Raw genomic sequence first — 72,089 nt, forward strand, 5'->3', positions numbered from 1 at the left:
GTGGTAGGAGGTTTGTGTACCCTGCATATTCCTGTAGTTTACGTCACAGAAATGCAAAGAACAATAGTGTTTTTATTCAATGTTTCACATTTGCAGGGTATTCTGGGTAAGAAATCTTTGAGGATCCACACAAGTGATATCTCCCTGGACTCCCCTTGATGTCTACTTTACCAAAGTGTGTGGGTTTGATTGGTTTTCCATGCATGGTTGCCAATTCCAGGACTAATTAATACACCCCCCATTGTAATCATTATTGTTACAATATGTTTGGAGTCCTTCCCTTTCGTGGGCGCTTGGCCCAACCACACAGGTGAGGAACCATTTTCTGGGGAGATGTGGGGTAACGCTGGGTTGTAGGAAACTTGTGATTGCCTGCAGATTCCAGAACTTTCCATCACAGAAGTTTAAGAATTTTTTTTTTTTTTTTAGTTAAAGTTTGAGGTTTGCAGGGGATTTTGGGTAAGAAAATGTGGTGTGAACCACGCAAGGCAGCTCACCCTGGATACCCCAAGGTATCAAGTTTTCAATAATGTACAGGTTGGCTGGCTTTACCTAAAGGGCAGCTGAGCTGGGGTCCAGAATCTTGAGCTACCCACATTGGAAAAAAAAATAGTTTTCGATAGAAAAATGTGCTGCGTCCATGTTGCATTTTGGGCCGTTTCCTGTTGCGGGCACTAGGTCTACCCACACAAGTGAAGTGTCATTTTTCCCAGGAGACATGGGGGGAATATTGAATTGAAGGACGTTTAAGGTTCCCCATAGATTCCAAAACTTTCCATCACAGAAACATGAGGAAAATGCGTTTTATAGGCAAAGTTTGAGGTTTGCAAGGAATTCTGGGTTAAAAAAAAAACGTGGTGAGAGCTGTGCAAGTCAGACCACCCTGGATATTTCTAGGTGTCATGTTTCAAAAATGTATAGGTTGGCTAGGTTTCCCTTGGTGCTAGCTGAGCTAGGGCCTGAAATTTCGAGCTATTCGCATTAGAAAAAAATTGTCAGTTTTCGGCAGAAAAATGTGCTGCGTCCATGTTGCGTTTTGTGCCATTTCCTGTTGTGGGCACTAGGTCTACCCAAACAAGGTATTGTTTTTATCAGGAGACCAGGGGGAATGCTAGGTGGAAGGAAGGCTGAGAATCCCCACAGATTCCAGAGCTTTACTTCACAGAAATCTGAGGAAAATTAGTTTTTTGTCAAAGTTTGATGTTTGCAAGGGATTCTGGGCAGAAAAACACAGTGAGAGCCAAACAAGTCAGCCCATCCTGATTACCCCAGGTGGCTAGTTTAAAAAAATGTACAAGTTGGCTAGGTTTCCCTTGATGACAGCTGAGCTACGGTCCCAAATCTTGAGCTACCCACTAGGGGTGGGTGGTGAGCTTCGCTTCGCTGGTGGAGTTAAGAGAGTTTTTGGCACTCCGCTTGGAGCTCGGAGTTCAGTCAAAAACTACATCTGCACCAGCTCTGGATCCTTTCACTGGCCTCAGCAGCCCGGGACTAGGGAGCAGAGGGAGGCAGAGAGCCAGGCCGCTGGCAACGGGGACCCTGGGTCCCAGATAAACCCCTGTTTCGCTTTCTCTTCTGTGGGCACATGGAGGCTGGAACTGGGCATGCACAGTATTTGCATATGAAGGGGGTGGGGGTTCTATGCTTGGAAAAAAGGATTCTTGCCATCAGAGGTCCTCTTGAAAAGAAGCTGTCTCCCCAGAGTCCCTGGGAAAGGAAGTGGTGTTATGGGGTATGATGCTGAGGCCAAAGGAGATAGCTGGAGACCGGGGGAGCATCAGCTGTGCGCTGAGTGGTAGTCCAGCAGCCCCGCCAAATAGAGATATGTGTGGCCTGAGCGAGTACCTTAGAGCCCAGTGGCAAGCAATGCTAGGCACTTTGTGAAAATACCAGTCTGCTGGTGGTGAGCTTGTTTGCTGATATTAGTGGTGGGCCCTAAAGAAAGGGAAGTGTGAGGCTGTGTGTAAGTGCACAGTAAGCAATTGCAAGGCTGGTGCAAGGCACGGGGTGTCCTGGGCCTTCCGAAGCAAGTTTTGAAGGCAGGCAGGTGGTGAAGGGAAGTATGTAGGTTTGGAGAACAGCAGGCTTTAGACCGGTGTGCTGGGTCACTTGCTTCCTAGGGCCTTTACCTGAATGCACCTGATCTCGGAAGTGCTAAGGAGGGTCGGGCCTGGCTAACCAGGCCCGACCCTGCTAAGCCCTTCCGAGACTGGATGCATTCTGGCCAGGGTGTAAGTAGAGGAGACGGAACTCTGCTGCATGTGGAACTCCATGGAATTTCACAGAGTGTTAAGCCAACTCTGCGGATTTCCGCAGAATAAAATTCTGTGAGCTTCGCCCACCGCTACTACCCATATTGGAATAAAAGGGGTCAGTTTTCTGTCGAAAATAGCTATGCGTGCATGCTGCATTTTGGGCCATTTCCTGTCTCGAGCATTAGGTCTACCCACGCAAGTGAGGCACCATTTTTATTGGAAAACCTGGGGGAATGTCGAGTAGAAAGAGGTTTGAGGCTCTCATCAGTCACAGAAATGTGAGAAAAATGTCTTCTTTTAGTCAAAGTTTGAGGTTTGCAAGGGATTCTGGGCAAAAATCAAGGTGAGAGCCACACCAGTCAGCCCACCCTGGATACCCCTAGGTGTCTAGTTTTTAAAAATATACAGGTTGGCTAGGTTTCCCTTGGAGCCAGCTGAGCTATGGTTCAACATATTGAGCCACCCACAATGGAAAAAAGGGTCAGGTTTTAGTGAATAAAATTTGCTGCTTCCATGTTGCTTTTTGGGTCATTTCCTGTCTTAGGCACTAGGCCTACCCACACAAGGGAGGCACCATTTTTTTCAGGAGACTTGTGGGAGCATTGAAGAGTGGATTTCGCTGCATTTGTGCCTTTCAATGTAAGCCAGTGTATAAGAAAGATGACATTTTGAAAAATACCCTCCACATCATAAGCTAATACGGGTACCAGCAAATCAAATTCAGAGATATTAAAAGGACCCCTGCTCTCAAACTCTATGCTTTGTGCCCATTTCAGAAAATACATTAGTTTCCTTCATACCCATTTTTCGCTCTGGCTGTTTCCTGATGTGAATTGGTCTATAGTATGTCCTCAATGAAAAACCATTGTACAGTGCACCTCAGTTGTTTGCTCTGGGTACATTGGGTTCTCGGAGAACCTACATACCCTATATATCCTCACAGCCACAAGGGTCTAAGAGACCTAATGGTATATTGCTTTTGTCAATCAGCCATTGTGACAAAAAGTTACTGATGAAAATATTGTCACAAATGCCCTTTTTAACAACTCTTTTTCAATATTTCTTTATTTTAACAGTTCTTTTCCTTGGCAAACCCTTGAAGGATTTATACTTGTGGCCACTTGCTGAATTCAGAATTGTGTCTACTTTTTCAGAAATCTATAGCTTTTGTGGATTACCCATGGGTTTCACACTGGTTTCCACCACAAACTGCAAGTAGGTTGAGAGCACAAAAAATAGGGAAAATAGTCTACCTCTTAGAAAAATTCCCAAACTGTGGCACAAATCTAGGTATTTGGATTCAGCTCTGCATATTCCTGAAAGGTGGGAAGATGGTGACTTTAGTACAGAAAACCGTTTGTGGATGCCATTCTCAGGGAAAAAACACTTTTATTTGGAAAACTTTTCCCTAAAAATTCAAAATGTTGCTATATTTTGCCTATTTTCTCTGTCACCTCTAGGGAAAACCATAAACCCTGCGTACATTTACAACCCCCGAGATGTGAAAAAAACAAATTTTGCATGGATATGTTATGTGGAAAAGAAGTTATGGAGTCCTAAGTGTGAACTACCCCAAATAGCCCAAAAAGAGCTCATCACACTGCAGCAGCTATTGAGTTAAACCATTATTGTGGAAATTACATTTTAAGCAATGCATACCTGCTCTAGCCTTTTGGCAACAATTACAGACACTTGAGGTTTACACTGCAGTTTAGAGTACACTTTGCATTTGGCAATCTTTTTTCAGACTGCTGATGAACTGTTGGCTACTTGGAGAGGAGGGTTTTTAAAGGTTTTGCTCCTTTTATTTTAGATGGGAGAGAGCTATGCTATCTCCGACTCTGTTACTGTTTAAGTGTCTTAATTTGATGTTTTAGAATTCTGATTGTCAACTTTAAGACATAATGGCCCTCATTACAACATTGGCGGTAAAAGCCGCTTACCGCCGTGCAGAAGACCGCCAACACACCGCCGCAGCCGCGGAATTCCGCCACAGCTATTATGACCCACATGTCGGAATCCGCCAAAATTCAGACACCCACACAAGTCCGCCACACCAAAGGTCAGTGATAAACTGGCGAAAACAAAACCTCCACTGTCACGCCAACAGAAATACGCCCACACTATCACGACACACAAATCCACGTGGCGGTCTTTCAATCGTGGTATTCCATTGGCGGTACACACCGCCGCGCTCAAAATACACACACATCTCCAAAACACCACTACATTGGACAATTCGAAATAAACACACCTGATACACAAACACACACCACTCCCACACACCCATTACAATATAAAACACACACCCACATCACCCACAAACCCCCACAACAAAATATTCCGAAAGAAGGCCAGAGAGACAGCACCAGCAAGAACAACAGCATCCACAGGCACACAACACCATCACCCACAGAACTTCCATGCACCTCACACAACACACCACTACATATCACCCCACATATCACCACACACTCCACCCCACACATCACCTACACCACCCCATGGCACGGCAAAGACACCCCAGGTTCTCGGAGGAGGAGCTCAGGGTCATGGTGGAGGAAATCGTCTGGGTAGAGCCACAGCTATTCGGAGCACTGGTCCAGCACACCTCAATTGCAAGGAAGATGGAGCTATGGCGAAGAATAGTGGACAGGGTCAACGCAGTGGGACAGCACCCAAGAAATCGGGAGGACATCAGGAAGCGGTGGAACGACCTACGGGGGAAGGTGCGTTCCATGGTCTCAAGACACCACCTGGTGGTTCAGAGGACTGGCGGCGGACCCCCACCTCCTCACCCACAACTAACAACATGGGAGGAGCAGGTCTTGGCTATACTTCATCCTGAGGGCCTCGCAGGAGTAGCTGGAGGAATGGACTCTGGTAAGACAAATCTTAACTATTACATCCCCCACCCTACCTGCATGCTATCACATACCCCCACCCTCACCCCCAGCACCCCAACTCCTCACATATGTCCCAACATCACAAACCACCCATCCCAACACCAAGCCCTGCATGCAACAACAAAGCATGGACACACATCACTAAAGCATGCCCACTGAACATACCCATATAACCCCCTAAACCATCCTCACACAAGGTCTCACACAGGAATGCAAACACTGGGGTACATGGTCACCCACCCATTGCACACCATGACACACACAGATGTAAAAACCATCCTTTTATACACCTGCAGGACCCCTACCCAACGTCATCGGACAGGAGGGTCCACACATGTCCACACCACCAACAGAAGAGGCCCACAGTGATGACAGCAGCTCTGTCCAACTTGATCTAGATGACCAGCCCGGCCCATCGGGGACCTCGGGACAGTCGGTTCCCATCACCCAGTCACAGGCCACTACAGAGCTTCCACCCTCTGTAAACACCAGCACAGCACCCACCCAGCGGGACCTCCGTCCCCAGGACACGTCAATCAGCAGTGTGTCCACCACTACAGGGAACCCAGGATAACCCACCACCCCAACAACAACAGGGACCCGGGGGCAGTGGTAGTGGGCACAGGTCCAGGGGACGGAGCCCCAGGAACACAGGGGAACTGAGAGGGCTTCTGTGTGACAGGGGACGGACAGGCCAAGGGAACACACTCTCCACGAGACCCTCTCCTCCATCATGGGAGCATACCACCACTCCCGGGAGACGATGGCAACGGTACTGGCCAAGTTTCAGGAGACCCAGCGCCTGCAGAAGGAACAGTATATGGGCTTCAGGGAGGAACTCAGAACCATCAGCTCCACCCTGGGCACAATTGTAGGGGTGCTGAAGGAAGTACTCAACACCAGGAGGGACACTGTGGCACTACAAGGGGCCCCTGACACTAGCATGGACGATGAACTGCCCACCACCTCTGCCAGCGCTAGTGGACAGGACGCCTTGCCACAGGACCACCACACCAGCACCCCACCCTCTGCAGAGGGAGAACCACCCCGCAAACAGTCCCTGAGATCCCTGACAAAGACAGAGCACGATGCCAAGACCCCAGCCAAGAAATGAGAGCACCCTGATTGTCATCCTACTGTCCCACTTTGTCACCCTATCCATACTTATACTGCCCCAGCTCCACTTCCTATGCCCATTTGGGCATTGCACCTGTGAGACTAATAGACTGGACTCTGCCATGGACATTCCTCCGCCATCACCCCTCACCATTTCACTACCCCCTCCAATATTGAGCACTTCAATAAACACCCTTAAAGCACAAAACAATCTGGAGTCTGTCTGTGATTTCGAAATAGTGTATTAGCAATTACAGTGACAAAATGCTCTTTCAAGTTTAATGTCAACATACCTATGTCACACAGCTCTAGTCCATGAGGAATCTAGGCAGATGTCACACAGTGGGACCCACATCTGTGAAATCGTAAGGGAAAGTGAAAACTCAGTGCCCATACACTGGGTGAAAACGACAGACAGTAGAGAGGTAGTAGTGTTAAAGTACATGTAGTAGGCAGGTCTGTACTCTTACCTGTGTCTCACTGGAAATATTGCTGGATCACTGTATCCCTGTTGTGCATGTCTTCTTTCTCTGCTTCCTCGTCTTCACTGTCCACAGGCTCCACATCTGCAACAACACCGCCATCTGGACCATCCTCTTGCAGAAAAGGCACCTGTCGTCGCAAAGCCAAGGTATGAAGCATACAGCAGGCCATGATGATCTGGCACACCTTCTTTGGTGAGTAGAATAGGGATCCATCTGTCATATGGAGGCACCGGAACCTGGCCTTCAGGAGGCCGAAGGTCCGCTCGATCACCCTCCTAGTTCGCCCATGGGCCTCATTGTAGCGTTCCTCTGCCCTTGTCCTGGGATTCCTCACTGGGGTCAGTAGCCATGACAGGTTGGGGTAACCAGAGTCACCTGCAAATGGTGAGGGGCAACTGTTAGACACGCAGTAACCTGGAGGGATAGCCCAAGACCCAGACAACCATTCCCACTGACTTGCTTCCAGGTGCTCACCTGATAGCCACACACGGTGCCTCTGGAGTTGACCCATCACATAAGGGATGCTGCTATTCCGCAGGATCTAGGCATCATGCACTGAGCCAGGGAACTTGACATTCACATGGGAGATGTACTGGTCTGCCAAACATACCATCTGTACTTTCATAGAATGATAACTCTTCCAGTTTCTGTACACCTGTTCACTCCTGTGGGGGGGGACCAAAGCCATATGGGTCCCATCACTGGCACCTATGATGTTGGGGATGTGTCCCAGGGCATAGAAATCCCCTTTCACTGTAGGCAAATCCTCCACCTGAGGGAAAACGATGTAGCTCTGCATATGTTTCAGAAGGGCAGACAACACTCTGTACAATACATTGGAAAACATAGGCTGGGACATCACTGATGCTATGGCCACTGTTGTTTGAAATGACCCACTTGCAAGGAAATGGAGCACTGACAGCACCTGCACTTGAGGGGGGATTCCTGTGGGATGGCGGATTGCTGAAATCACGTCTGGCTCCAACTTGTACACAGTTCCTGGATTGTGGCACTGTCAAGCCTGTATGTGATAATCAAATGTCGCTGCTCCATTGTCGACAGGTCCACCAACGGTCGGTACACCGGAGGATGCCGCCATCTCCTCACATGTCCCAGCGGACGGTGCCTATGAAGGACAACAGCGAGCACAGAGTCAAACAACTCAGAGGTACGTACCCACAGTTTACACAGAACACCAATCACACACAAAAGGTGGCCTGTATGTGTGTTGATTCTAGGGATAGGTATGTGTGACGCAGTTGGAAATGAAGCCATGTGGGCCGCTGAAATGGCGTCTGCCTGACCTGTAAAGTGGGACAATGGGATGTGAGGTAACTGCGCTGGCGTTGTACACCGTCAGGGTAGGCGGTCGAAGACTGCGGCGCAATGCTGCATTGGTTAACATTGGACCCTATGGGTCCCAGGAGCCAATGGCGATGTACGCCGGCGGTGACGGTTGGCACCACCACGGATGTGACCGCCATTTTCTATCTGTTCAATCACTCGATACCTGATCTTCGACAGGAGATGACCTACACTGCAAGTGCTGCTGTGACCTCGGTCTGGAAGAAACAATGGCTCGAGTGTCTGGGGAAAGGGCCCCTTCCTTCACATCGGAGGAGTTGGAGAAGCTTGTGGATGGGGTCCTCCCCCCTACATGCTACTCTACGGTCCTCCAGACAAACAGGTAAGTACACAGGGAGCATGTTGTATGGGCTATGCCTGTGTGGAGAGGACTGGATGTAAGAAGGAAGGGGGAGTGTGCTGCGTGCATAAAAGACGGTTAATGCCTGTGCCGCATGGCAAGGGTAGGGATGGGGGCCAATCACTTTGACGGTGCAGTTGGTAATAACTTCTCTTTTTCCCCTGTACATTTCATGTAGGTCAGCGCCCACCAGAAGAAAGATATTTGGCGTGCCATCGCCAAGGACGTTCGGACCCTGGGGGTCTACCACAGACGGAGCACCCACTGCCGGAAAAGATGGGTGGACATTTGCCGCTGGAGCAAGAAGACGGCGGAGGCTCAGCTGGGGATGGCCTCCCAACATGGGAGGGGTGCCCGTCGAACCATGACCCCCCTGATGTTCAGGATCCTGGCGGTGGCCTACCCGGAGTTGGATGGGCTCTTGAGGGCATCACAGCAGCCACAAGGGGGTGAATACACTCTCATTCTGCTGACTTTGCGTGCAGTGGAGGTGTCTGGGTGGGGGAGGTGGGCTGTGGGTTTCCCTAGGCCAGGGCAAGTTCCGTAGGCAAGGCCCCTCCATAATGCAGGCCATGTGGCACCCCACCCCACCTCTGTAGAGTGCCAAGTACACCTAGTCATGCCTCTGTGTCATCTATGTGTGCAGATGTTGTCCATACCCTTGTAGGCCATTTCCCAGAAATTGAACAGTGGAGCCCAGGAGCGCGGCGTAGTGCAGGGGGCTTCTGTGTCTATCGTGTCTGCCAACAGTAGCGGTAATGCATGCACTCAACATGTCTTTCTTCCGTCTTCCCCCCCTTTTTGTGGTCTCCCTGTTCTTGTGTGCATTAGCATCATCAGGCAGAGGAGCAGTGGTACCGGAGCACGAGGGAGCTGCATCCCACCTGGCCCTGGAGGGCGACACTACGGAGTCTGAGTTCACCAGTGGGATGGAGGGTGAGGGGAGCTCCACGGCGGGGACAGGAGCTGACACCAGCGACACAGACTCGTCCTCTGATGGGAGCTCCCTTGTGGTGGTGGCAAAATGTGTGCCCCCGGCATCTACAGGTACAGCCGCCACCCCCCCTACCAGCACCACCCTTCCAGCAGCCCCTCAGACTTTGACCCGTGCCCGCTCACCAAGGAGGGTGGGCATCACCTTTGCCCCAAGCACCTCAGGCCCTGCCCCAGTCACCCCTGCTGCCCTCAGTGAGGAGGCCATTGACCTCCGCAGGTCCCTCACTGTTGGGCATTCTACCATTTTGAATGCCATCCAGGGTGTAGAGAGGCAGTTGCAACAAACCAATGCATTCCTGGAGGGCATTCATTCTGGTCAGGCGGCCCTTCAGCAAGCTTTTCAGACTCTGGCCTCAGCACTGATGGCAGCCATTGTCCCTATGTCTAGCCTCCCCCCTCCAACTTCCTCCACCCCGACCCAATGCCCTGTACCTCAGCCTATCCCAAGCACACCTACAGACCAACATGCACACACCTCAGCACCCAAGGGAAGCTCAGGAAAACATAAGCACCACACATCCCACAGGCACTCACACAAGCATCACACACATGCAGACACACCAACATCCACTGCCTCCACTATGTCTCCCTCCTCCTCGTCTCCCTCCTCCCTCCCAGTCTCATCTACACTCACACCTGCATGCACCACCTCTACAGCCACTACGTCCATCTCCAGCACACCCACCACCACACCCCGCTCACGTGCTTTCACCACCCCCACTACCATTCACACGTCCCCTGTGTCCTCTCCCAGTGTGTCTGTGACGCCCCCTCCCAAGATACACAAACGCAGGCACACACCCACCCAACAGTCATCCACCTAACGACAGCCTCCAGCGCATGCACCTTCACCCAGTCACCAAACGTACACCTCCTACAACCACCACCTCTTCCTCCACTCCCAAACCCCCTCCAGCTACCCATCCCAGTGTGTCCCAAAAACTTTTCCTGTCCAAACTTGACCTCTTTCCCACACCTCCCCCACCCCGTCCGTCTCATAGGTCCCGAACTAGCACCTCAGCCATAACATCTCCGGGACCAGTGGTGCCTGTAGTCACCGGAATCTGGAGTGCACCGGCCACCAGGGCAGCCAGTGTGGCACAGAGCCACAGCACAGACAGTCCCCCACCTGTGAAGCATCAGAAGTTGGCCAGTGCCCGGCGGGAGAGGGGTAAGACTCCAGCCATCAAAACTGCTCCAAGGGGTCCCGTTGGGAGTGTGGAGTCAGCTGTGACACCTTCCAAGGTGGGGAAGGGCCACAACAAACCCAGCAAGTCTGGGAAGAGCAGCACGGCAGAGAAGACTGCCATCATCCCCGCTGCCCAGGAGCCAACTGCCAGAATCAGCCCAGCTGCCCAGGAGCCAACCGCCAGCATCAGCCCAGCTGCCCAGGAGGCCACCGCCATCATCCCTGCTGCCCAGGAGCCAACCGGCAGCATCAGCCCAGCTGCCCAGGAGGCCACCCCCAGCACCAGCCCAGCTGCCCAGGAGCCAACCGCCAGCATCAGCCCAGCTTCCCAGGAGGCCACCGCCATCATCCCTGCTGCCCAGGACCCAACCGCCAGCATCAGCCCAGCTGCCCAGGAGGCCACTGTCAGCATCAGCCCAGCTGCCCAGGAGGCCACCGCCATTATCCTCGCTGCCCAGGAGCCAACCGCCAGCATCAGCCCAGCTGCCCAGGAGGCCACCGCCAGCACCAGCCCAGCTGCCCAGGAGCCAACCGCCAGCATCAGCCCTGCTGCCCAGGAGGCCACCGCCAGCACCAGCCCCGCTGGGCCATGAAGGACCGCCAGCACCAGCCTCTCTGGGCCATGAAGGACCGCCAGCACCAGCTCCGCTGGGCCATGAAGGACCGCCAGCAGCTGAGACCCTGCAATGGAGACCGCCATCTCAAACACGGCTGAACAGGGCACCGCCATCTCAAGCACGGCTGAACAGGGCACCACCATCTCAAGCAGCGCTGAATAGGGCACCGCCATCTCAAGCACCGCTGAACAGGGCACCGCCATCTCAAGCACCGCTGAACAGGGCACCGCCATCTCAAGCATGGCTGAACAGGGCACCGCCATCTCAAGCACCGCTGCACAGGGCACTGCCATCTCAAGCACCAATGAACAGGGCACCACCATATCAAGCACCGCTGAACAGGGCACCGCCATCTCAAGCACCGCTGCACAGGGCACCGCCATCCCAAGCACCGCTGAACAGGGCACCGCCATCTCAAGCACCGCTGAACAGGGCACCGCCATCTCAAGCACCGCTAGCCCATGAGCGGCAGGAGCACTGACGAAACTGAGTCCGTCACGGGGTGAATGATGCACTCTGGGCACCATGCCCCCTCCAGAACCAGTGGAGACTGTCATCCACTACCTCTGTCCTTAACAGGATGAAGCACTCTGGGCACCATGCCCCCTCCAGGACCAGTGGAGACTGTCATCCACTACCTCTGTCCTCAACAGGATGAAGCACTCTGGGCACCATGCCCCCTTCAGAACCAGTGGAGACTGTCATCCACTACCTCTGTCCTTCACAGGATGAAGCACTCTGTCCTTAACAGGATGAAGCACTCTGGGCACCATGCCCCCTCCAGAACCAGTGGAGACTGTCATCCACTACCTCTGTCCTTAACAGTATGAAGCACTCTGGGCACCATGCCCCCTCCAGAACCAGTGGAGACTGTCATCCACTACCTCTGTCCTTAGCAGGATGAAGCACTCTGGGCACCATGCCCCCTCCAGAACCAGTGGAGACTGTCATCCACTTGTGAGACTGTGGCTTTGCACTCCCCAGGATGGAACAGTGGGCAACCCACCCACTGTAGAGACTTGTGAGACTGTGGCTTTGCACTCCCCAGTATGTAACAGTGGGCATGTGGCCCCCTCATGGATTTGGCGTCGTGCACTCAAGCGGCTGAGGTGCCCCCCCTTTCCCTCCCCCTGAGGTGCCTGTTTTATTGGTATCTGATGCCCCTGCAGTGTTCTCTCCGTCATGGTAGGGGATCTTGTGTGGGCCTCGCCCATACCGTGTGGTTCCAGTGTTTCACTGACTTTCTTAGTGCACTACCTGGACTACTATGCTTGGTATATATTTTGTACATGGTGTATATATATATTTCTGCCTACTTGTTTTTAATATATTACAATGGTTACACTCATTTTCTATTGTCTTTTAATTCTTCCGGGGAGTTTGGGGGGTGTAACTGTGATGTATAGATATGCATTAGTATGTGTGTTGTAGTGGGTGAGGGTGGGGGTATTGCGTGTGTGTGTCCCTGTTTTTTCCCTCCCCCTCCCATGTGTCGTAGGTGCAGTACCCACCGTGGTCTTCGCCGCTGGCGTTCGTGCTCCTGGTAGAGGAGCAGGAAGACTATTGCAGGTAGAATTTGGAGTTCCGGGTCCATGGTGTCCTCGTTCCTCGTGGGGTGTGTAGAGGTGAGCGTTTTCCCTTCGAAATTCCTGTGTTCCGCCATGTTTTTATCCGCGGTGAATCCCCCCCGGAAAAGGTGGCGGATTGGCCTGTCATAATAGTGTGGGCGGTACATTGTCTCCCGCCTGTCTGTTGGCGGTGACTGCCAAGCTGTTTGTTTGTACCGCCGTGGCTGTCGGAGTGTTAAAGTGGCTGTCTTTGTTGGCGGTTTCCGCCACGGTCGTAATTGCAATTTTTTACCGCCGGCCTGTTGGCGGTCTTACCGCCACTTTAACACCAACCGTCAGGGTTGTAATGACCACCAATGGATTTATCAATTCATTTGACTGATTGTTTTTTTATTGTACTTTAACTGTTTGATATAAATCTGAATAAAGTTTAACGATAGAAAGGTTGACATCGGTAAAGTCTCACTGTATCACTATTGGAAGCTAGGAATACAGGTCTTTTTCTATGATTTTAACCTAAAAAATACGCCAACTACAAAACCAAATATACATCAAACAATCACACAAATTATGAAATATTTTCATTAATTCACAAACAAAAAATATACAAAAATCAAATGTTTAATTTTCACTGGTTATTTAAAGCTTATCAAAATTGGGTTTTATTTCTAAAAGACAAAGCAATATGTTAGACCCTAGCATATTTCTGTGTCCTTTTTTACCTCTCTTTTTGTTGCTAGTGTTGCAATTTTCTGTGCTTCTGTCTGCTGTTCTTGCGTTGCTCTCATGAATCAAACTAACTAACTTAGGGGCAGATTTAAGAGCCCCCATCACCTCCTTGCTCTGGATTAGTATAATTTTTGATGTTTATATGTTCCAAAGAAACCGAATCGCTGAGCCAAATTTACAAAGTGGCGCAATGCATGCATTGCGCCACTCTGTAACCTCTTGCAACACATTATGCCTGCTCCAGGCATAATGTGTGAAAGGGGGGCATTTCCCTGTTAGGAGGGGGGGGGCAAAAAGTCACAAAAAAATCTAAGAGATTTCTTTGTGTAATTTTTTCCGGCACTTTTAACGCCTGCTCAAAGCAGGCATTAAAAGGAGGCACACCATTGTTTACAATGGGTCTCAATGGGCTTTGCAAGATTAGCCTTAAACTGTTTGATGCCAATCTTGAAGATCTCAGAACTAGCTTAAAAAATGTTGATGCTAGTTCCCTAACTACTGCCATGGCGCACCATATCTTAGATACAGTGCTCACATGATGGCGTTAGGGGACACTGTGGGACTCAAGAAAAGTGGCGCTGCACTGGCTGCAGCGCTACTTTTCTTAAATTTAGCCCTTAATGTTTAGCCTTCATTTTCAAATTCCTTCATATTTACAAAGAGTTTAAAAATAAATACTTTCAAAGTTTATTTTGCTTTTTATGTGAATTTACGTTAATAATCTGGTATTATAATTTAATTTTTTAAACAATTGTGGATCCCCAGAGTAGGTACTGAAGAGCCCCAGGAGCCACGGATAAGAGGTTAGGAATCACTGCTCTAGGAGATGATTTGCGTTTGGTGATACATTTGCACAAATACCTCTCCCCAGTTCAAACAAAATGTGTTCAGGCATCGGAGGGTTATTTGTCTCTGAATTTCATGTTTGTGGTAAAAAGCAGGGATTAAAACATGCACATATTTCAAATTTACGTTTTTGCATTTTAAAAAATTGGGTTATTCCTTGAGGGGATTTGGAAAGCCAACTCAGGCATTACCTTCAATCCTTGTCAGGGTGAACCACAATATGTCACTAAATTAATCTGTGCTTAACCCTCTGGTAGTTTGGCAGAAAAGTAGTCAGGCTTAACTCAGAGACAATGTGTAAATTATTTATGCAGAACCCAAACAATAACAAAGTGAAAAGACAACACAAGAACATTCCCAAAATAATTTAGAGAAATAAAGTAAACTTTAATATATAAAATCCAATTTGTCAAACCGGAGATATTTAATTGTATATTTTTAAAGTGAAAATAGAGCTTAAATTCACAAGTTCTGAGAGACTGCAATGGAGTGCGGGTCAGATACAGGAACAACGTTAGTCATGCTGAAAAGTTATCCTCCAGTTCAATTAGTTCTGTTTGGGGTGGAGGAGGCCATGAGGAGGAGGCCTACCATTGCAGATGGTCATCGCTGCCGAGCAAAGAGCAGGTCCGGTGCTGCGTACAGCTATAGCTGTAGCGTGAAAAGCTGGTAAAGCATTGCAGAAGGTTGTTACTGTAGCTTTGCATTGGTGGTTGTCAAGGTCAACTGTTGCTCTAGCACAAAGTGCAAGCCAGGCATTGCCTGTTGCAATGGACAGTCATGTAAAGAGCAGGTTTCTCCAGAGCTTTGTGTTGGCAGTTATCGTCGGCAGTAGAGTCTTGGCAAGAACAGGCCTGTTTGCAGTTGCAAGGAGCCCAAACCTCAGGATTTTTAAATTTTCTTCTTTAAAGGAGCTTTCACTGATACCAGCCAAGAGCCTAGGGCGCACCTCTAGATGATCAGAATACACTCCAGCAGAGCCCAGCAGCAGTGCTCAGGCATGTCCAGATGCAGGTCCAGGCTGCAGGTCCAGGCAAGTCCAGTTGCAGCAGGTCAGCTGAAAAATCGGCAGTGGGCCTCTGAAGCTTGTTGTGTTCTTGTAACTCACACAGGAGGTTAGACAACTGACTCATGGGTAGCTTAGAATGAAGACAAGAAGTTTCAATTTTTCTTCTCAGACAGCAAGGCAGTCCTTTAGCATCAGGGTTGCCCTCTATTAGCAGGGCAGTCTTTCTTATGAATCTTCCACAGGTCAAAGAGTGCTCTGATGAGTGGTTCTAGAGGTCCAATATCTATAGCTGGTGTCAGATTTTGTGTGAGCAGGAGGCAAAACCATTTGAAGTGTAAGTACTGCCATATCCCCAGTCATAGCATCCTGTCCACACCTAATCCCCATTTGTGCTACTGTCTGGAAGCAATACACACACTCCACTGCAAAGCCGTTCACAGCCACATGACCCAGGACACTGGCAGAAGGCACAAATATGTGGGTCAAGAAAATGCCAATTTTCTAAAAGTGGCATTTTCACACTTATAACAAAATCCAGTCTTACCATTATAAAAGATTTTAAATTACAATTCATTCAAGTGTAAACAACATACCTTTATCTGCTCCCAATCTAAAGTTAGCACTTATTAAAGGTATCAAGGTATCCAAGTGTTGGTCAGAGTGAGGGACAGGCTTTAGAACTGTGAGAAACTACTTTAGGAATTTTTCACTGTCAGGACATGTAAAACATAAGTAGTGTGTCCTACTTTTTAAATACCATGCACTCTGCCATTTGGGCCTCTATGGCCTACCCTTGTGGTGATTCCATGTTACTTTCCCCTTGGGACATAGTAGTCAGCTTAGCCTTTTGCTTACAGGCCTGTCTTTCCATCACCTAGTGACCTATTACCTATTTAGCTTGCTCTGATTTATTTCATTTATTTTATTATTTCTTTTAGCATTCACCATGTGCTTATATTTTAAAAGAAAGGTCTTGATTTTCATTATCAGTGCCATTCAGAGAAGTCGTCATTATCGGCGTCACTATTAATGATACATGTAGGTATTGTCATCATGTCCCTTTCGCACTTACATGTGATCGGAACATCAGACGCACTTGTTTGGGATTGTTTATGCAATTGCCAACAACCAGTCTGCCACATTATCAGTTGTTTAGGAACATATGTGCATCAGGGATTCTACTTTAATGTTACTGAGGAGACTGTGTTGAAGTTGCGCATCAGTATCATCCCCAAATCCAGGGCTGGAGCATCACGGTTTTCATTTTGAATTTGTTTTAACACTTCCAGTAAGTTGGCAAGTGTTGGGATACCATGCGTGGTAGTATAAATCACAGTGAAGACTGTACCCCATGTGGTGCAGTTTTCCACTGAGGGAACCATCCCGAATTAAAGTACATTGTGAGAATTCTATGTTTATCTAGGATCCCGTATGGGGAAACACTGTTTCCAGCTGGTTAGTTTTTTGTGCTATCCAGAACGGCATCTTCTCACGTTCCATGGTGCCTTGCCCATAATAGAATGTACTGTTTGTAGAATAATCTCAGTAACAGGCCAATTTTTGACCAGCTGGTGCAGCCTGTGCTGTTGCGGTATTCAAAGTCCGCATCACACATTGTTCCAATCATTTATAAAGTTGTGCTAGCTCATTATAAAAGTATGCGTACATCAGCTATTTGCATTGCCTCTATGCCAGGATGTGGAGCATATGTGGCAAACCTGGTCTGCCATTATTGAAGGGACTTAGGGGGTCATTCCAACCCTGGCGGTCGGATGACCACGGAAGCACCGCCAACAGGCTGGCGGTGCTTCCCTGCCCATTCTGACCGTGGCGGTAAAGCCGCAGTAAGAAAAGGGGATCTGGCGGTTTCCCGCCGGATTTCCCCTGTCTGGGCTGAATCTCCATGGCGGTGCTGCAAGCAGCGCCACCATGGAGATTCCGACCCCCTTCCCGCCACCCTGTTTCTGGCGGTTTTTACCGCCAGGAACAGGATGGTGGGAACGGGTGTCGTGGGGCCCCTGGGGACGCCCGCCGGCCCAGCGGGAAAGCCAGAATGGCCTCCGCGGTCTTTTGACCGCGGAGCGGCCAAATGGCGGTGACCGCATGGTGCGGCTTGTATTACATGTGGTAGGGCACCACTGAACCAATTTTGATGTTCTTGATAGGAAAGCGATATCTCTAGATATTGGTAATCCTGGTACTGTTGCAATATGTTTGCTATTTTATATGTGTGAAATGAATGTGTTGTGTCATCTTCTTCAAGAAAGGTGATCCAAGAATAGAATGTTTTAGTTTGATAAGCGTCATGAGCTTCCACTATAAATGTGGCATTCCCCCATATCTCTTAAGCAATGGGCTACTATATGTTGTGTTAATGCATGTCTGACATTTTCTGGAATGTTTATGGCATTATGAGAATTGCCTACGCAATTTCATTTTCTCAAATTGTAACTTGTTGTGAACATGTTTTATTCCCGCCACACAAGAGGTAAGAGTAGCAGAAATGCGTCCTCACATTGATACTAATAATGTAAATTTTTACAAGCTGAGCAGACTAAAGGTGCTACTGTTCCAAAAACAAGTGCCATTCACATCGGCAAAGGGACGTGCACTCTTCAGATAGCGAGTTCATCAGCCAAGGTACAAACCTTATAAAATACCAACTTCCCCAAGCACTTTGGAGAACTGGTCTGTAGAATTTGTAACGCTTCGAGCACTGCAGAGATTGTACACTTCTTTAAGGCTGTTGGGTCTGGGTTCATTTCCACCTTCCAGACCATCTTCAGAGTCATTCCTTCAGCTAGACATTCACTCTTTTCAAGTGTGTTTCCTATAACTTTGGTGCTTATTGGAGGAATACTGCTGCTATTTCTACTACGCAGGGGTTGTGCTTTCTCAGCTAAGTGGAGTAATGGAGCTACCACCAGCCCAGCTGTGTCGTAATCGCATGGTACAGTTCTTTGGTGCTCTGTTGCTGAAAGAATTTGACCATGATTGGTCATTGTCATTCCGACCCGTCATATGATGGGTGCAACCAGTCTTTCATTGCATCTGGTGCCTCTTCGAGGGTCTACCTTTAGTGTGTCTTGCTATACAGCCAGTGCTTCCTGTGGACAAGAAACTACAGGGAGTGCAGAATTATTAGGCAAGTTGTATTTTTGAGGATTAATTTTATTATTGAACAACAACCATGTTCTCAATGAACCCAAAAAACTCATTAATATCAAAACTGAATATTTTTGGAAGTAGTTTTTAGTTTGTTTTTAGTTTTAGCTATGTTAGGGGGATATCTGTGTGGTCAGGTGACTATCACTGTGCATAATTATTAGGCAACTTAACAAAAAAAAATATATACCCATTTCAATTATTTATCATTACCAGTGAAACCAATATAACATCTCAACATTCACAAATATACATTTCTGACATTCAAAAACAAAACAAAAACAAATCAGTGACCAATATAGCCACCTTTCTTTGCAAGGACACTCAAAAGCCTTCCGAGGTTCGTAAATCGAGCACTACTACAAAGGGTAATATTAACAGTGCAAATTCTAGAACTGATGTACATACCACTAAAACTTTGCTCTTCAGCAAAAAAATTAACATAGCAAATACATTTACATCGTTTTAGCTGCATGGGTAGAAAGGACTAGAGCAAGTAGTATTCAAAAGAGGACAAACAATGAAAATGATTATTTGTTCATTTTTCAGATAGGAAGGATGTAATTCTGTGGAAAAATTACTTTGTTTTCCTTTTACTAGATTAACACTGAAACAGAGAATTTTGAAGGGGTTCTTTGTGCAATACAGTTTCTATTGAAAGTCTCACTGACAGTTGCAATTACATGTTTTAAATGTGTTTAGCAATGGTTATATAATTTAGTCACCCCTGTCATTAAAATTAGATCATTTCAGTGAATCACATGAATTTAATGACATTTAGACATAAGCACATCATTAATTTAATTTGATACAGTTAAAGAAACACACACAAGCTAACTCAGACATTTGTGCTACTAATACCAGCACCTAAATAAAAGAAAATCATTAAACATCTGGGGCACTTCCACCAGCAAAAAAAACATATGATGGACGGAATGCTGAACAAACATTCACCTTCATTCACAGATCTGAGCCTAAATCCATTGCTTTTCTGCTTACCATGCCACTCCAGTTTGGACCCAGTCAAATGCAAATCAGTCTTGACCATGCTTTCCTTGGGAACAGTCCAGCCCAAACTGCTAGGCCAGGTCCTCCCTGAACCACAAGCAAGCACCCTGCGACCCGTTTCGGGGTATCAACCCTTATCAGCCAGGCTAGCTTGAATCCAGTGGCACAGCATGGAACCACAAAATATAGGCAAAATAATTACATTATAATTAATAAATGATTAAATAAACAAATACACAATTAGTAATAAACACAATTTCCATTAATTAAATGCTTGCACTAAACATGAAACATTGTATGCACATAATTAAATTAAATATAAATATATTACATCAGCAAAATATGTACAGTTCACCCACATAAAATATACAAGTAAAATCATAGACAGCAATATATATATATTCTAATATAAGTACCTTAAAATGATGTAAGGTCAGCAGCAAATCATGCTTTGGCTTCTGATCAAGGTAATAGTGTCTAAAAAGCCACAATCATCCCACATTTCTATCTAGACATCATCAGGCATACACAGTACGGAAGTTACAGGGGCTATTGTAAGTAGAAGTAATACTCATCATGTTGGTAATGAGCGTCCAAAATAACCAGTCCATAATTAGTGTCCCTTTAGCAACACGGAAGAACAGAGGCCATGATTTATACTTTTTGGTGCAAAACTGCACAAACACAGTTTTGCACCAAAACGTTTATCACCGGCTTGCACCATTTCTGCGCACCAGCCGGGCACCATATTTATGGAATGGGGTAAGCCGGTGCAAAGAGTAGGGCAGCGTAAACAAAATTGACGTTAGTCGGGTGGGGCTGGCGGTATGGAAGAAGGGGGCTTTTGCACCAAAAAATGACGTTAGGCAGGTTAGAGTAAAAAAAAAAAAATGACTCTAACCTGCCTAGAGTCATTTTCTGAAGCAAAACCATCCATACCACATGACTCCTGTTTTAGAAAAGACAGGAGTCATGCCCACCACCTCAATGGCCAGCACAGGGGACCAGCATCCCCTGGGCATGGCCATTGCAACCAGTGCCATGTAGGACAGCCCATTTTAGGGCCCCCAATGGCACTTTAAAAAAAAATACTTACCTGTTCTCACCTATAGTTCCCTGGGATAAGGTCCTCCATGCCCGCTGTCCCTCTGGTGTGGGTGTCCCTGGGGCCTGGGGAGGGCATCTGTGGGCTTATTCCATGTAAATAGGCCCACAGGTCCCCTAACGCCTGCCCTGACCCAGGCGTTAAAAAATGGTGCAAAGCAAGCTTTGCACCATTCTGTGACCCCTCCTCCCACCTATGGGTAATTTTAGCATGGGAGATAAATATGGTGCTAAGGCCATAGAGTCATGTTTTGCACGGGAACGCCTTCTTTGCATCTCATTGATGCAAAGTAGGTTTCCACGTCCAAAAAATGGCTTTAACTCCATAGATTTGGTGTTAGACTGTTCTAGCGCCAAAGTATAAATATGGAGTTAGTTTTGCACCGAATTTGCGCAAAAAAATGACATAAATTTGGTGCAAAACAAGTATAAATATGCCCCATAGTATGGTGTCTAGTCAATCCACCTAAGATATTCGTGCCAGCATATGTCGTGAGCTAAGATAAATACATATTTTTGCACAGGCCTGGACAAGTTCCAAGTAACTGACCCTGCTGGTTGTGAAAACAGACTGCATTTGTTCCATACAAATACAGAAATTGTTTTACTCTACAGCACATTTCATAAGTGCTCCTTGTTAATTCACAGAAGTCCACTGAGATAATGTTCACATAAATGCAGCAAAAACCCATATTACTTTATCCAGGCAAAGTGTGCACCTGTAGGAGACAAAACAAAAGAACAAACAAGAAAAACATATTTGCAAACAAATAATGAGTGCAATGTGCAAACAGTACATCACCTACAATCTCAAAGTGCTAACTTGCTAAAACCAATTAAAAAACACCCCAAAAGGAATATACAAAAATCACACAATATACAATATACAAAATCGTCCTGGCTTCTAACTTGGAGGAGAAGAGCAAAAGGGCTACATTTTATGGTGTCAGCGACTGATTCATGGTAGAGCCAGAGACCAGCATCTAGGCCTGAGGTTTCTGCAGATAGACTTAAGATAGGCTTAACAGGTATGTATATATATATATATATATATATATATATATATATATATATATATATATATACCTCCAATGAGTTCCCCAAATATTGCAAAGAAGATTCCCCACACAGTGTGTCAGCATTTTAAATATGATTTACTTGGCTATGCGTTTCAACCCACCATGGCGTCACAGCCTAGTTAGAAAATTGTGCCTAACCTCACCCTAAAAAAACACAGAAAAAAACCATAGAAGACATACTTTTCTCAGGGTACCTTCTGAGTGAGGAATTCACCAATAACAAAATCCATCTCAAATAGTACCATGAAGAATTGGATACTATTTGAAACATGATATTCAATTCAAGAATGTAAGTGTCATTATAGGGAAGTTATAGTTAGGGTCAGATTTAACACACAGAAAATCACAGAAATGTGTGCCCTCATCATGAATTCCATACATATCACATCACTTATGACATTGTCTGTCTTCCATCACATCATTGATAATATCACTGCAACAGTGCTGTGAAATAATTGATGAGAAAACTGTCGGGCATGGCATGTCAGGGGCTGCCATGGGGCCAGAGTTATAGTTACCTTAAGACTCAAGTTTCTGTTACTTGAGATACATAATTGTACCTGATGAGTTTCTGTGGTTTTGTGTGTGTAAAATCAGAACCTAACTATGACATCCTTTCAACCTTTGTTAAATAGGAATGTCACTTAAAAAAAAACAAGGTTAAGGGACCTTATAGTTAGGATTTGAATTTACTCACATAAAATGATAGAAGTTCAGCAGTTGTAGTTAAGGTTAGCTCAAGTAAATAGAATGGCCAACCTCCTCTAACCACACAACCCCACATGCATTACTATTTGAGTGGGCGTGTGAGGGTCTGAGTGGGTCTGTGACTGGCTGCATGAGTGTTTGAGTCTGTAAGTGAATGTGTGATTCTGTGAGTGGGTGCCTGAGTATCCTGTGGGTCTGTGAGTGGGTGTGTCAGTGTCTGAGTAGGTATGTGAATGGGTGCCTGAGTGTCTGAATGGGTCTGTGAGTGGGTGCATCACTGTCCGAATGGGTCTGTGAGTTAATGAATGAGGGTCTAAATGGGTCTCTGAGTGGGTGTGTGAGGGTCTGAGTGAGTCTGTGAGTAGGTGTGTGAGTGTCTGAGTGGGTCTGCAAGAGATTGCATGAATGTCTGAGTGAGTCTGAAAGTGGGTGTGTGAGTCTCTGTGAGTCTGTTAGTGGGTGCATGTGTGCCAGAGTGGGTGTATTAGTGTGCACATGAGTCTCTGAGTGCATCTATCAGTGAATGAACTAGTGTATGAGTGCGTCTGTCGAAGTTTATTTTTTATTTTTTTCTGTGTTATTTACAAATTCAACGCAATGTTACATGGGGGCACAATGAGCGTCACGACAGATCACAATTTTAGAAAGTGGATTTTTAGTATGGGCAGGTAGGTACCTACACTTAATAACAGGCCACAATCCCACACTAGGTCCAGTCAAGGTCTCAATAAATTAATCCTTGCCCAATCCTTGGTAGCTTGGCCCACGAACAGTTAGGCCTAATTTAGGAGACAGGTGTGTAAACCATTTCATATCAACAAGACAGTACATAAGTAAAACACAACACAAAATAAAAATCTAACACTAATTTATAAAAATAGGAAATATTTGTATCTTTAAAATGACAACAAATGATAAAACTCCAATGTAGGGAACCGAAAATATGAATTTTTACATTGTAAAAAATACTTTCTATCACCTAAAAACAAAAAGTGCCAACCAGGGGCACCTGGTCGCACTTGACTAGAGTTAAAAGTTGAGGCCAACAGCAATGGAGACCTGCTCCGATACACTGAGAAGGAGGGCTTGAATAAAGTTTTACCTACAAACTTAAAAATTGTTCTGGACCTTTTTCTCGAGTTGTCATGCAAGTCTCCTCTCGAGGCCGGCTTGCGATGCAACATCATTGGCTTGGCTCATCGCAAGGTCCCAGTTAACTCCTGGAAGTCTCATTGACAGCGAAAAGCTCAGGGGCTTCAACAGGACAAACCTGAAATTCAGATCGTGTCATGGTTCGAAGTCGCCAGTTTGACTCTCGTTGACGTGTCAGTCACCTAATGGAGCTTTTTACAAAGTTCCTCCAAACTTCTCCAAACTTCTAGATCTTCTTCCAGAAGTCTTTTTTGGGTCCTTGGAGTGTCCACAACTTGATCCAAGGTTCCCAAAGCTCTGAGGTGCTTCTTGGAAGTTGGGACTACAGTTCCCAGAATGCAGCTGGTCAGAATCTTCAAAAGGCACCGGATGTTGGTCAACTCTTCTTGCAGGACTTGAAGCAGGGGACTCTGGCCAGCACCTTTGTACCTGTAGCTTACAGTGAGTCCACTCCTGGAGTTGCAGAAGCAAGGCAAATACCTATTCTTGGTGAAGCCCAAAGTGTGCAGCTGGTACATTCCTTGTGGGTGCAGTCCTTCAGGTGAAGGCCAGGGGTTCAGCAGGACAGTCCTTCTTCTCCAGTATCTTCTTCCAGCAGGGATGTGAACTGTTAGGCAGCTCTGCCATATTTATTCTTGCTTCTGGGCTGGCCTGTGGGGGGACATCCCTGATTAATAGGGTGTAGGGTGCCACCCTCTGGGGTGACCACTTCCTTTGAAGTGTGGCAAAAATCAATCAGAGAAAGCAACAATCTTTAGAAGTCCAACGTGGAGAAAATCTCTCTTTGAAGTTACATCTAGCAGAGCCCAACCAATGGTGTGGCTACATTTCCCTAGCACACCCCTTCCAGCCCATCTCTTAACCTAATTATGGGGGCTTCCATCTGGTTGGGGAAGCAGGAAATGGAGAGGTCTATTTTCTGTCCCAGGTGTCTTTTCTTCCTTTGAAAACCAGTTTAGCCAATCTACCCCCTTGGTGCTCTGCCATCTATCAGCAGTTATCCTCCCACTAGATGCTTCCTTTGTTTCAGCCCAAGCCACATTACGCCTCATTATGGTAGCCTGGCTCAGGCTGCCAGAGGCTGACTGATCAGGAAAGGGCACTACAGGGCTGATTTTGTTAACTTTCAAAAAGAGTTCTAAAACTCTTTCTCTGTACCAGTTATAATAAATCCAACATTGACAAGTTTTGGATTTATTCCAACTTTTGATTTGATATCAAACATGATATATTGAGCTCTGTTCTAGCAGAAATTAGACTTATTTTTAAATAAAGCTTTCCACTGTTAGCTTATGGAGCCGATGTACTACAATGGGGGAATTAAACGTGGCTGTTTCTCCCTCACTGGGGCTTATAAAACCTTTATAACCAACCCCAGGGTCACCTAAGCCAGATCTTAGGGGTGACGTGAATAATTATGCCTAGTTGGCATAAATTACTTTAACCAGAGCACTGGCCCTAGGACTGGATAGCAGTGCCAAGGGCACAACCTGGGTCAGAAAACACTAGTGTCAGGTAAAAATGAGGGCAAAAGTGAAGGAGTTTCTGCAATCAGCCCAGTTTTCTCACAAGCGAATATTGGCACTGTTTGATGAATCATCACAAAATTTTCCAAAAGAAGTGTGCTAGTGATTCTTGCTGTATACAGAAAGGTTCAAGGTGATTGGTCAAGTGGACACTGAGAAAAAGGGAGGGGGCAAAAAACGTGTATTTCCCATGTTTGAACATGACTACAGCCCTAACCACTTGAAGGAATTACACCAAAATTGGCAGCTAGGCAGCTTTCAGTACGTAGATTGTGCTTTTTGTTAGTTGGAGTGAATCAATTCAATAAATATTGAGAAAAATAACAGGTACTCCAAAACTGTATATTTGTGGCCGTGACAACTTCATCAATAATAACGAGTTAGTGCAGAGCTCCGTTTGGGTACCAACACCAACCAAGAAGTGCTGGCAGCCATCTTAGAACTTTGTTTCAGCTGAGTACCATACATTTTTTTTTAAAATAAGACAAAGGGCCAGGTTAGAATCTCCCTGACCTCTTAGGTCTGGTTCTGAGGTCTCAGAGGGACCCTGCTAGTGCTAAAAAACACTTTATCAAAAAGAAATGTGTTGTGAAATTGGGAGAACGTTGCAAATTCACAGGAAAAACAAAATTAAATCAAGCAAGGGCTGCTGTGCTTGTTTTTAGGACCTGGCCCACCCAAGAGCTGTAAAACTTAAGTAGGGGGTTGCATGGGGCCTCCATCCTAGGGCAATATTAAGCCCTGGGAAGCACCACCACCTCCTTAGGGCTAAACCATTTATGTACACAGGTCAATATAAAACTATATGCAGGAGGGCCATGTGGGCCCCCGCAGCCCGGGGACCGCCCCCTCCCCAGGGAAAACGATCAGTTGTGGGAAGGTGGCAGTGCACCCCCAGCAGCCCTGTAAACCGCCAACTCCCAGGACAAAAAGTCAATTGTATGGGGGGCGCGTGACCCCTCCACAGCCCCGGGGACCACCACCTCCCCAGGGCCAATGTGAAATTATATGTGTGGGACTGTGTGGCCTTCACAGCCCCGGGGATTGCCACATTACTGGGGCTAAACTAATTACGTAGGTGGGGGACTGCGCACCCACCCGCAGCCCCAGGGACCATCACTTCTCAGGGGCCAATGTGAAAAATATATGCAGAGGGCTGTGCAAGCTCCCCACAGCCCCAGTGACCATTATCTCACCAGCGTGAAAAATAAAACAAGGAGAGGGGCCCATTGTGGACCCCCAGCCCCCAAGGACCGCCACCCCCCTGGGACAATGATGACTCCTTCAGCCTTAGCCGGCTCCCCAAATCCTTTTGGAGCAGGCACTGTTCTCCCAAGAATGGAGCGGCTTTTAATAGCAGCTCCCTGCTTGCTGGAGCAATGTTTTCATCTTATTTCCCTGCAAGCATATTTGCTTGCAGAGAAGACAGATGAAAACTCTGCTTTCTGATAGTGGGAGCTGTTTGACAACTCTTGTTGTCAGAAAGCAGACTTTGGGGGTTATTACAACTCTGGAGGAGGTGTTAATCCGTCCCAAAAGTGACGGTAAAGTGAAGTGACGGATATACCACCAGCCGTATTACGAGTTCCATAGGATATAATGGACTCGTAATACGGCTGGTGGTATATCCGTCACTTTACCGTCACTTTTGGGACGGATTAACACCTCCTCCAAAGTTGTAATAACCCCCTTTGTTTTCTTTTGGTGGGAAGCGAAAGCATATAGCTATGTCCCAGGAGTGGGCATCCCGGGACATAGCTGGAGCTGGACCTCAGAGGTGGTCATCCCCAGGGCCATCAGCTGCTCCTCGAGAGGGGCTGTGTGGCCCCCCTCCAACAAGTAAAGCCACAGGCTGAAACTGACCCCCTTCATTCTTTTAGTATAGCCCTGGGGAGATGGTGGTCCCTAGGGCTGAGGGGGCCATGCAGCAACACCTGCATTGAATTTAAAAATGGCCCCGGGGAGGTGGCAGTCCCTGAGGCTACAGGGGCCAGGAGGCCCCTCGCATTGAGTTTATCAATAGCCCCGGGCAGGGGGTGGTCCCTAAGACTTCAGGGGGTCCACCTGCCCCTCGCATTGAATTTGACAATAGCCCTATGGAGGTGGTAGTTCTCTGGGCTACTGGGAGTTGCGTGCAACCCCCTTGCATTGAATTTGACAATAGCAAGGTAGCAGTCCCCTTGGCTGTGAGGAGCCGGGTGCATAATGTTGTTAGCCCTGGGGACTTGGCAGTTCCCAGGGCTGCTGCCACTCCACATTCAAATGAACAATGCCCCCGGGACTTGGCCCACCGGGGGCTTGAGAGTAAGGAAGCGCGGTAAGTTTGTAAAACAATTTCTCCGGATCCATGGATCCACTGCGAAATGCCGTTAAAACACAAAAAAAGTTCGAAAATTGCTACTCCTGCTCAGAGTTCCTTCTTCCCAGTCCTCTCACAAGGAACAGATGTGGCCACAACACCTTTGCTCAGGTGAATCCTTTATTGGTTAATGGAAAGAAAAACTACTAACGTTTTTCGGGGGTGGCACCTCCATGATCACGGGTATACAAACTGTCATGCAACATGCATTTTTTAATCCTCCAGAGTGCTCAATATAATAAACATAAAAAACGGGCTTTAGACTCTAAAAGCTGCAAGCCTTGGCTTAACTGTATTGGCAATGTTTAACATGTAATTCATGCAGATAAATTAAAAAAACAATCAACAATGCAATTTTAAGCACCATTTTTGTACTATTACAAAATACAGGGTTTTAAAGTCTTAGTAAATATCTTGTTACTGGTGTTGAATATAAACATAGATTACAGACTCATCATTGGCTCTTGCTCAGTCATTATCATTACTTACTAACATCATCCGCATTGCAATATACATTTCTTTCTCAATATAAGCATGAGCGGAAAACCATGCCAACATCCTTTTATCACATTGTGCATGGTCTCTTTCATATCTGCTACACAAAGAGATACTTCTGGAAATGCTTAGTACAGTTGGTTCAGCTGCTGTCTTAAATGTTTTGGGGTGATCTGTCAAGAGAGGGCCGAGGAAAAGGGGGGTTCCAAAACATGGTTTCCCCATGCATTTTCCCAGAACATTTCATTTTGAAAAATGAATGCAGCCTGAACTGCTGGACAGAATTACTTCACATTTAGCAAAAAGCTAGCTCTTGGTCCAAAACAGGTGCTTTTTGTGATTTGGTGTAAATCCTGTCAGTAGTTTTAGAGATTTTAAAAGGCAAAAAATATAGATATCCAGGAGTGCTGATTCTCCTCTGATCCGTTGCGGGTCAATCCTGGTATCCCCCCCCCCAAAAAAAACATATATATATATATATATATATATATAGATAGATAGATAGATAGATAGATAGATAGATAGATAGATAGATAGATATAGATATAGATATAGATATGTGTGTATATATATATATATATATATATATATATATATATATATATATATATTCTCAAAACAACTCACATCCAATAGAGACACTCTTACAATCATCTACACACCCAGATAGACAATCTGGAACCTAATGTCAAACCCAGAGACACACTGTCCCATCCACTGTCACAACCAAACACTCTCACACTCACTCTCACACCCGGACAGACACTCTTACATCCACTCTCACACCCAGACTCACCCTTTCACAATCATTCTCACATCCAGACAGACACTCCTATACTTACTTTCACTCCCAGACACTCCCTTTTACTCCCACTCTCACACCCAGACTCACAATCTCACACATGCTGTTACACTCAGACATCCACTCTCACACTCAGAGAGACTCTCTCACACCCACTTTCACACTCAGATAGACACTCTCACACCCACGGTGACACTCAGGCTAACATTCTCAGAAGCAGTCACACACTCATACAGACACTCCTACTCTCACACCCAGACACACACTTACACCCACTGTGACACCCAGGCTGACACTCTCACACCTAGTCACACATCCAGATAAAAACTCTCACACCAAGATACTTAGGCCCTCATTATGACATTGGCAGTAAGGGGGTCATTCTGACTATGGCGGGCGGCGGATGCCGCCCGCCAAAGTAACCCCGTCGAAAGACTGCTCTGCGGTCAAAAGACCGCGGGGGTCATTTCGACTTTCCCGCTGGGCCGGCGGGCGACCGCCAAAAGGGCGCCCGCCGGCCCAGCGGGAAAGACCCTGCAACAATGAAGCCGGCTCCGAATGGAGCCGGCGGAGTTGCAGGGGTGCGACGGGTGCAGTTGCACCCGTCGCGATTTTCACCTTCTGCAAAGCAGACAGTGAAAATATTTATGGGGCCCTGTTAGGGGGCCCCTGCACTGCCCATGCCAGTGGCATGGGCAGTGCAGGGGCCCCCAGGGGCCCCACGACACCCGTTCCCGCCATCCTGTTTCTGGCGGTGTAAACCGCCAGAAACAGGCTGGCGGGAAGGGGGTCGGAATCCCCATGGCGGCGCTGCAAGCAGCGCCGCCATGGAGGATTCTACGGGCCAGGGGAAATCCGGTGGGAAGCCGCCGGATCCCCTTTTCTGACCGCGGCTTTACCGCCGCGGTCAGAATGGCCCTGGAAGCACCGCCAGCCTGTTGGCGGTGCTTCCGTGTCCCTCCACCCTGGCAGTCCATTACCGCCAGGGTTGGAATGAGGGCCTAAGTGCTGCTTACCGTCATGCTGACTGCAGCCAACGTACCACAGCGGTATACCGCTATGCGTATTATGACCCACACACAGAAATCCACCACTAAACAGACACACACACAAGTCCACCAGCCCAAAGGTCAATGATAAAATTGCGGTACCAAAACACACACCGTTACGCCAACAGAAATACGCCCACAGCATTATGACCCACGAATCTCTGCGGCGGACATTCAACCGCGGTAAACCATTGACGGTACATACCGCCACGTTCAAAATACACAGACACACATACAAAACAACACCACATTGGACAATTTGAATAACACACACCTGACACACATACACACACCACACCCACACCACTATAAAACACACATCCACATTACCCACAACCCTTTACAACGAAAAAAAAAATTACAGCTGAGAGAGACACACCAGGAGCACCCACTGAATCAGAGTCACAGAACACCATCACCCATACACCATCCACGCATCTCACAGCACACACCCCAACACATTACCCCACACACACTCACACACACCACTCACACTACACCCATGGCACCACAAAGACACCCCAGGTTCTCAGAGGAGGAGCTAAGGGTCATGGTGGAGGAAATAATCTGGGTAGAGCAACAGCTATTCAGATCACAGGTGTAGTAAATGTCCATTGCTAGGAAGATGGAGCGATGGCGGAGAGTCGTGGACAGGATCAACGCCGTGGGGCAGCACCCAAGAACAAGGGATGACATCAGGAAGAGGTGGAATGACCTACGGGGGAAGGTGCATTCTGTGGTTTCAAGACACCAGGTAGCTGTACAGAGGACTGGCGGTGGACCCCCACCTCCTCCCCCACAACAACATGGGAGGAGCAAGTCTTGGCAATCATGCATCCTGAGGGCCTGGCAGAAGTAGCAGTAGGACTGGACTCTGGTAAGTCAAATCTTCACTACTTTCACCCCCCCTACCTGCATACCATCACATACCCCCACCCTTACCCTCACTCCCATCACTCCACCACCTCACATATACCCCACCATCACAACCCACTCATCCCAATACCAAGCCCTGCATGCAACACCAATGCATGGACCCCCATCACAGACCTGCATGGACCCCCATCACCACAGCATGCACACTAGTGACAGTCACTTAGCCAACCAAATCACAACTCACACAAGCCAAAGCTACCTTGCTAATAACAACCATATAGGGGAACATACCCATGCAAAAGATGTCACACTCAGAAACAATAACACTGCTTTTACATACCCACAGGACCCCCACACAACATCACCGGAGAGGAGGTGCCAGCAACATCCAGTTCCCCCCCCGGAAGAGACCCACAGTGATGACAGCCCCTCTGCATGCCTGGAACAGGATGACCAATCTGGCCCATCAGGGACCTCAGGACAGTCAGTGACACAGCCACAGTCCCAAATCACCACAGAGCCTCCCCCCTCAGGAAACATCAGCACAGCACCCACCCAGAGGGCCCATACCTCTGCCCCCAGGACACGTCAATCAGCAGTGTGTCCACCACTACAAGGACCCCAGGACACCCCACAAACACAGGACGATCAGGGACCTGGGGTCAGTGGCAGTGGTCACACACTTCAAGGAACAGAGGCAAATGACAACAGGGAAGCTGGGAGGACTCCTGTGCGACAGGGGGAGGACAGGCGCAGGGAACAGACTCTCCACAAGGCACTCACCAACATCCTGGGGGAATACAACCATTCCCAGGAGACCATGGGCCAGATACTGGCCAAGTAGCAGGACACCCAGCGGCTGCAGGAGGGACAGTACCTGGGGATCAGGGAGGACCTGAGGGACATCCACACCACCCTGGTCAACATTGCCGGGGTGCTGACAGACATGGCCAACACCATGAGGGAGGCAGTGGCACACCAACGGGCCCCTGAAACTAGCCACACTGATGAACAACCCTCCACCTCGGCCGACGCTAGTGGGCAGGAGGCCCCGACACAGGAACAACAGGCCACCAGCACCCCTCCCCTGCAGAAGGAGAACCACCAAGCAAAAGGTCCCTGCGATTCAGGCAGAAGCCAGAGAACATTGCCAAGAACCCCACCAGGAAATAAGACTCTCCTGATTGTCACCCTTGTGTCCCACTCTGTCACCCTGTTCACCTTGAACTGCCTTGCCCCACTCCCTATGTCCCCTTGGACAATGCATCTGTGATACCAATAGACTGGACTCAATCCTATACATTCCTCCATCATCAACCCAGCCCATTGCAATACCGCCTACACTTATTATAACAGAAATAAACACCCTTGGAACTAATACAAGTATGGAGTCTGTTAATTGATTGAAAGACTTATTAGTTTAACAAGCTGTAAACAGTGTAATTCAAATGTACAGTTATATATACATAGGTATGACCTGTAGTGGGCAGCAGTAAACACACCAGGAGCCAGAGTGGGGCACAGATATCTGAAAATAGAGATGCCAAAGGGCACAGTAAGTGGCCATACAGTTTAGAAAATCAGGCTGCCATGTGCAATGTCCAACACAAAGGTGCAATTGAAGGTAAAGTTACAGTGTCTTACCTGTGTGTCACTGGAAGTACTGTTGAATTGTAGTAGTTCTGTTGTCTACATCCTCTTCCTCTGCCTCCTCTTTGTCACTGTCCACTGGCTCCACCGCCGCCACACAACCATCTCCAGCCTCCTCCTCCTGCAGAAAAGGCACCTGGCGTCTCAAGGCCAGGTTGTGCAACATGCAGCATGCAAAAATGATCTGGTACACCTTCTTGGGTGAGAAGCACAGGGATCCACCTGTTAGATGGAAGCACCGGAAACTGGCCTTCAGGAGGCCAAAGGTGCGCTCAATGATCCTCCTTGTTCGCCCATGTGCTTCATTGTTACGTTCCTCTGCCCTTGCATTCCTCACTGGGGTCAGTAGCCATGAGAGGTTGCGGTAACCAGAGTCACCTGTAAATATCAAGGGATACCTGTCAGCCAGACACTCACCCTTAGGGCCAAACCCACACCCATATACCAACAGACACTGAGTGGGGACCATGGGCTCACCTATTAGCCACACCCTGTGCCTCTGGAGGTGAGCCATCACATATGGGATGCTGCTATTCCTCAAGATAAAGGCACCATGCACAGAGCCAGGATACTTTGCATTGGCGTGGGAGATGTACTGGTCCACCAGGCACACTATCTGCACATTCAGAGAGTGGAAGCTGTTTCGATTTCTGAACACCTGTTCATTTCTCCGGGGTGGGACAAAGGCAATATGTGTACCATCAATTGCATCAATGATGTTGGGAATATGTCCCAGTGCATAGAAGTCAGCCTTCACTGTGGTCAAATCCTCCACCTGGAGGAACACGATGTAGCTGCACATGTGATTCATCAGGGAAGACAACACTCTGGTCAGCACGTTGGAGAACATAGGCTGTGACATCCCTGATGCCATGGCCACTGTTGCTTGGAAGGAACCACTTGCTAAGAAATGGAAAACTGACAGGACCTGCACTAGAGGGGGGATACCTTTGAGATGGCGGATAGCTGAAATCAGGTCTGGCTCCAATTGTGCACACAGCTCTTGGATTGTGGCCCCATTAAGTCTGTAGGTTAGGATAATGTGCCTGTCCTCCATTGTCGCCAGCTCCACCAGTGGTCTGTACATGGGGATATGTCTCCATCTCCTAATCATCCTCAGCGGTTGAACTCTGGGGTTAATACGCTGAGCAGATGGTCATATTCAAACATATACTCAGATTATTATTCCTTGCATTTTTTTTACAGAAACTTTATGTGAACATTTAGGTCCGTTGATGTGCCTATGTCTGCTGTAACGCAGTTAGGTTCCATGGCCTGTTGCCCCTATCAGTGGGGCCTAAGGGTTCCAGGAGCCAATGGTGATGTATGCCGGCAGTGACGGTACGCACCGCCGCGGACATGACTGCCATTTCTTATCTGTTCACTCACTTGCTGCCTGACCTTCAACAGGAGAGGACCTACACTGCAAGGGCTGCTGTGACCTGTGTCTGGAAGTGATCATGGCTCGAGTGTCAGGGGAAAGGGCCCCTGCCTTCACTTCCGAGAAGTTGGAGAGACTAGTGGATGGGGTTCTACCCCAGTACCCTTTACTTTATGGTCCTCCAGATGAACAGGTGAGTACACTTTGAGCACAATGCGTGGGGCATGAATGTATGGAGTGCTATGTGTGTAAGCCTCGTGTGGGGGGGGCTGAGGGGTCCTGGGCAGAGTGCTGCATGTTTGGTGGGCAATGTCTGTGCGTAAGGGGCTGGGAGGGATATGGTTGGCCATGAGTATAACAGTCCAGACGGTATGGCTAATACCTTTTCTTATATATCTTTTTCTGCAGGTCAGGGCCCATCAGAAATAGGGTATTTGGCGTGCCATCGCCAAGGAGGTGCGGACCCTGAGGGTCTTTGACAGGTGGAGCACCCACTGTCGCAAACGGTGGGAGGACCTGCGCCGCTGGGCAAGGAGGACGGTGGAGGGCCAGCTGGGGCTAGTCTCCCAACGAGGAAGGGGTGCCCGTCATACCCTGACCCCCCTGATGTTCAGCATCCTGGCGGTGGACTATCTGGAGTTGGATGGGCGCTTGAAGGCATCACAGCAGCCACAAGGGGGTGAGTAAAGATGCAGATTCATGAATTTGTGCGTGTTAGGGTGTTACCTGGGTGGGGGATATGGGTCTGTGGGTGTCCCTAGGCCAGGGCGAACATGGCAGGGTAGGATCCATGATGGCCAAGCTCAGATGCACTCCAACCCCAGTAATGCTAGTGGGCATCTACTACTGGACACTGTCCTGTGGGTTTCAGGTGTGCAGCTAATGGGGTTAGGCATTGTACCCCATGCCCTGGTGACTAGCATTGTAACTAGTAGTGCATGGCCTAGTGTATAGGGCTGTTCCCTGTGAGTTGTGTATGCCAACGGTATTGTTGTTGCTGGCATTGACCAAGTGTATCCTCTGTCTCTCCACCCCCTTTTTGTTTTGTTACCCTGTCCTTGTGTGCTTTAGCATCATCTGGCGGAGGAGCAGAGGCACCAGTGACGGAGGGGGCCTCATCCCACATGGGCCTGGAGGCTGAATCCACTGACGGTGAGGGCACCAGTGGGACGGAGGGTGAGGGGAGCACCACGACGGATGCAGGAGGGGACAGTTCTGACAGCGACACCTCCTCTGATGGAAGCTCCCTGGTGGTGGCAGACACCTCTGTGCCCACCTCCACAACAGGTACAGCCGCCACCCCCGTACCAGCACCGGCATCCCAGCAGCCCCTCAGCGAGTTGCCCATGCCAGCTCACCCAGGAGGGTGGGCATCTCCTTCCCCCCAGGCACCTCAGGCCCTGCCCCAGTCAGCCCTGCTGCCCTCAGTGAGGAAGCTATAGACCTCCTGAGATCCCTCTTTGTTGGGCAGTCACCATACTGAATGCCATCCGGGGTCTAGCAGGGCATTTGCAACAAACAAATGCACACCTGGAGGGCATTCACTCTGGTGTGGCGGCCCAACAGAGAGCATTCTAGGCTCTGGCCTCCTCCCTGATGGCAGCCATTATCCCTGTCTCTAGCCTCCCCCTCCAACTTCCTATACCCAGTCCCTTTCACCTCAACCTCAGCCTATCCCAAGCACACCCCAGACCTGCATGCACCCAAATCAACACACAGAAGTGACACCGGCAAACACAAGCACCACACTTCATCCCACAGGCACTCACACAAGCACCATCCAGATGCAGACACACCAACATCCACTGCCTCCACTGTGTCCCCCTCCTCCTCATCCTCCACCTCCTTCCCAGTAGTGTCTCCACACACCTGCATGCACTACATCCTCATCCACTACCTCCATCACACCTATCACAACACGCCCCTCACTGGCAGTCACCACCTCCATGTACACGTCCCCTGTGTCCTCTCCCACTGTGTCTGTGCCCCCTCCTCCCAAAGTACACAAACGCAAGCACTCAGATACCCAACAGCCATCCACCTCGCAACAGCATCCAGCCCATGCACCTGCACCCAAACACAGCAGACAGACACCTCCTACAACCATTCCCTCTTCCTCCACTCCCAAACCTTCACCCTCTTCCAGCCCCAGTGTCACTAAAAGGCTTTTCCTCTCCACCCTTGACCTATTTCCTCCCCATGCCCCCTCCTTCACTTTGGGCCAGGGTGGCCAGAACCCAGCCCAGCACCTCAGCCACCCAGTCCATGGCCACTGTAGTTTCTGAAGCTCCTGCAGGTGTGAGAGGCTCCAGGGAGGCATCCGTCAGCACAGCCAGTGTGCCTGCATCACCTGCCAAGGGCAAGAAAGGGCCGCCAGCTAGCAAGGGCAGGAAAGGGACACCAGCCAGCAATGGGAAGGAGGCACCACCAGCCAGCACAGGGAAGGAGGCACCACCAGCCAGCAAGGGGAAGGAGGCACCACCAGCCAGCAAGGGGAAGGAGGGAACACCAGCCAGCAAGGGCAGGAAGGGAACACCAGCTAGCAGTAGCAAGGAGGCACCACCATCTGCCAAGGGGAGGAAGGGGACAACAGCTGCCAAGGACAATGTAAAAAGAACTGACGCCGCAGGCAGTATGGATCTGGTGCTTGGGGCTGGAGCAGCATCTGGCCAAACAACATCAGCCATGGCACTTCAGCCGTCCAAGGCTGCAGGGGAAGGGCTGGAGCCTCCCCCCACCACTGACAGCACCGCCACCTGCAGCACTGCCAGCACTTCTGACAGCACCGCCACCTGCACCGCTGCCAGCACCGCCACCTGCACTGCCAGCAGCACCACTGCCAGAAGCAGCAGCCCCAGTGGACAGCCGTCCGAGGCAACAGTGGAAGAGCTGGAGCCTCCCCCCACCACTGACAGCACCGCCCCCAGCCCCGCAACTGCCATCCACCGAGCAGTTGTCACTGCCGGCGAGCAGTGTCTAGTCATGCCTACATGGGCTGTAGCACACTGGGCACAAGGCCCCCTCCAGAACCAGTGAGGCAGCCATCCACTAGAGAGACTGTGGCTTTGCCCTCCCCAGGACCAATCAGTGGGAAAACCACCCACTTGAGAGACTGTGGATTTGCACTCCCCAGGACCAAGCAGTGGGCAAACTACCCACTGAAGAGACTGTGGCTTTGCACTCCCCAGGACCAAGCAGTGGGCAAAACACCCACTAGAGAGACTGTGGCTTTGCACTCCCCAGGACCAAGCAGTGGGCAAACCACCCCCTTGAGAGACTGTGGCTTTGCACTCCCCAGGACCAAGCAGTAGGCAAACCACCCACTAGAGAGACTGTGGCTTTGCACTCCCCAGGACCAAGCAGTGGGCATGTGGCCCCCTCCAGGAGCAGTGGCAGTGTACCATCTTCTTGCTGAGATGTCCCCATTCCACGTCCCCCTGAGGTGCCTGTGTGTTTTCTACCTGATGCCCCTGCAATGTTCTCTCCGTATTGAGGCAGGAGTGAAGTGTGGCCTTTGCCTATGTGTTATGGCCCTGTGCGCTACGGACATTTTGGAGTGGGCGTTGTCCCTCCATTTGTATATATTGTATATACTGTTTAGTGCTTTCTGGACGTATTTATCTCAATTTGTAATATTACACTCACTTTAATCAATTCCTTTTGTCCTTGCGTTACTCCTGAGGCGTTTGGGGTGCATATGTGATGTTGTTGCATCTATTTGTGTGTATGGTGTTCGGGGTGGGGGTGGGGGTGAGGGTGTTGCGTGTTGCGCATGTTTGTGTCACTCTCTTTTTTCCCTTGTGTGCTAGGTGCGGTACTCACAGTGGTCGTCTTCGCCGCCATTCTTGTTTCTGGTGTAGGAGGAGGTAAACCAGCATGGGGAAGATCTGTATGTCGGGCTCCATGGCGTTGTGGTTCTTCCTTGAGTGTCGAGAGGTGAGTCATTTCCCTTCTGTGTACTGTTTCCGCCGTGCTTTTGATGGTGTTAGTACCACCCCGGAAAAGGTGGCGGATTGGTGTGTCATGATACAGTGGGCAGTACATTGTCTTTCGCCTGGCTGTTGGTGGTTACCGCTGCGGTGTTTGTTGCTACCACCGTGGCGGTCGGAGTGTTAAAATGGCTGTCTGTGTTGGCGGTTTCCGCCGTGGTCATAGTTACATTTTTCTTACCACCGGCCTGTTGGCGCTATTACCGCCACTTTAACACCGATGGCCAGGGTTGTAATGAGGGCCATAGTCTCATACCCACTCTCTCACCCAGAGACACACTTTTATACCCACCCAGAGAAATGCTGTCACACCCACTCTGACACTGAGAAACACACTCTCACATCCAGTCTCGCTCCCAGAGAGACACTCACACACTCACTCTCACACACTGTCAGACACTCACACACCAAGTATTACACCCAGACACACTTTCTTACACCCACTCTCTCACTGACATGCACACTCTCACACCCACTCTCACACCCAGACACATACTCTCATATCTACTCTCACAACCAAAGACACCCTTTCACAGCCACTCTCATACCCAGACAGACACTCTCACACCCACTCTCATACCCAGAAGCATACTCTTGTACTCACTCTCATACCCGGAGACACACTCTTACACCCAAACATATACTCTCACACCCAGTCTCACACTCAGTCAGACACTCTCACAATCTTGGCTGGCCTCAACCTGACAAGAAAAGTTGTGGCAGGCATTTTGTTGTGTCAGGAAATGTGTACGGGGCTAAAATGTATGCAGGAGTGCATATGAAGTGGTCAGTGTAGACGTTTTTTGACCCTAGGGGCTCGATATAAATGTGAAACAACACTTTGTAATGGGTATATAATTTGAGAAGAAAAAAAAAATGTTTTTCCAAGAGGTAGTCATTTTGTGAGAAAAGTAAATAGATGTTGGGTTGAATTTTGAGAAACTAGAAAAAGTTTTGCTGTTTGTGTATATATTTATTATTTGAAAAGACCAACCACACCTGCTACATTTGCTTTACAAGTGGACATGCTGCTTGCAGAAACGTATGAACTGAGACCTATTGCCGCAAAAGAATGTTGCAAAGTATGTTGCCATGAAAGCAGAACTACAGAAGCGTGGGGGGAAGGGAATAAAAAAGACCAGACTGTGACTCTGTAGTCGTAATTTTAGTAGAAAACAATTGCTTAAAATGTGTTTAGGTTTGATTTTTTTTATTCAAAGAGGAATATGTATGGGATTATTTAAGAATATACAGCGAAAATGAACTTCATACTTCCACGTGAATCCACTGATCCAACACAGAGTTATAGTGGGGGGGCACTAAGTGCCTCAGTGGATCCGCAGATCTGGAAAAACCCAGTATCAAATTGGGCTACCTTTTGAAGAGTGTGGGAAAGGTTTAAGCATAAGAACTAATAAGAAGATGCATAGCATAACTTAATATGAAAGAGAGATTCTGATCGGCTTTGTGATTGAGTAACTTTGAAAGCCAAGTTGTAAAGATTGCCATTAATGGTTGCCTTGTATGAGAGTGGTGTACCATTCTTCTACTTGGTTTTTGTGCTCTTTCAGTGAGAAGAAATTCGAACTGATGCTGAGAGACAAACATCCAGACCAACAAAACAGATATGTGTAGTAGGATGCATTTAAGCATTATCAAATGAATGATTTCATATAAGGTGAATGAAAGAGAGTAGCATGTTCATAATGACTAAAAAGGTATATAAATATTAGGTATGTGATAAAAATAAGGAAAAGTAGAATAATCACCAAAGAAAAATTAGACTTCCCATTTAGCACACAAAACGTAAACCTTAGGCAGGCTGTAGGTAGGCCATAGAGCAGGTTGCTTTGTTATTTGGAGGTAAAACATCCTTCTTAGTTTAACTGACTTAGATGTGCACTTGCAAACCCATATGCTAATGTACAAATGCACACTGACAGGTATACAGCAACTCATATATCTATTAACAAAAGGACTGAGCCACTGACACACCCCTTCACACACTGAGAGGGTTGCTTGTATATTCATGCACATACCAAGACAGCAGTTATGATTCCATCAGTATTAAAGCTAGTTGCACAGATATTTACATATATCTGTATTGTGATGACTGTTTACTGGGGACTACATCATCCTGGAATCTCGGGTGTCAGGAGGCAGCACGAGCACCAGTTTAACCTGTGCCTTGTGTTGCCGCTATAAAGTGTGTCATCTCTCCCCACTGTGTGGGACACACGCGGGTTGCACCCAGGGCAAAACTTGGGCCAAGGATGGACCCATCCTGCTCCCTTAAGCGACAGGAGGTGGCAGGGCAGAGCCACTCCCCTCAGCGTTTGAATGCTGTTTTTATGCATAACATACAATAGTTGGATAAGTGTTTATTGGACTTATTACAGGGTGATATATTCCCTACAGAATGACTTGATAAAATTGAGAACCTGGCTTCACTTCGCTGGGGTCAGTAAGATGAGGAGGTGCTAATTAACTCTGGAGAGTGTTGACGTGGAGTGTTGAGGTAGAAGATGGGGAAGAGAAAGCATTTGGTAGTGGGTGAGAAGGGCAAAGAACAGGGAATCTTGTGTAGTTATCTATTAAATTATATTACAGGGGCAATGGGAGCCACTGAGGAGCAAATTATTACTGTTGATGAATCTCTGTCTACCCATGAGGAGGAAGCATTAGGTACCTCCCAAGGTGAGATTAGAACTATGCATGTGAAATCACCTGTAACTTCTACAGCAGCTACAGTATACAGGGTTAACATAGTCAGTGTTCAAAACGCTTTGAATTCAAAAAGTGAACTGGAGCCCGAGACCCCAGGACACCAGGACCCCTATCCAAGCACCTCCGTAAGTGCCATGTAATTGAGGCAGGGGAGACCGAGACCCCAAAACTAGACCTTAAAGTACCTAGTAAAATGGGAATGGTAAAACCGCCCATTAATAAAAGAATGATCAAGGTTACTTCAGTGGAATTTAAGGAGTTGGTAAACATTGTGCAATCTCTGGAATCTTTTGTTAAATTGTCACTGACCTTCTTATCCACAAGAGTAATTCAGGTGGAAAGTACGATTTCCACCTGTGCAGAGCTTTTATAAATGGCTCTGGGATCGGCCAAGGCAGTTTCTTCGAAACATGGTCTAGATATCAATGTAGCCACTGAGGAAATGCAGAATTTGGGGGGTGAAGTGTATCAGGTAGCAGGAGGGGTATGCTTATTGCCTGAAAATCATGTGGCGGGTTGTCATTCTGCTCCACTGGTACTTACTAACACATGTGGATCAAGTAAGGAAAATAGCTTGCGTGTACCAGACCAGGGTTTTGGAAAGAATATGGTTATAGATGATAATGTGGACAAAGCTTTGGAATTTTCTGACCTACCTTGGGCCGCAACACCTTATATGTTAGTGTTGGCTAATATACCAACCCAGCCACCAGAGGTGATGGCAAAAGAAACATGGATATCACTGAGGAACAAAAAAAATCTGGATTCACACGCAAATTGTTTGAGGACATTAAAATGGTGAGGAGAGTGAAATGGGTGAGAAGGTGGCAGAAAAGGTTGCGGGAGATTGTGTGGTGTTGTTTATTTAAAACACAGCTTCTGGTGGAATCTATATTAAATAGAGTGGGCTTGTGGCTGGTGTCGCCAAATTGCATATCAGTACTGCCTTTTAGTTATTTTTATCAGTCTCAGGGTGTGCTGGAAGTGGCCAAATACTCTTTGAGTCTGGGTATAAGGCCTCCCCTGCTCACTACTAGTAGCTGTTTTTCATGTCTAGAAGACATAGAAGGAGTAAATTGACTTGACAATATTTCAACCCCCTGCCAGGTAAACGATGGGGTAGGGTGGTGGCCCTCTCTGAACTGAAATGTGATTGGCAGGAAGAGCTGTATAGTCTTAATGATAATGGTGTAATTGATGCCCCACATATACTGTTAGCGGTGGTGATAGATTTGAGACAAAGCTTCTTGGAACACTTTCCCATTATAAGAGTCGTACCTGGAATAGTGAAGACAAGGGTAATAATTTGGAATGTGGGGGGTTTTCTGGCTAAGCTGGTAATGGCGGCTTGGATTTATTTTGCAAGCAACTATAACATACTCTGTTTTCAAGAGACCTGGCCTGTAAGCCCTATTCATATAAATGGTTATAGAACCTTTCATACACCCGCAGTGGCATCGAATTCAGGGAGATCGAAGGGGGGAATATGTATTTATATCTCAAATAGTCTGACTGCTTCCAACATAAATATGTTAGCTTCACAAATGTTTTCTCAGATTGTAATTGTTGAATTTTCAACTACATGTGTGATGACATTAATGCAGTTTTACAATAATATCCTGAAGGCGGAGATAAAAAACTGTTTTGTCCCAATTAGAATATGATTTTGAAGATATTAAGAATAGAATTCATAAGTATGTGGTATTTCTTTGGGGTGTGGATTTTATTGTAGCATTATGCACTGGAGTTTCAGAAAAGATCTATGGCCTAAGTGGGAGCGAGAATGATAGCCATTCGCTTTCTACACAAACTGCTTAATGTGACGGATTGAATTAGTTTCTTTTTAATTCTGACTTGGCCTTGTGTAATAAGACTTGTTCCCCAACCAGTTTCATATATGTATACATTGAATTGACAAGGAAAAAACTCTGTGATAGATTATATTCTAGTTGTAAACAGACATGCTGCAAGGGTTGATAAATTCACTACCCTCACTATTGCATGTAGTGATCATTATCCACTGGTATTGACTTAGATTTATCATCCAAGGATTTGATAGCTCAGATGTCACAGTTACATCATTGTACAGTGGGTGATATTGATATTGCAAGGTATAATGGAAATATTTATAATGGTCGTAGATTGTGCCTCAGGAGTTTTTAACAAAGCTGATTTCTGGTAATAATCAGGCTTTTGAGAAATGTTTTAATATAGGTACACGTCCTGAAGATGTTATAGGGGGCACCCAGAGGATTGCTAGGGGCAATAAGGATAGACTGGTGGTTGCCATTAGGGGTAGTAACAAGAAGAAAAAGGGATGGTTTGACAGATCTTGCACTAAGGCCCATACTATATTTAAAATAACTTTACATAAAAACTCACACTGTAACCACGAAATTCGGGCTGCTAGGAAAAACTATAACCTTGTTCTGAAACAGAAGAGGGAGGTGTTGAAGGAAGGAGTGTGGGATCAACTGGAAGAAGCTAGCCTTAATAAAGATTCTGCTGCTTTCTGGAGGGTCATTAACTCCGCACATTTTAGTCCAGATGAGGGACCATGCCTGGAAATTGCAATCAGTGAGGCAGACTGGATCTCACATTTCTCTGCTATCTACCTATACCCTTGTAATAGGTCAAGTTTAGGTGATCACGAGGTCCCTGATAGCTGTTCTCTTGCCCCTGTTAATTTTCCAATCAACCTTGTGTTTATTCTTGAGGAAGTAATCACTGCTGTAAATGCAAGTAAAAGTGCTAAGGCGCCGGGCCTGATTTTATCCCTGTAGATTTATTTAAGATTAATATTAGGTTTTCGGGACCATTGCTTACCCAAGTTCTAAATGCATGCTGTAAGGTTGTTAAATTGGTAAGAGTGGCTGGTTGCATTGTTTTGGAACGATTACAGGATTGTGCACAGGAGAAGAATGTTTTATATGAGTTACAGTATAGATTTCGAGCTGGAGTGGGGACTGTGGAGCAGGGCCTCAATCCAAAGATGCTGATTGAGAAATATTGCATAATTAAACAAGGGAGATTATACTTGGCTTTTCTTGACGTGTTAGCTGGATTTGATTGTGCAATTCACAATAAATTATGGATTATTATGACGGACCTTTGGGTGGATTCATCAATAATACAGTTTCTTAGGTAAATGTACCGTGGTTGTAGGGGAAGAGTGTGGTATGGATTGTTAGGTGAATGTACCCAACAATTTAACATAGACAGGGGGTAAGGCAGGGTTCTATCCTGGCTCCTTTTCTTTTCTCCATCTATATAAATAGCTTGGGTAATAGTTTAAGTTCTGACTGTAAAAGCTTGCCCCAAATAGGACACTGCCCCCCTATACCTGCCCTTTTTTATGCTGATGATGCTGTGCTCATGGCCTGTACACTTCTGGCATTACAGCAGTTATTAATGTGATTTGTATCCTATGTGGCTGAATTAGGGTTATTAGTCAATTAGAGCAAGACTTTTGCTATGAGGTGCGGAAAAACATTATTGAAATCTTGCAATCTTATGATAAATGGCACCAGAACCAGGAATTTGGGCAAAAGTGAGGGTGATTTACAGCCAACTAGCTTGCGAAATAGACTTACTACATACCCAGATTTGGAGGCGGTCGATTGACGCTATGTTCGGAACCCCTTGTGGGAGTGGTAGAACCCCCAAATGATACTATGGGCTTGAAAGGTCAGGGCGGGAAGACTTTGAAGTGCTGTCTCATTTCTTGGAATGTGGCAGGGTATGATACCAAGCTCTTAGATGGTAATTGGGGAAAGCATAAGGTAAAGCATAAGGTATATTTTAATTTTATTCTACTTCAGGAAACCTGGTCGGATGGGCTTGCAGTATGGGATGACTACCAAAGGTTTGCAGTATCAGCTGAGCGGCCTCAAGGAGGACGCCCTAAAGAAGGTTTAGTTACCCTGATTCGGTCTTCTAAAATAGCGAGAGCATATCAAATTATCTACAATCATCAGGGTTTCCTAATTATTTGGGTAGTTTTTCCAAATAAGTTCAATGTCCTGCTGGTACATTTTTATAATGCTGTATGGGACTCTGGACGCCAAATTGGGGTCCTTTTTTCAGTTTTGCAGACACTGAAGTGTAGACTGGAGGGGTTTGGTTTGGAGTTCTGTGCTCTTGTGTCAGGGGATTTCAACACAACGATAGGGGGTCACAGTACCACGGGGAACCCCTTTGAGCAGGACCATAGGACTCATACAGCTGAGGGGTTATAGGATTCGAGAGGCAGGGCCCTGATTAAGGGCCTACGGAGCTTGGGACTTCTAAATATATGCGATTTGGAAGCGGTAGATGAACATCAAATCCCAACTTTTATAGGCAGTGGGGCTGGAAAGACAATTGATTACATCTTTGTGTCCCATCTCTCAAAAACCTGGTCATGTACGGTGAGGTGGTAGATCAGCTATTTAGTGATCATAATCCCCTCATGATTTTCTTTAAGTTCCCTGTGATTATACGTAAACCAATGTTGGGAGGGCCGGTCTCGTTGAGAATAAAAGATCAGGGAAGGAAACTTGGATGGAGACAGGTAAATATTCAGAAAGTAGTAGAGAGGGTAGTGGGCCAAAATTTAAATTTGATAGTAGGGACTCTCTTGGCTGAATCCCCTAGACCAGGGGAAGTTATGGATGCCAAGCTCAGAGTAAGTTAAGCTATTAAAGAATGCATGATTACAGCTGTTGAGCCCTTTTGTTAATACTAGGGAGGGTGGTTCAGTGAGCCTTGTTATGAGGCGAAGAAAGCTCTGAGGAAGGCACTAAAGGGACAGCCGAGAGATAAGGCCCATGTAAGAGATGGGAGGGTTCACTACAAATCTATTTTGAGGGCTAGGAAACAGCAGCTTAAGGAGTAGGCCTGGGAGGACTTGGAGCGTGTATCAACAACCCAGGCCTGCTCTGTAAGGTTGTAAATAGGGGTTCCTTCGAGACAGAAAAACTGGAGGGTATGGGTTGCAATATCGCCCCTGAGGCTTGGGTGAGCCATTTTTGTAGGATCTTTTTGGGGGTCCCCCAAGAGGAGGCAACGGGTGAACCTTATGGTCATCCCCCAAATTTAGCTATTAGGTTTACACTCGAAGAGGTGAGGGAGGCTCTGCAGGGCATACTGTCGCCAGCTGTCGGCACCTATTTTGCTCAATGTTCTTAATGCAGCAGTTAGTGCAGGAATTCCCACCACCTGGAAATCGTCATGCATTGTGCCCGTTTACAAAAAGGGCAATCGTAGTGACCCAAAGTCTTACCGCCCAATCTAACTCCTCGATACCGCAGCAAAAACTTTGGGACAAATTGTTTTAAGGCGTATTGAGGATTGGATGCCTGAAAATGAGGTCCTGAGGGAAGGGCTTGGTACCCAAGAGCAATGTTTAAATCTGCTCATGCTGATTGGCATAAATAAGCAAGCAAAGAGGGGTACATTGCATCTTGCTTTTATGGATCTCAGCTGTGACTTTGATAAGGTAAATCAAAGCAAGCTATGGGAAAGGCTAACCCGGATGGGTATGGATTCCCAAATTGTGGAGCTGCTTCGTTATCTCCATCTAGAATAAAAAATGCAACTGTGAGGTGTGGGTCGAATGGGGAATGCATGGACTCATTCTGCCTTAATAGGGGTGTTCGACAGGGGTGTGTTTTGGCTCCTACCCTTTTTCTTCTATATACAAATGGGTTGTATTATTGTCTAGTAGGAAGATGCAAGGATGTTCCTAAAATCAATGGTAAGAGTGTCCTGGTACTGATCTGTGCAGATGACGCAGTTCTCATGGCCCCGCACTATGATGTCTGCCTTAGACCTAGAGATCAATTGTAGTAAATCACATTTTATGGTGTATGGTAAACCCCTGAGTAGGGTGGGAGGTTTGAAGATTAATGATCAAGTAATTAGCCAGGTACAAGAATTCCCCTATTTAGGGGTACATTTTGATGAAAAGGGTACCTGGAAATCCTGTATTTCCAGGAGAGGCGATCGTTTTAATGCCACAGTAGGCGCTACCTTTGAGTTTGCTGCAGGGGTAGGAAATACACCTATTAAGCCCCTGCTTTAAGTATATAGGCGTAAATGTCTTCCAGTTTTAATGTATGGGGCACCACTCTGGGCCTATACAGATAATAGGGGCCCTGTGATAGAGGAAATCATTTTTGTAGAAGGTTGTTAGGAGTAGGCCATAATACCTCTGGTTTTTGCTTGCATGCTGAATTGGATTTGGATTTGATGGAGGATGCTATTAAGATTGCTCCTTTTTTGTTGTGGATTTCCATCTGGACAAATGAGCTTGATTCCTTAAACAGGGAAATCCTGCAGGATTCTATGTTATATGATCATGCAAGGGATATTCCCTGGCTGGTACACATAAGAGAAGTAGTCACTGCCCTCGGGCGGTTAGATATGTTTGATGCACCAGAGGGCTTATCACATTCGATAACGGCTGGGCAAACGAGAACTTGTTCAAAATGTCAGGGGCCAAGAGGGAGGCGGAGGAATTAAGGAAAAAATCAGTGAGAGATTTCCTAATGCTAAAAATGTAGGTGGGTCCAGAGGCGTACCTTTTGGAGGTAGGGACTGTATGGGAAAGGACTCTCATTTTGCGGTTTCGGCTAGGAGTAATTAGAAGCAAGTTGTGCTTTCCGCTAGGCCAGTTTGATTCTATACAATTGTGCCCGTGTGATGGTGTGTCCTTACAGACCTTGATTCATTTTACTTTGTTCTGTGATTTTTACGCACCCTTTAGGAGTTGTTTTCTATTCCCCTTGTTGAGGGAAAGGGGTTTTGTGCAGTATCAACCAGCCTTTTTGTGGCGGCGCATGGTTTCCAATGTGTTGGTATGTCCTGGCGGAATAGTGTAAATCTTTTTTAATTTGTGTTTATACATTTTTACCACGATTTAAATTCTGTTTGGGAAATTAAATATTGAATGTAATTTTTAAAGTTTAAAAATTAGCTGTGCATGGTCTCTGATGTGTCAAACTTGGCGGAATATTGTAAATCTCTTTTAAGTTTATTTATAAGTTTTTATTGGGAAGAGAAGTTGTTTTATTGTAATTTTGTCTGGGAAATGAAACTGTGAATGTATTTTTCAAAATTGCCAAATTTAGTGACTTTTTCTAAAAAATATTGTGATTGTTATGTGCTGTGATATATATTTATCTGTTTTTATGGTTGATATTTTTAAACCAAATAAAGTGTTTGAGGATGATGAATGGCACCAGAATTGATTATGTTAAATCCTCTTTGTACTTGAGGATTATGTTTGACCAGGGCGGGACATGATCGATGACGAATAATACCAGGAGGTTACATTTTCAGAGAACTACCACAGCGTTACATAATTTTGCTTGTATACTTGGAAAGAAACCCCCTAGGGAGTTGCTAACCGTTTATAAGGCTAAATGTTTGTCAAAAGCTTTGTATGGGGCAGGCCTATGGGGTTATGTAAAAAGTGAATCTTTGCAAGTAGCTGAAAATGCCTTTTTGAGATATCTTCTTTCTCTTCCACTGAGTACTCCATCGTGTGTGTGCTATGTTGAACAAGGCGTCTCTTTTATTTTGAGTTTAGTTAAGATTCACCTTATCTTGTTATGGCACAAGATATGGACGTCTGAGCATACTAGGCTGAATCAAGAGATTATTAGGTATTGTCTCAGTTCCACACAGGCAGGAAAAGGACTGTGGCTAGAATATAATAAGAATTTTATGATGGACCTGGGGCATCAAGATTATTTTTATAAACCTGAATCTCTAAAGACGGTTGCAAGGAAATTCCTGAAGAACGAGTGCTTGTCACACTCGGAAGAACTAAGGCTATCTGGAGAACTCCTTGAGACAAGTGTATTAAAAAATAGCAGATTTTAACATCATTTGATATGCTATCATACCTAACTGAGGTGAGCAATGGCCAACACAGATTTGTTTTAATGAGGTTTACATTGGATATTTTCATCACCTGGTAAACTTGCCAACTATAAATGACTGGTCGTTGCCCATGGAAAGATGCCTGTATGATAAGGAAACTGGCCAAATCATGTTTCACGTAATTTTATTCTGCAAATTGTATAAAACACAAAGAGATGGACAGTTTTTACTATTGTTGCAATTGTTGGATTTTGTACAATGTCGTCCAGCTTATTTGTTTTTACAATCCTTATCTACTATTTTTATTTATAATGTCATGTCTACGTTTTCATGGGCCATTTTAAGGCAAAGAAAGGTGATACATTTTAAACAGAGTGGGAGTTAGTTTTCACCTTAGTTGTTGTGTAAAGTGATTGGTGTTTTTAACTATTTATTTTAATCTTTCTATTGTGTGCTTTTATGATTTTAACAAAAAAATTGAAGAAAGCGAATTCTGTTCTGTACTCCTGTACTCACCATATTTACTTAAACATCTGCTGGGACGCTCATAGAGGTATGATTCACTAAGTCAGATATGTAGCCAAATACTGACACAACCTACTCACTCAACCACACAAGTACTACTTTAAACATGGCTCATGCTTACTGCTACAGACTCTAAGGGGCACATTTAAGAGCTCCTAGCAACAATGGAGTTTCACTTTTCATGATGCTTTGGTGGTGCTAGGCCCTGCACCATATTTACAGGGTGAAGTTAAGCCACTTTTTGTGGCTTGATGCTACCTTGTAGAATAGGCCCTTTCACACTCAGCATTTTGAGTGGAAGGGGTGTGCTGTGGGTACGCCACAGCAACACCCATGGCATTGTGATGCTGCCCCAGAGTTACAAGTTTTCATAAACCTGAGGCAGCGCCAAAATCTAACGCCATCCCAGTGGTGGCATTAGCAGGGTGCAACATGGAGAAATACTTGTATTTCTTCTAGTTTTTTGCTCTTTAGGCATGTGCTGCACTCTGCGGCACACACAGAAAGAGCAAATCACCATTTCAGATTGTTTTTGTGTAGGAAGGTGTCCCTTCCTGCACAAAAACAATCTCCCCTTCAATGCAGCCATCCTTGCACCATGGCGCAAGGCTGGCTGCATTGACGCTCGGTGCAAATTTAGCACCGCGCACAGGACAACCCAGGGATGCGCCGTATTCTATTAAATACGGCGCATCCCTGCATTGTGAAAATGACAGAGCGTGGCGCTGCCAATTTTGTTGCTCAGTCTTTTTCTGTTAAATATGAGCCTAAGTGTGCATCTTCACTGTCACCTTGACTACTTACCACTAGAATGGTTGCTTGTCAATCCTTAAACTGCTGTTTTACTACAGGAAGTTGAGTACTCAGCTAGACTGTAGGTAGGCCATTGAGCAGGGTGCATTGTGGTTAAAAAATGAAAGAAACCCTTCTAAGTTTCACTGAGATATTACACTTGCAAACTCCTATGATCACTTATATGTGCAATGTGCTACCCAAACTGCAAGTCAGGTACCTATTACCAGAAGGATAGAGCTGCTGACACATCCAGTGAGACACTGAGAGAGCTGTTTGTACATTTATGGACACACCAGGAAAGCAGTTATGTTTGTAGCAGTATCCAAGCCAGTGGTTGACACAGTTACATACCCCTGTATTCACCATATTTACTTAAACATCTTGTGGGACACTCACAGAGGTACTGATACACTCTGTCAGATAAGTAGCCAAATACTGATACACTTTACAAATCCATTCAAGCAAGCATTGTTTAAACACAGCTCAAGAATACTACTACAAACCCTGAGTGTGTAGTTCCAATGCTAGCTTGAGTTGCCATTAAAAAAAATCCATTCACCAAATCTTAAAGTCTTTCACTACACATAACTCACCCCTCACCTAGACAATTAATGACAGACAAACCTAATTATTTCTAGTATGTAATGTAATTCTATTTGTCTGTAGACGTAAACATATTCTTTTATTTCATTTGCAGATATCCACTTGTACTGAAAAAAGAAAAATCAGAATTCCTGATAAGAGACACAGAAGAAAGAAACATAGGAAACAATACTACCTAATTCAAACTTATAGTAACAGGACAGATAAGGTGGAGAATGTGGACAAAAAAAGAACAACTGGAAAGAAACTTCTCCATTAAAAACAGGAGTTTAAAATCAAGTGATGAATATGAAGGACTATATGCTTTTAGAAGTAGAAAATGTAACAAAGAAAGACAGAAACAGTTTGAGGAGATGAGAGTAAAAATGTTTCAAACTATAGTAATTTGCTAAAGAAGATGAAGAAGTATTAGAGGAGAACTGCTATAGTTAAACAAAAGCAACATATTGAGATTATAGTGGACAAAGCATTTGCTCTGAAGAGGAAAGTTTTTATCTTACTATTGAACATTATTACGACACTAGACAAAACAGTACTGTATATGAGGAAAAGAACATTAAGGAAAATACTTATTAACAAAGTCATTTTGGTAATATTTTTAAAGGTGAATGGATACACACATCTAGTACAGAACCATTTTTTAATCAAGAGAGTTCTTTGCAAGAGAACGCATTAGTGCATGCAGTTGACACAAGTTGTTGTGCATATGAAGCAAAAGATGGTACTCCCATGAAAGTGTTAGCTGAAGAGGTACAAGGAACATATGGATAGGCTCTTGTGTACAAGTGGAAGTGTAGCAGTATTTGTACTGTCTGCGAGGAATCAATTGATAAATTGAGAACTTTCCTAAAATGTTCATGGAGAAGTCTGAAACTGAAAATTATAATGCTTCAAGGATTAGATCCCTGCAAAGTTAGGAATTACACTAACTTACAAGGCCATTCACTGGCATGACTTTCAAAGAAAGGGTGTAAAAGCACTTTTCATCACTTTAGAATGTTAGCTGTGTGTCATTGAAAAATGCTAAATTTAGTAAGGAGACTTTATTATGTAAAAACTCAAGCTTTATGTTTAGGAGAGATGAATAGAGCTTTATTGCATGGTACTGTGGCAAAGGTAGATAAAGTTTGTGAAGGCATTCAATTTTGTTTCCTTGGTCCTGAAGATGAGTGTAGGGAAAATGAGGAGGTGGTGACTGGCGGTGAAGAGAATTAGGACACAGAAATTAGTAATGAAAAATTTGGAAAAAGAGATAGGCAATCTTAATGCACTAGGTTCTGAGAAACCTGAGTGTGTTTGTTTTTGTTGTCGCCACACTCACTACAAAAACCACACTTGTGATGTAGTTATAGTTTCTAAAACTGAGCAAGAAAACAGAGATTAATGGCAGGAATTTGGTGCATAGTTATTTGTGGAAAAACACTTTGATTGAGCCACAAAGCAAACAATATGTAAGTATTGTTAAGATTAGAGGATAATAAAATGCCAACTAGGTCAATTTATACAGGATTAGAATGTGTGCCAATCTCACAAGAAATTGTCAATTAAATGCATATGAACAAACTCTAATATTCGTTGTCCATCCATTTCAAGCAATAGTTTGAATGGAACCGAGGACAGAGAAACTACCAGCAACAGAGCTACAGAAAGCACTTATAGGAAGAGTTGTCTTTTTAACTTTAGATTTAACAAATGTTGACACTGCGGGTGTTGAGAAAGATGTAGATGAACCACCCATTATTCTAGTAAATGGAGTGCCCATCAAGAGTAAAAAACATGGCAATAGTTAGTAAACATGAGTAAAGTGAAAAAGCCACATTATACGTGAAAGAAAAAATATTTTTTACAAACATATTGGAGTTACTAAGAGATGTAAATTGCATTGATGATGACGTTCTACAATCAAGTGGACGAATAGTAAAGGTGGATGAATAAAAGTTAAAAGAAGTTTATGAGCACTACAGTATTCATCCACTTCATTCCAGTAAAGCTGTTGGAGATGCCATTGACTTTTTCCAAATGGAACAAGCTAGAGGAGCTCCAATGAGTGTGTGGGGAAAACGTTTAGAGGCTCACTGTTTTCCACAGCTATTTCCCATGAGAGTAGATTGGCCGATATGATGACCTGCCTGTTCAAATACCAGCAGCAGAGTACAGGTCAGCAAGTCTATATTCAGAGGACCCTAGTTTTTGCCAGTTTATTCCATATATATTCCATCTATTATTTGAGAGTGACTTTCCAGGACTGTCTTATGCTGTGAACCATATTCTAAGGACAGAAGTTAATCTGAAAAATCTTTCTGCAAGGGCGTTTTTTGATAAGATACAAGGTAATGATGAAAATCTGGAATACAACTTAATTAATTTGATGCCATGTCAACATTGAACTAATGAATATTGGTACTGTCATCATGGAGAACTTAAATGTATGCTCCAAAACGCAGGTACACCTACTTGGTATGTGACACTCAGGGGCATATTTAAGAGCCCCTAGCGCAATTCTAATGCCATATTAGCATACTTTTTTTACACTAATGTGGCGCTAGAAGGCCAAAAATGCCACTTCAGATTTACAAAGTGGCGCAATGCATGTATTGCACCACTCTGTAACCCTTTGCGCTACATTATGCCTGAACCAGGCATAATATTTAAAAGTGGGTATTTTTCCGCTGGGGGTGTGAAAAAATGGCACCAGGAAATCTAACAGATTTCCTTGCGTCACTGTTTTCAGCACTTTTAATGCAGGCATTAAAAGGGGGAAGGTTATTGAATGCAATGGGCCTCTGTGTACTCTGCAGGAGTAGTGCAAACATTTTGGCACTACTCCTGCATAGTAGACAAATAGCGTAAAAAAAAAATGCTATTGCCCCCTATCCTGAGCCATGGTGCGCCGTATTTTCAATACTCTGTATACATAGTGGTGGTAGGGGGGCCCTAAAGGGAACAAGAAAAGTGGTGCTGCACTGTGTGCAGCACCACTTTTCTTTTCTTAAATATACCACTTAGTTGCACTGAGTATGCCTGGAATGATTTACTTGAATTTCTAAGTGAAGCAAACTCTAAAATTAAGGATATGAATTTGAAGCCAGCAAGTGAACTTTGCTCTTTGGATCCTGCTAATGTATGCAGGTGTTTTAATCACAAGTTTCAAGCAATGCTGGGCTTTATATGTAATAAAACAAAATGTTTTCTTAGTGAAGTTACAGATTTTTTGGGCGAAAGGAGTACCAGGCAAGAGGTGCTCCTCATAAACACATGCTCTTATGGATAAAGGATGCACCTACATTTGGAACTGACAGTGATTAATGTACTGTCTTTCATAGAACAATATGTTACATGCACCATCCCAAGTGAGAATGATGACAAAGGCCTAAGACAGCAAGTTCTACACTTCCAAACGCATACATGTGGCAAGTAGTGTCGCTGAAGATACAGATGGAAAAGAACATTTTATACAAGGTTGCTTTCGATTTCTAAGATAATTCGTGTCCAAAGGAAGAGTGAACAGCTTTTTATTTGCAGTTAGGTATACACTGACAAGAATATCACCAAAAAGTAAATATAACCTGGGAAGATCGAAGGCCTCAAAATATATTAATGACTATAATCCTGTCATTCTGAAATGCAAATATGGACATGCAATTTGTTTCAGACAATTCCATTGCTGTTGCTCACTATGTCGCTTCATACATCAGAAAATCAGAGAAACCAGGGATGAAGGAAATGTGGGAGAAGAGTTCTGCAGAAAAACATCTATTCAAGAAATTGTACAGTTTCAGCTTGAAAATGCTTTCACATAGGGAGATAGGTTCCTTTGAGTGCTGTGACAGGTTGAGTTCAGCTAGCTTGTACTCAAAGTCTAGAGGAATTGTTTGGGTTAGCCTAGGCCTTGTCAACATGTGAAACAGAGTCTTAAAGTCTTTCCCAGAAATTCAGTACCTAACAGAGTTTGATCTGGAGAGTACATATATTCTAAAAACAAAAATGTTGGATATCTACTATCCAAGAAGAAGTCCACACTTCACAAATATGTGTCTTTTATGAAATTCTGTGACACCATAGGTACAGAAACAATGTGACGGAAGACATTGATAAAAGGTAATATGCTATAGTTGGTTGCAACAGTTGTTTGGTTCGGCATGCAAAAGGTGACTTAATAAACCATAGAAAAGTCACTTGTCAAACTGCTAAGAAAAAAGATCTTTTCTACTTTGCATGTTTCTAGCTGTTCAAACCTTGGCATTCTGAAATGGAGTTACATGGCAATGTGACTGCTACGAAGACTGTTTAAATGCTGGAAAGACAGCATTGAGCTTCTAGTATTTCAAAACTACCTGAACATGTTGAAAGAATAAATTGAAAAAGATGAAACAATTGCTACTGAGATAGCAAAGGATAGTTCACAAAGCAGCCAGAGTTCCAGACCTCGCAGTCAAGATCCTCTTGGTCAACCAATAATAAAAAATGAAGCAGCCATAGCAATGAATAGCTGGAGACAGCAATTCAACAGCCGAGAGAAGGAAATGGTGACTTTGAACTGTTAGTTGAACAACTGAATGATGAGCAGAAAGAGATATGTATGTAAGTCAAAGAAAAAATAGAACATGGATTCCTTCACAAAAAGAATCACTGTAAATAGTCAACTTTTCAGCCAATTCTTTGTATGACAGTAGATAAGCTGGCACTGGGAAAAGCTTTTTATTCCAAGTTCTAACCACTTATCCACAGAGGACTACAGACTCCATATTGGCATGTTTAGGAACAGCACCTACTGGATTAGCTGCACACAATATCAAAAGAATTACATTTCATTGTCTACTTATGCTACCTGTTAAACACAATTATAAACTGGAATACCAAAAGTTATCTGGTGAAGCAAAATACAAAGTTTCTAGAGTTTTGAAGAAATTAAAACTTTTAATCATTGATGAGGTGGACATGGTTTCAAATCCAAAAACAACAAGTGATGGACGGAATGCTGAACATTGTCAAACATTCACCCCCAGTCACAGATCTGGGTTTAATCCATCGTTTTTTTGCTGCCCATGCCATTCAAGTTTGGACCCAGCCATATGCAAATCAGTCTTGACCCTGTTCCCCATGGGAACAGTCCAGCCCGAACTGCTAGGCCAGGTCTTCCCTCGACTGGAAACAAGCATCCTGGGACCGGTTTCGGGGTTTCACCCCTCATCAGCCAGGCTAGCTTGAATCCAGTGGCATGGGAAGCACGGGACCCACGTCTGGGCATACCCTTCCCACTTAGGGCGACAAATGCAAAAACAACAAGTGATGGACGGAATGCTGAACATTGTCAAACATTCACCCCCAGTCACAGATCTGGGTTTAATCCATCGTTTTTTTGCTGCCCATGCCAATCAACATGGTTTCAAATCAACAATCAAAACTGAATTTTTAGAAGCAGTCTCTTTCTGAAATTGCAGGATGAGAAAAGTGTTTACATGCTTGTAAGAACTGTAGGGTAATTTTCAGGCATAATGGAAATGTTGAGGAAGGATTTGTTAATGGAGCCATGGGTAAAATAATTGATTTAATGTTGTATCTGAACAGAAATGAGGTTGAGTACTTCACTGTTAAGTTTGATCAACTTCAAGGTTTAAAGCAGTCTTTTACGTACTTCTTGCTTGCAAAATACTTGTATGTTCACAGAAAGCAGTTTACAGTATCTCTCGCATGTGCTCTAACAATAAATAAGTCTCAAGTTTTAAGTGTAGATGCAGCATTTATTAACATTTGTAGCACCATATTTAAGGAAGGTTTGCCATATGTAGCATTGTCACAGGTTAGAACTTTGTCCGGTTTGTATCAGATAGAGTTTGATGACGGCAAAGAAGATGCTGATCCGAGTTGTGTGTTAGAGTGCAACCGTTTAAGAAGTGGATATGCCCTCATTTAGGACAGTATCCAATTTACAAAAGCCTAGGATCTTACCAAAATTAAAGGTTTCAATTGATGACAGTGACATTCCTAAGTAAAAGTGCAAGGAAGAGAAAAAAATATGTTTTAGAGAGAAAAATAGTAAAACTGCTGGTGAAATCGTTGGTTACCAGTTATGCACATTTAGGGGGAAACCGGGGGTCATTACAACTTTCCCGCTGGGCCGGCGGGCGATCTCCAAAAGATTGCCCGCCGGCCCAGCGGGAAAGCCCCTGCAAAGAGGAAGCCGGCTCCGAATGGAGCCGGCGGATTTGCAGGGGTGCGACGGGTGCAGTGGCACCCGTCGCGATTTTCAGTGTCTGCAAAGCAGACACTGAAAATCTTCATGGGGCCCTGTTAGGGGGCCCCACGACACCCGTTCCCGCCAGCCTACACCGCCAGGAACAGGCTGGCTGGAAGGGCGTCGGAATCCCCATGGCGGCGCTGCAAGCAGCGCTGCCATGGAGGATTCCCTGGGCCAGGGGAAAACCGGCGGGAAACCGCCGGTTCCCCTTTTCTGACCGCGGCTTTACCGCCACGGTCAGAATGGCCCGGGAAGCACCGCCAGCCTGTTGGCAGTGCTTCCTCTGCCCTCCACCCTGGCGGTTTGAAACCGCCAGGGTCGGAATGAGGGCCTTAGTTCTCAATGCACTGTTCTCTTTACCTAATCTGGTTCGCACAATTGAACAGAAAAGAAAAAGGTTTGTGCTCTACCCTTTTTACTTTGTTAGAATGTTTACGTAGTGATAGAACTAAAATATATTCTGTATCTCATATTAGGGATCTTGTGCACAAGAGTTCATGATGGTCGTACTTTGTATCTTAGAAGAAGAGAAGGTATCTATTGATGACGTATTTGGAATAAGTTATTCATGGCAGCATGACTGTGAAAATTGTTCTTTTTCCTCAAAAACAAAGATAGATTCAGAACGATTTATCTACTTAACCCTACCACACTGTAAAACTGTCAGTTTTGAGAAACTGTTTAAAGATGCATTGCAGAATAGCACCTGCACAAAATGTAACTCATATCTTTTATCAAATTTGAATGTAAGAACTGCCAAGTATATCATACTGATGCTACAGCGATGCACTGCAGATGGAACTAAATTGGAAACATAAATTACACATTTAAAAAAATCTCTATTTCTGGTAAAACATAGCTGTACAGCTTTTATTTTTCATGAAGGAGTAAGTGTCACATCTGGACACAACACCATCTACTTGAAAAATACAACTGGGTTTACAGAGTGTAATGACAGCAACCTTACGTTCAAGCAGAGCTTACCTTTTAAACTACCAAATTCTTACCTTCGCTTTCTTGAACCAAAATTCCAAGAAGGATTACTATAGAAAAAATGGTATGGTATAATTCTAGGAATCCTAACACAACAAGACATCATACGGCCTACCAAGGGTGATGTCTTCATAAGGGATTCTCAATCTTGAAGTGTACTTTCTCTTACAAGAAAACAACAGAGATAGAACTAAAGTGGAAACACTGATTGCAAACTGCAAACCAGGACAAAGGAAATACTGCTAAACTCATTAAACTTAAACATACTTTTTCGATATTGTATTTATTTAAAAAAACTTAAACTGGATGGGCAGAATATCATAAGAATAACATTATAATCAACACATGTTTCAACAACTGTTGCAAAATTATAAAGGGAATTAAACCACTGATATACTCTACTCCTAATTACTTGACTACCAGATTCTATGATATCATGCGACCTACCAAGGATGATGATTTTATAAGGATTTCCATCTAATGCTTTTGTTTATATTAATTGTAATATAACACTGTTGATATAGAAAAATACTTATATCAACCTTACATGTATTACATTACTCAACAAGTATAGGTAAAACATTTAGGTAATTATTTGTAGTGAGTGTGATGCATAGTAATGTATTTTAAAATAACGTACTATGTACTTACGTGTTTTTTTACAGTCTGTACGATTGCCCCCCCTCCACTGTTTAGTGATGAGTATCTATATGCACTTCATTTATAGTGTAAAACTATGGTAGCTAAGAACAGTGAAAAAGGGAACACGAGATGATGAAATAATATGTATAGTTGCCATACAATTATATACATTTCCAGTGTGTTAATATTAACAATAGCCTTTTTATTATAGATTGTGAAGCTTTAATAGATAAATTTTGTAGGAAAGTACCATCTTGCCTGGCATGTTACCCCCATATTTCACTGTATATATGTTGTTTTAGTCACGGCCAAGCAGGGCCCCAGTGCTCATAAGTATGTGCCCTGTATGTGTTTCCTGTGTGATGCCTAACTGTCTCACTGAGGCTCTGCTAACCAGAACCTCAGTGGTTATGCTCTCTCTACTTTCCTAATTTGTCACTAACAGGCTAGTGACTAAATTTACCAATTCACATTGGCATACTGGTACACCCATATAATTCCCTAGTATATGGTACTGAGGTACCCAGGGTATTGGGGTTCCAGGAGATACCTATGGGCTGCAGCATTTCTTTTGCCACCCATAGGGAGCTCTGACAATTCTTACACAGGCCTGCCAGTGCAGCCTGAGTGAAATAACGTCCACGTTATTTCACAGCCATTTACCACTGCACTAAAGTAACTTATAAGTCACCTATATGTCTAACCTTCACCTGGTGAAGGATGGGTGCAAAGTTACTTGCCAAGGTGCCCCCACATCGTTCAGGGCAAATTCCCCGGACTTTGTGAGTGCGGGGACACCATTACACGCGTGCACTATACATAGGTCACTACCTATGTATAGCGTCACAATGGTAACTCTGAACATGGCCATGTAACATGTCTAAGATCATGGTATTGTCACCCCAATGCCATCCTGGCATTGGGGGGACAATTTAATGATCCCCCGGGTCTCTAGCACAGTACCTGGGTACTTCCAAACTGCCTTTTCGGGGTCTCCACTGCAGCTGCTGCTGCTGCCAACCCCTCAGACAGGTTTCTGCCCTCCTGGGGTCCAGGCAACCCTGGCCCAGGAAGGCAGAACAAAGGATTTCCTCTGAGAGAGGGTGTTACACACTCTCCCTTTGGAAATAGGTGTGAAGGCTCGGTATGAGTAGCCTCCCCCAGCCTCTGGAAATGCTTTGATGGGCAAAGATGGTGCCCGTCTCTGCATAAGCCAGTCTATACCGGTTCAGGGATCCCCCACCCAAACTGGACAAAGGAAAGGGGAGTGACCACTCCCCTGACCTGCACCTCCCAGGGGAGGTGCCCAGAGCTCCTCCAGTGTGTCCCAGACCTCTGCCATCCTGGATTTAGAGGTGCTGGGGACACACTGGACTGCTCTGAGTGTCCAGTGCCAGCAGGTGACATCACAGACTCCTTCTGATCGGCTCTTACCTGTCTTGGTAGCCAATCCTCCTTTGTTGGTAGCCAAACCTCCTTTTCTGGCTATTTAGGGTCTCTTCTTTGGGGAATTCTTCAGATAACGAATGCAAGAGCTCACCAGAGTTCTTCTGCATCTCCCTCTTCACATTCTACAAAAGGATCGACCGCTGACTGCTCAGGACGCCTGCAAAACCGCAACAAAGTAGCAAAGACGACTACTAGCAACCTTGTATCGCCTCATCCTGCCGGCTTTCTTGACTCTTTCCAGGTGGTGCATGCTCTGGGGGTAGCCTGCCTTCACCCTGCACCAGAAGCTCTGAAGAAATCTCCAGTGGGTCAACGGAATCTTTCCCCTGCTAACGCAGTCACCAAAAGACTGCAACACTGGTCCGCTGGATCCCCTCTCATCCTGACAAGCGTGGTCCCTGGAACTCTGCAACTCTGTCCAAGTGACTCCCACAGTCCAGTGACTCTTCAGTCCAAATTTGGTGGAGGTAAGTCCTTGCCTCCCCACTCTAGACTGCATTGCTGGGTACTGTGTGATGTGCAGCTGCTCCGGCTCCTGTGAACTCTTTGAGGATTTCCTTTGTGCACAGCCAAGCCTGGGTCCCTGACACTCTAACCTGCAGTGCACAACCTTCTGAGTTGTCCTACGGCACCGTGGGACTCCCTTTTGTGACTTTGCGTGGACTCTGGTTCTCTTTCCTTCCAAGTGCCTGCTCAGGTACTTTTGCATGTACTGCCTGCTTCTGTGGGAGCTCCCTGAGTTGCTGGGCACCCCCTCTGTCTCCTCCTCCAAGTGGCGATATTCTGGTCCCTCCTGGGCCACAGCAGCACCCAAAAACCTCTACCGTGACCCTTGCAGCTAGCAAGGCTTGTTTGCAGTCTTTCTGCATGGGAACACATTTGCAAGCTTCATTGCGATGTGGGACATCCGTCTTCCAAAGAAGAAGTCCCTAGCTCTCTTATTTCTTGCAGAACTCCAAGCTTCTTCCAACCGGTGGCAGCTTCCTTGCACCCTCAGCTGGCATTTCCTGGGCTCCTGCCCACTCTCGACACTGTCGCGACTATTAGACTTGGTCCCCTTGTCTTACAGGTACTCAGGTCCAGAAATCCACTGTTGTTGCATTGCTGGTGTTTGTTCTTCCTGCAGAATCCCCCTATCACGACTCCTGTGCTCTCTGGGGGTAGTAGGTGCACTTTACACCTACCTTTCAGGGTCTTGGGGTGGGCTATTTTTCTAACCCTCACTGTTTTCTTATAGTCCCAGCGACCCTCTACAAGCTCACATAGGTTTGGAGTCCATTCGTGGTTCGCATTCCACTTTTGGAGTATATGGTTTGTGTTGCCCCTATACCTATGTGCTCCTATTGCAATCTACTGTAATTCTACACTGTTTGCATTACTTTTCTTGCTATTACTCACCTAATTTTGGTTTGTGTACATATATCTTGTGTATATAACTTATCCTCATACTGAGGGTACTCACTGAGATACTTTTGGCATATTGTCATAAAAATAAAGTACCTTTATTTTTAGTAGCTCTGTGTATTGTGTTTTCTTATGATATTGTACATATGACACCAGTGGTATAGTAGGAGCTTTACATGTATCCTAGTTCAGCCTATGCTGCTTTGCCATAGCTACCTTTTTATCAGCCTAAGCTGCTAGAAACACCTCTTCTACACTAATAAGGGATAACTGGACCTGGCACAAGGTGTAAGTACCTCTGATACCTACTACAAGCCAGGCCAGCCTCCTGCACATTTATATTATGAAAATCTAACTTCTATTTATCTTCTCTCACTTTGTACACATTAATGGATCCATTCATTGGAGTAACATAGGGTATTTACATACCATTTGTAATGGCTCCAAAGCAGACATAGGTAATTACAGTGATACACTAATATAGATTAATGAAAACATACACACTAATATAGATTGATGAAAACACTAATATATGTACCTATGTACTTGTAAATGCACTAAGTCACCAAGGCACACACTTATACATACACTATCACACCCAACCATACATTGATGCATACAATGGCATGCCCAGTTGCACACTGATACATACACTGTTACACTCAGATGCACATTGATGCATACACATACTCAATTTCATTCATAAAGCTTGATTCAATTTCAAATAGTAAAATCATAAAATCCATAAATCTCAAAGTCATGTATACAAATAAACATTCATTGACTACTCAGACATATGTAACAGTATAAAAAGATAAAAACATATTACAGGTTAAGAAGTAATCATTAGATTCCTATGTTTAAGCACAGCCCATAAAAACTTCATCATACGATGACAAATATGTATATCTGAGAACAACTGTAAGAATAAATAGTCCGACAGTCTAAATATGGACTTTCAAATTGGTAAAATCCAGAGCTTCACCAAGTCTTTATGAGGTTTACAAAACAGAACACAGTGCATTGTACTATGTTTAGAGATGTAGTCACAGGGGCATTTACTTAAATTTCTAGACCAGTATTTGGTTAATGAAAAACTGATTAGGTGATCAAATATATCCATTCTGAAACATGTTAGAATAAATATATGCTGATCACTGAGGACAAGTAATAGATAAGGTTACAAATCAGGTGTAATCAGTGTTGTTGCATGCTTACAGACAGACAATAGGCTTCATCAGTTCACAAGTTAACCTTTGATTTTCACACAAAGCTAGTCAGTCTGCACTGAGTTGCTTTCTATGTACAGACATTAAAAGTTCTGGTTGGTCAAAATATTTTGCATGTCCGAAGTCAGTCATAAATCCTTTAACATATCTTAGCAAGGGAAACTGAGGGGCTGCTTCTAGCTTTAGGCAATCCTTAACAGTATCTCTATTTAAAAGCAGCGTGCTCAGTAGTCCAAATTTTGTGCCATGGTAATTTAGGTTGGATTTTCACCAAGTTGGTAAGGAACGGAAGACCCAATTCAGCGTGACACACGTAGGAGGAACAGCTGTCAGGGCCTACAAGGACAAACCGTAAAACCACATTTTCTAACACTTGCCGCTGTTGACAATTGAAGTGACCCCATACACAGGCACGTAAGTGGCTGTAGACACACATTTTGAGTTATAGATGGCCAGTAAGTCCTTCACAGATTTCCTTCCCAGCTTTCTGGAAAAATTACAAGTACTCCGGTAGATTTACTATAGTGGAACTTCCTTGTATGTACAGCCGACTTCTAGCTACCCCTTTGATCAATCCTTATACCTAAGTAGGCATAGCTTTTGGTAAACTCAATACAGATGCATTTGATAGATGGATTTCTACATTTTACAGGTCTTTTGCCACACTTCATAACAAAAGTTTTTTTCTTGTTGATAAAAAGCCCCAAATTATGAATATACTTTGCAAACACATTCAGCAACCTATGTAGGCCTATAAAGTGTGGACCAGTAATACAGCATCATACGCATAGAGAATGGCCGGGATAGGGCAGCTCCCGACAAAGGGACATCAATATGTTGCTTTGTCAGAGCCTGCCCTAAGTTATTAATATGTAGGTTAAATAAAAGAGCTAAAACACAGCCTTGACTGACACCCTTCTTTATACGGAATTTACATGAACAATCTCGCTTAATCCCAGATCTTGCCACAACTCTGTTTTTCAAATACAAATGCCTCAAAAAATCATTCAAAGGGGGGGTCCACTCCAATTTCCGCCATTAGGTGCCACAATTCACTGTGAATCATGCAGTCAAATGTTGTTGATAAGTGAACAAAGGTCAAATAAAGATTCAAGTTTTTAGTCCATGCATATTTCCCTACAATAACAGCCGAGTTTAAACTCTGTTCAACAGTACCAATGCCGGGTCGAAATCCATATTGGAGCTCAGATCAAATGTCCTGGGAATCGGCCCAACCCCCTAATCTGTTCTAAAGAGCCTTCCCTAAGTTATTAATATATAGGTAAAAAGAAAGGGAGCTAAAATGCAGCCTTTCCTGACACCCTTCTTTATGCGGAATTTACACGAACACTCTCTCTTAATCTCATATCTTACCATGGCTGTGTTATCCAAACACAAAATGCCTAAAAAAATCAAGCAAAGGGGATTCTACTCCAATTTCCACCATTATGCGCCACAATTCACTGTTAATCACGCAGTCAAAAGCAAATAAGTCTACAAAGGCCAAATAAAGATTAGAGTTTTTAACCCACACCTATTTCCCTACAATAAGGGCTGAGTTTAGGCCCTGTTCAACTGTACCAATGCAGGGTCAAAACCTATACTAGAGCTCAGATAAAATCTTCTGTGACTTGGCCCAACTCCCTAATCTGTTCAAAAGCACACACCCCACAATCTTCAACAGAGGATCCAGTAGGGATATTGGGTGGTACCAGGTAGAATTAAGACTGGCTCCCTTCTTATAGACTGGATATATGAGGGATTCTGACCAGGTAGTTAAGAACCCAAAATAGGCACATGCTCGCACTGCTAGGGTTAACAAGGGAGCCCACAGGGGAATGTTGGCCTTGTAGAGATCTACTAGTATAGAGTCAGGGCCAGGGGCCTTTCTGCATTTACTAGATTCTAGGGCTGATGTAATCTCCTCCATTGTGAACAGTATTTCACTTCAACTCAATGGTAGTTTATGAGGGAAAGACTTATCCACAGCCAAATGGGGTGATGTCCCCCAGGTTTCATATAGATACCTGAAAAGTGGTCCACACATTCGGATTCCTTAATGGCAATCTCCAATTTAGGGGAATCCTCAGCTTTCAAAAAAGCAGTGTTTACCGCTTGCCAGAATGCCCTATTTTTTCCTGTCTGGCTAGCTTCATAAAGTGATTCCCAGGCCTCATCCTGCAGGTTGCTCTCAGGAACCTTTTGCAGGGCTAATTTAAACCTCTTGTGAGCCTCTGAGCAAAATTAACCAAACCAGCCTCCTTTTTCTGGGGAATACTTTTTAATATGGCCAGGTAAGCCTCTTTTAACTCCCTCCGTGATTTTAATAAAAGCCCTGATAAATTCCTCCAGGGCAGCTGTCTTGTCTAAAGAGGTAGTACATGTGCCTTTGTGGAATACCACCAGGTGTTTTAGAAATTTATCAGAATCAATCTGGGTCCACCGAAGATTACAGCTCTTGCTACTGGTGGTTTCAATATTATTTGCAATATGTGGTTTACAACCATGTGGCAAAGTGTTATCATCACCCCACACTACTAGAAATCTCTGGTGGTAGTGGTCACTCATTGCAAGCCCATGAGTGACAAACTCCTGTATCATCCTGGAATAATGCACCAGAAAAAGTGCATAATCTATAACTGTGTTGGCCCCACTGCCATTAAAAGTGCTAGAGAAAGGGACGGATGGACAACAGAATTTGTCACAGAAACCCAGAACGTACTGAGAAAAAATCATTAAGGAGGTCACCACATCCAGAGTGAATAAAATGTGATAGTGCCCCATCATCGTAAAGAGAAAGTCTGCAGGTTTTAGCCGATTGAGATTGACACAAATTAACATTGAAATCACCACCCCACAGAATTATCAGGTGCACATTAGGGGGGTCATTCTGACCCCGGCGGTAATTACCGCCATGGCGGAGGTTGGCGGTAGCACCGCCAACAGGCCGGCGCCCAGAAGCGGAAAGCCGGCGGTGTACCGCCGACTTTCCGCTGCCCGTCAGAATCCTCCATGGCGGCGGAGCGCGCTCCGCCGCCATGGGGATTCTGACACCCCCTACCGCCATCCTGTTCCTGGCGGTTCTCCCGCCAGGAACAGGATGGCGGTAGGGGGAGCCGCGGGGCCCCTGGGGGCCCCTGCCGTGCCCATGCCAATGGCATGGGCACGGCAGGGGCCCCCGTAAGAGGGCCCCACAAAGTATTTCAGCAGACACTGAAATACGCGACGGGTGCAACTGCACCCGTCGCACCTTCCCACTCCGCCGGCTCAATTCTGAGCCGGCATCCTAGTGGGAAGGTTGATTTGCCCTGGGCTGGCGGGCGGTCTTTTGGCGGCCGCCCGCCAGCCCAGGGCAAATCTCAGAATCACCGCCGCGGTCTTTTGACCGCGGTGCGGTGTTCTGACGGCGGGACCTTGGCGGACGGCCTCCGCCGTCCGCCAAGGTCAGAATGACCGCCTAGGTCTCTTGAGCATTGTTGTAAGTTTGCAATCTAGTTGTTTAAGTATACTACATACTTCCATCATTATTATAAAAATGTACCATGGACAAAAGAAGCTTAGCAGTAATAATCTGAAAGCACACATTAGATACTGCCAAGCAGACCTCAGTGAGGGGATTACTAATGGCCACCTAAGTACAAAGACCCCCTTTTGCTCTTCCAAAAGTAGATGGGGTGGCCAGGTATGAAATGTTTTAATACTGTTCAAGTGAAAGGGGTCCACTTGCCAGGGGTCTTGGAAGCATAATAGATGGAATCCTGCGATAAACTCAAACCATTCAGTGATCTGCAGTTTACTTTTTAAGCCAACTATGTTACAAAAAATGATCTTGAACCTCCCAGAACCTTTCCAGATGTTGAGGGCACTGGGAGCGTTCTGACTAACTGGAAGGTTAGAGGTTCCAATGTTGGAAAGTGGGACCGATTCCGGACTACATAGTTGATCGTTTGTGTGCATACACGGATACACCCAAGCACACACTGACACACACATACTGACACACCCAAGCACGGACTGCTGCATATAGTGACACACCCAGGCACACACTGATGCATACACTGTCACACTCAGATACACACTGATGCACACACTAACACACCGAGACACACACTTATACATACACTGACACACCCAAGCACAAACTGATGCAAACACTGACACACCCAGGTACACATCATACATACAATAACAGACCTAGGCACCCACTGATTCATTGACTAACACACCCACACACACACTGATACACACAGTGACAAACCCAGAAAGACACTGATACATACACTGACATACACAGGCAAACATTGATGCATGAACCCCAGGCACACACTCATCCGTAGACTGATATACTCAGGCATATACTAATGCATACACTGACACATCCAGGTAACACTCATGTATACACTGATAAACATAAGTACACTGGCGCCTACAATAACAGAACCAGGCACACACTTATGCAAAGACTTGCACACACTCATAGATATGCTCACACACCCAGAGACAGTGACGCATACATAGACAAACCTATGCAAACACTGATTCATGCACTAACACACCCAGGAACACACTCATCCACACATTTATATACTCAAGCACACACTGAGGCATACACTAATGCACACAGGCACACACTCAGGCACATACTAACACACAGGGACACGCTCATACATGCACTAACACACCCAGACATATACCGATACATGCACTAACACACCCAAGGACACACTTATGCACATGCTCACACACTGAGGCTCACACTGATACATAAACCAATACGATCAGTCACACAATAGGGCATAGATTCACAAACTAACCATGCACTCATGTATTCAATCATATAGTAAAATATACACACATGTGTAGATAGACACACCGTAGTACACTTTATCACATATCCTAACAAAAGAAAATACAGAGACAGCTCTTCTTTGAGTAAATGAGATGGTTCTACAAAGATTATTTTGGGTTAAAGGGTTTTTTGAAGATTTATTTTATGTTGGTTTTTTTAAATGGCTATGAAACATTTGAGCACAATAAGAAACAAAGAAGCAACATGCTTCACTGAGTAAAAATGAGAAACATGGTTTGAAAATTACAAAAACAACTAGCAATGGTGGTTGCTGACAGCAGCAAAAAAGTCATTGATAGAGGACACCTTTGCAGAGACGAGCACATGACAATTTGCGCAGTAAGATACTGTTCCTCCCAATTCTCGCCATACAGATGGTATTGTAATTGTGGACTGTAACTGTCCTTAAGGAGCACTGGATGTTGAAGGTCCTTCGCTGGCTGCCCTGTCACACATCATCCTGGTGTACACTCTCTCATGAATGGTTTTGAGGTGCTTCCATAAGGAACTCATTCCATGTGAATACTTCTTCAATGTTCCGCAAGATAGTTGCTTCCCACAGTTATTGCAGGTGACAAACTTAGCAGTAACCTTCTTCTCCCCTGCAGCTATTGCAATTAGGGAATTAACCATAGACTTGAGTTCTGACACCTCCCTCTTTAAATCTTGTATGCATAAGATGTGCTGTGCATTTGGCTGAATACACATTTACATCTACTGACCCACTCACCCTAATGCCTGGGTCGGGGTCGTCATGTGGGTCTGAGATATTTATTGAAGGGCTAAAGCAGTTGGTACACTGAATAGAGTCACTGGGATCTGGTGGTGGCTCATTCACTGATAATGAGGGAGCCTGGGTGAATACATTCCTACCCTCCCCCTGCCCTGTAGTGGTTGTGACCTGTTAGCCACGTTTTACGAATATGTCAGCAATTTTATTGTGGCCCGCCCCCTTCCTGACTGGGTAGCACTCGCCCCCAGTTTCGTTGGGGCCATTATGCGGGGAAGAGGTTAACATTTCCTCGTATTTACAAAGAAGGTTGTAAATTCTGTCCATAACACAGTTATTAGCTGCATGCTTTTGTCTTTTCCGCTTAGTTTTTCACACCGCCCCTGCCACACCCTCTGTTGCTTTCCTTTTACCCATCAAAGGACTGTAATTGGTGGATGAGTGTTCTATGGAGAGTTAGTTCAATGATACAACCTGCAGGAGGATGCAATAATAAAAACAAGAGTCAATGATGCCTACTTGGATATAAGTGTTAGGGCGTGGCCGCGCTGCGAAGTGCCCCCACACGCTTTATAGCGCTTGTTGGTCTGGTCAAGTGGATGCAGGTGTTGGTGAAAATGGCCACCTCCTGGGGCCACAAAGCAGTCTGGGATATGTATTACCACTCTGGAGTTCAGCACGTCCCGCGCAGCAAAGTACCCCCATGTGCTTTATAGGCTTGTTGGTCTGGTCAAGTGGATGCAGGTGCTGGTGAAAATGGCCGCCTCCTGGGGCCACAAAGCAGTCTGGGATATGTAGTCCCACTCTGGAGTTCAGAGCGTATTAAAGCATTTAATATTAAGAAAACAGTAAATGATTCAAACACAACACATAATAAAAATCCAACACCAATTTATAAAAATGGGAACTATTTTTATCTTTAAAATGACACCAAAATGACAAAACACCAATGTAGGGAACCGGAGATCTGACTTTTTAAAGATTGCATGTAAAAAAATGCTTTCTAGCGCTTAAAAACAAAAAGTGCCTACCAGGGACATCTGTCCGCACTTGACTGGGGCAAAGTCAAAAGTTGAGGCCAACCGTAATGGAGCCCTTCTTGGAAACGCTGAGCAGGAGGCCTCAGAAAAAGATTTACCTTCAAACTTAGAAATTTTTCTGGAGCTTTTTCCCTAGTCGCCAGGCGAGGCTCCTTTTCAGGCCGACTTGTGAAGCATCGTCGTTGGTTTGGCTCAGCGCGAGGTCTCGGTCAACTCCTGGAATTTTTGTAGACGGGAAAAGATCCAGAGTTTCAGCATGAAATTCAGGCCAGGTTCGGTTCAACATCATGAGCTTGACTCTTTTGGACGGGTCAGTCATCTTATGGATCTTTTTACAAGTTGCTCCAAACTCCTCAAAACTTCTGGCTTTCTTCTAGAAGTCCCTTTTGGGTCCTTGAAGTGTCCACAACTTGATGTAAGGTTCCAGAAGCTCTGAGTTGCTCCTTGGAAGTTGGGACTACAGTTCCCAGAATGCACCTGGTCAGAATCCTCAAATGGCCACTGGACGCTGGTCAACTTGGCTCTTCTTGCAGGACTTGAAGCAGGGAACTCTGGTAGGCTCCTTTATACCTGCAGCTTACAGTAAGTCCACTCTTGGAGCTCCAGAAGCAAGGCAAATTCCTTTTCTTTGTGAAGTCCAGAGTGTGCAGCTGGTGCAGTCCTTAGTGGGTGCATGTAAGAAGCTGGCCTGGTGTGTGTTGGGTACCTAAGGTACTTACACCTTATTCAAGGTCCAGGTATCCCCAATTGAAATGGAGGCAGTGTCTAGAAGCCAGGCTCTCTAGATGTAGTTGTGATTGAGCAGCCAAGGCTCATCTAGGAGACATTCAAGGCTCACGCAATACCACTGTAGTCACACAGCATTTATACACATGAAATAATACACTCACTGTTACAAATATAAAGGAACTTTATTATGGTAATAGAAAACAGTTCAAATAGTGTAAAACAATAGAGAATAGTGGAGGGGGAGCACAAACCATATACTAAGGAAATGGATTGCAAGAGTGTCACCCCCCACCCAGGTAAGTGGAGTATATTGAGGGTCGCTGGGAGTACCAGGAAAACACAAAGGTAAGTACGACAACACCCCTTAGCAACCAGGAAAGCAGGAGTAAATTACTAGAATTTCCCCAGAACACCCACATAGAAGAAAAGAAGACAATTGCAAAATCCAGAGATGCTTGCAAGAAATCTGGTGGTTCCTCAAGCGGGAGTCCTCTGATAAGAGAGGACCAAGTCTAGAAGACAATGCAGAGTCCAGTGAGGGCAGGAGCCCCTACCCACCAAGCTGAGGATTGCAGGGGTTGGTCAATAGTGCAGAAGAAAAGTCAGCACTGCAGCCCTGGAGTTGGAGTCAAGTTCCTGGAGGATGCAGGTGATGTCACATGCTGAAAGGGAGATTGTAGTCGGGTTTGCGTGTCCGGAATCCACAAAAACTTTTGCACAGGCAAAGCTCACTGTTGGCGGAAAGTGGTGCTTCTGGGGACCAGCAAGACCCAGGAGGACTCATCCCAGGAGGGGGAATCAGAGGAGACCCTCAGTGTCGCAGAGAGCCCACGGACGTACAAGCAGCACACACAGGAGTCCCACGGGACGGGGAAACAGAAGGTGCAAATGGAGCCCATGCAGCACTATGTACAGGAGTCCCATGCCGCAGGAGAGTCACTCAGGGAGCTGTGCATCACAGGAAATAGTGCTGGGGGCTGGAGCTACACAAAGACTGAAGACCCCTTAAAGAAGTGCCAACAAGCCTCGGCAGCTGCAAAGTACGTGGTGCGCAGGGGGTACTGTGCTGCGGAGGAAGGCAAGGGCTTAACTCCACCAAAATTGGACAGCTGGTACAGAAGATCGTCCGGACTTCTTCTGGCCACCACCCGTGTTGCAGGATCCATGCAGCTCAGCAGGAGAGGGGATCCACGCAGCCTGTTGGTGCCTGCAGATGCAGGTCCTTCACTCCAAGGGAGAGTCCTTCTTCTTTCCTGTGCAGACGGAAGACAGGTAGTCCTCAGAGGATGCACTACCGGGGAAATGTTGCAAAAGATGGAAGGAGCAGGTGAAGTCTTTGTTGCAGATTGTCGGGCCCTGGAGGGTCCAGATGCAGTTTCTTTGTTCAGAAATCGAAGTAAGGGATGCAGAGGAATCCTGCTGGACTCTTGCAAGCCAAATCTGAGGAACCAGCCAAAAGAGAGACCCTAAATAGCTTTGAAAGGGGGATTGGTCACCTAGCTGGGTGACCACCTATCAGGAGGGGTCTCTGACGTCACCTGCCTGGCTTGTCTCTCAGAGTTCCCTACCAACCTTGGATTCAAATTGGCAGAACCCAGGGACCCACTGGAGGAGCTCTGGGCACCATCCCTGAGGTGGTGATTGACAGGGGAGTGGTCACTCCCCTTTCCACTGTCCAGTTTCACAGGAGAGCAGTGACTGGAGGACCCTGAACTGGTGTAGATTGGCTTATGCATGGACGGCACAAAATGTGCCCTTCAAAGCATACCTGTGGCTTTGGGAGGCTACCCCTCCCAAGGCATATAACACCTCTTTCCAAAGGGAGAGAGTGTTACCCCCCTCCCAAAGGAAACCCTTTGATCTGCCTTCCTGGGCTTGAGCTGTTCAAGCAGCTTGGGTAAAACCCTTGAAGACTGGTAGGAGCAATGCTGATGGTCCTCTAAGGAGTCCCCAGAGTGCATGGAATCATACTTCCAATACTGGCAACAGTATTGGGGTATCTTTCTGACATGTTTGATACCAAACATGCCTAGGCTCGGAGTTACCATTATGTAGCTGGACATAGGTAGTGACCTATGTACAGTATAGGTGTAAAATGATGTTCCCACACTCACAAAGTCCAGGAAAGTGGGTCTGGAGTTTGTGGGGGCACCTCTGCTAGTGCATGGGTTGCCCTCACACACAGGTACATGCACACTGCCCTCTGGGCTGAGAGGGCCTACCATAGGGGTAACTTATAGTGACCTGGTGCAGTGACCTATAGTGAAAACAGGTGCATGCACCCGGTTCAGGCAGACTGCAATGGCAGGTCTGCAGAACACCATTCTTGGGCTCCCTATGGGTAGCAGAATAACTGCTACAGCCCATAGGAATCCCCTTGAACTCCAATGCCCTGGGTGCCTAGGTGTCATATACTAGGCGCTTTTGGGAGAGAGAGCATAATCACTGGAGTCCTGGTTCAGAGGATCTCAGTGAACACAGTCAAACACACTGCACATCAGGC

This window comes from Pleurodeles waltl, chromosome 4_2 (assembly GCF_031143425.1).
Source record: "Pleurodeles waltl isolate 20211129_DDA chromosome 4_2, aPleWal1.hap1.20221129, whole genome shotgun sequence".
Taxonomy (NCBI): Eukaryota; Metazoa; Chordata; class Amphibia; order Caudata; family Salamandridae; genus Pleurodeles; species Pleurodeles waltl.